The 72,089-nt window shown below is 43.3% G+C and overlaps 1 protein-coding gene across 1 annotated transcript; it reads left to right on the top strand.

Annotated features, from left to right (window-relative positions):
- The first annotated feature begins 17,284 nt into the window (after positions 1-17,284).
- LOC132571928 (vomeronasal type-2 receptor 26-like) lies at positions 17,285-27,406 on the top strand. The gene is made up of 4 exons (XM_060238719.1): positions 17,285-17,971; positions 22,957-23,184; positions 25,710-25,836; positions 26,496-27,406. Exons 1-4 carry the CDS (start codon positions 17,285-17,287, stop codon positions 27,404-27,406), a joined length of 1,953 nt encoding a protein of 650 aa, XP_060094702.1.
- The last annotated feature ends 44,683 nt before the right edge of the window (positions 27,407-72,089 follow it).

The raw sequence follows: 72,089 nt of genomic DNA, 5'->3' as shown, positions 1-72,089 counted from the left end.
ACTGACTGGCCTGTAATTTCCCGGATCTCCTATGAAACCTTTTTTTTTTTTTATAAGGCCCAGCACAGGATGGTACATTTGGAGTACTGTGTGCAATTCTGGTCACCACACCTCAAAAAGGATATTATAGCATTGGAAAAAGTCCAGAAAAGGGCAACTAGAATGATTAAAGGTTTGGAACACTTTCCCTATGAAGAAAGGTTAAAACGCTTGGTGCTCCTTAGCTTGGAGGAATGTCGACTGCGGGGTGACATGATAGAGGTTTACAAGATAGCATGGTATGGAGAAAGTAGAGAAAGAAGTACTTTCCTCCCTTTCTCACAATACAAGAACTCGTGGGCATTCAATGAAATTGCTGAGCCATCAGGTTAAAACGGATAAAAGGAAGTACTTCTTCACCCAAAGGGTGATTAACATGTGGAATTCACTGCCACAGAAAGTGGTGGCGGCTACAAGCATAGCCAGGGTCAAGAGGGGATTGGATAAAATATGGAGCAGAGGTCCATCAGTGGCTATTAGCCACAGAGTGTGTGTGTATTGGCCACTGTGTGATACAGAGTATTGGACTGGATGGGCTTTTGGCCTGATTCAATGTGGCTTCTCTTATGTTCTTATGGCGTTAGTTTACTCAGCTAATGCAGTGAAGGGCCAGCCTCTCTACTGAAAGCTTCAAAATTGGAAGCCATTTTTAATGTTGTTTTTCATTTTACTTCCTTCCAAGCCATAAGATATAACCTCACAATACCCTTTAAATATTGCAAGTGCCAGAAAAGCCATCCTGCCTTGCACCCCTGTCCCCAGCTAGATCATAAACTTCCTAAGATACATTGTTTTAAGGAGTTCATTCGATGATGGCTGTGCTCTCATCTGCTCAGTCTCTGGGTCTTTTCCTTAGTCAGCGCCAGCATAGAGGTTGACTTGAGCCCTCTTTGAGCCAAATGGCAATACTATCCCTTTCCTGCAAAAACTGCCTCTGCCACCATTATGTCAGCATCAGCTCTTGCATTTCAGACTGTGGAAATGATTTTGGCATGTCAGCATTAAACAGCAGGTGAAATGTAACCTACACATTATGTTGCAGTTTCCATGACATGATGTATTCAGACCTCCTGCCTTTCATGTTTGCCACTGAGAAAATCAATAAACATTCCAAACTCTTACCCAACATGACTCTGGGATACAACGTCTATGAGAACTATTTTAATGCAAGAATGACTTATGATGCAGAAGTAGATCTTTTGTCTGGGAGACAGAAGAATGTTCCCAACTACAGCTGTGGAGGACAGAATAAGCTCTTGGCTGTTCTTGAGGGGGCCAATTCTGAAACCTCCACCCAGATTTCAACCGTGTTAAGCATCTACAAAATACCTCAGGTACGGGACATATAGGGGAGGGTGAGTCAAACAATGCCATCCTAAGCTGAGTTACACCCTTCAATGATCATCTTAAATTACATTAGAAGAGTGAAAATTTCACACTAGAGCTTTAATCCTGGTTTAACTCTGTCCCCAAATTGACATTCTGCACTAGAATCATAGAATCAGAGCAACCAACTCTATGACTCTATGATTTTGGTGTAGAATGTCAGCTTGGGGACAGGGCTAAACCAGGATTAAAAGTCTAGTGCAAAATTGGTCCTAATAAGTGCCTGTTTAACCATGTAGACTACAGAATTTACTCAGCAGGCTCAGGTCTCAAGCAGGTCTCTGATGACATGTAATCTTTTCCCATCCCTTCAGAGGCCTTTCTCCAGATGAAAAATCCTCTCTTGTATTCCACATCCAACTGAGAAGTTTGGAAACTGACTCTTGAGAGATCAGTGTAGCTAAGTAGCCTCTCCTGTCTTTCCTTTGAACCATGGTTAATTATGAGCTACATTAGTGGGAGTGGAGAGATGAGAAGTTTCTATTCCATTGATGGAACCTTTACTTCCTGCAGAAATGATGCTGAGGGACCCAACCAGAGAATGGAAAGGACATTCGGTACAGGCACTGCAAAGGTCCCTTGGAAAGAACAAGAAAAGTATTTTAAAGAGAATTCTTAGGTGCTGAAGAACAAAATTAGTGTCCAATGGCATGTTTAAGACCAATAACCTGTTATTCAGGGTGTGTGCAATTGGACTCTAATTTTGTTCTCTTGCTTCAGACCAACATTGCTACCCACCTGGATCTATCTTAGGTGTGGAGGAAGCCATTCAGATATATCAAACAGCCAATTTCCAAGATTTTGCACTTAAATGTGACCAAGAAACTCCATTGAGAGCCACTTTGGTGTAGTGGTTGAGTGCATGGACTCTTATCTGGAAGAACTGGGTTTGATTCCCCACTTCTTCCACTTGCAGCTGCTGGAATGGCTTTGGGTTAGCCATAGCTCTCATAGAGCTGTCCTTGAAAGGGTTTACGCTGCGGTGTGGCATCACAGGTTTTCCCCGCGCAAAATGACAATGCAGAGCAACTGGTGTGAAATCGCCAGCTTGCTCCAGAGAGAAATGGAAGCCTGGTGCGGAACAAGGTCTAGTGTGGAATCATAACGAAGGGGTTATTGATAGCTATTAAGATATTAAGATTTATATGCTAATAAGTATGATAATTTCTTTGGTACAAAGTCTACTCTAACATTGATCTCTTCTTTCTTGACTTAAATCTTCCCTCCCTCCCTACCTCTGATGTTTGTATCTTGAGGCTCTCAATCATCTGACGTTTATTCTATGTGACTTTTACGTTAAGCCAGGGGTGTGAAACATGCAGCCTGGGGGCCAAATCAGGCCCCCAGAGGGCTCCTATCAGGTCCCTGAGCAACTGGCTCTAGTCTGCTTCCTTCTCCCTCTCTCTTGCTTCCTTCTGCATCTCAGCTTTTGCAAGGCTTGCACAGGAGCTACAGAGCAAAACCTCAGTTTTCTCCATTGTTTGAGGCTCCTCCCCCTCTTGTTCGCCTGGGGAGGGAGGGAAAGAACCATAGCTTCCTTTGCCCAGTTCTTTGGATCCCATGGGAGAAATATGAAGAAAGCACCTGTAAGACTAACAAGGGCTAATGTTTTAAGCATGCTTTATTTTAAGCGTTTTTTTTAAAAAAAACTTTAGTTGTGTTTGGCTGTGTCCTTTTAAAAAGTTTGTATCTCTGCTACCTAAACTTAAATAGGAACACACATGGCCCTGCCTGATATGGCCTGGCCCGGCAAGGTCTCATTTAGGTCAGATCCGGCCCTCATAACGAATTAGTTTGACACCTCTGCGTTAAGCAATTTTGGCCATTCCTGCTATGTACCTTGCAGATATAATAATAAAATTAATACTTCGTTTTTGAAATTTATATAGAATCCCTCACTACCTCGAATTTCTTTAAGGAGGATGCAGCTTCCATTTAATGAAGAAGGATTTGATTTCCCTGTTTTTTTAATTTATATAATCAGACAGACTAGTTAACTTGTACTAATTAGCGAGCTTGTTCTTTGCAGTTGGACTGTCCATCTTGAACTCTTCTAGAGGTCTCTTGCCAGAAGCCCCTCTACAAGCCCCCTGATGCAGAATGCATCAGGCTTTACTGATGCTTCATGTAGGTATAATGTTTGGGAGTAACTAATGTATTATCATGGTGCCAGGGTACAGTCCAAGGAGGAGAGCTGCCAGATGCCCAATAAGGACATGGACGCTCCTACAGCTGCGCTCCATTGCTTAGCCTCAAACCAGAGAGCAGTGGGAGGAAAATGGTGGGGTCAGTAAAACTCATGTTTGTCCTCATTTCCAGGTAAAGACTCAGAAATGGTCACACACTCACACATGTATAATGTGCGACATGTTAGGAACTGACCAAATCTCTGTATTTTGGGGATTCCTAGAGGATTTGGAGGCACCAGTGAGCAATGCTTTCTCATCCCAGGGTCCACTCTAAACAAATCCTAAGGCTCATAGGTGTAACATTTCTAGCAAGGAGTCAAGGATCCTGTTTTCTAAGCAGTCATATGAGAGGCTCAGGCCTGCAGTCAAGAAGTGTGATCCCAGGCAGCAGAGTCCAGTAGCTCAGCAGGAAATAGGCTGATTGGGAAGATGCAATCTCTCAGTCTGAGAAAGGCCGTTTTGTAGCTGAATAAAATATTCAGACTGACAATGCTGACTACAAGCCAGAGTGGAGACTGAAGACCAGACTCCAGATCTTCCTTTCCTTCTGTACTGCAGCTGGCCCTATAGCACCGGTTATATGGCTCTGGAAACTGCTTAGTAGAAGGCTCAGTTGCAGTTATGTCCGGTTGCCTTACATGTAAGCAGGGGTGGAATTCTAGCAAAAGCTCCTTTGCATATTAGGCCATACACCCCTGATATAGCCAATCCTCCAAGAGCTTACAAGGCTCTTTTTTTGTAAGCTGTTAGAGGATTGGCTACATCAGGGGTTTGTGGCCTAATATGCAAAGGAGCTCCTGCTAGAATTCCACCTTTGCATGCAAGTTGTATAAACATTCATATAAACCCTAACAGAACAGCTTTGATCCATATTCCATAAATGTCAGCCTGACACCATGCAACTGACCCATTAAAAAGTAGGCAGCCAAAGCATGAGACTCACAAACAAGTTTTTCCAGCCATGCACCCACACCTGGAGTCACATAGTGCTGAAGATGGAACTTTGCCTTATAATGAAGAAAATCATGGTAATTTCCTCTTCCTCTTACCAGTGCTCAAGGGATTTCTTCCAGCATCACAGAGAAACTTCTTGAGCAGAGCTTGAAAAGGCTGTTGCACAAATAACTCCTGAGGACCTGGGGAGATGGGAGACAAGGCTGATGCTCTATCATCGTGTTAGAGCAGAAGCCACTAGTGAGCTCCGGCTAGATGGATAATTGTTCCTGTATCCTTGTTGGTAGAAGAGGATTTGACCTCTTCTGGGTAGTGGCGTATGTGCTTGAAAGCCATTACAGGGGGCATGGCTTTAGCAGGCATACCCAGGCTGCCCCTGCTTCTGCTGCTGCTCTCTGGGCTGCTGCCCCATCTCTCTTGCAGGGTTCTGAAGGCAAAGTGCCCATTCCATGTGATAAGTGATCGAGGGCAGCCACTGAATTATTATAGGCCAGGGGACATGGCCATTGGTGGAATCACTTCCACAGCAGATGCCATATTTAACCCATACAATTTCTCTGAGCCTCCATTTATTAGATTTTCTGCGTAAGTAATGATGCTTTTGATGAATTTAATGCTATTTAACTTGATTCTGCTTTAGCACTCTTTATAACATGGACAGTCCCTGTGTTCTGGGGTCCACCCTGGGAAAATTGTATCCCTCTTTTGTCTGATTAAGAACCCTGTGGCGCAGAGTGGTAAAGCTGCAGTACTGCAGTCTGAGTCCTCTGCTCACAACCTGAGTTCGATCCCGGCTTCGCCCGGTTCAGATAGCCAGCCAGGGCCAGATATAGATGAAGAGAGGCCCTAGGCTACTTCACTTGCGAGGCCCCTCCCAACCCCCACCCTCGTGACTAGAAGAAAACGGAAGAGTGTTATGAACAAAACTGAGTGAAGCCAAGGATGATGACGGGTATTTAAAATTCTGCAATTCACAATTTCTCCTCTAAAGGACATAAGATGTTGTTACTAAATACCATAGTGATTGAAAAAAAAATGCATAAATGTTAAAATTAACACTGAAAAACTTTTGCAGTATCTGAACTTTGTAAATCTTTTGTGGAATAAGCATTAATTTTTTTAGGAAAATGAAGTTGTAATGCTATTATTTAAAAAAAAAACACCTTGAGTTTACAAATTATATTGCCTGAGAAGTGTAAATAATATGATCATGATTACCTGACAGTGTGTCACTTTTAGCATCTACTTTATGTTGTCATTAAATAGTCAGTTTTAAAACACATATTAAGAAGTAAACAACAACTATCAAATACAGTAAGACTAAAAAATTTTTTTCTAGCCTTCCTCATAGCAAAATCATTCACAACTTCATCAAAATTTGTTTCTCTAAGTTTGTCACTTTCAATGTACAGAATGCTTAGTGCAGACAACCTCTCTTGAGACATCATGGCCAGTAATTCATTTAGAATTCTTTTGAATCCTTTTGAATCTTGAAAAACTCCTCTCTTCTGAGCAGTTAGTGACCATAAAGCCACAAGACTACTTCCACATTAGGAATTTTTTTCCTTGTATATAATTTGATAAAGGTCTGTATGAGACAGAGTGCTCTTCTGTAAGCCTATGACTTACAGGTGCAGACCTGGCGGGTTCGTTAGGCAATATTCAGCAGCTGCCTCGGTGCCGGCTCTTTGGAGGCGCATTGTTTCTGCTTCCTGAGGGGTTGGAGAAATCTTCAGCAGAAACAAAGCTGGGCTTAACTTTCAGTCACCCAGGACTGAAAGTGCTGCCTTGTTTCTGCTTGATGAGGGGTTGGAGAAATCTTCCAGCCCCTTAGCATGCAGAAACAATGTGCTGGGCACCTGGGGCCAAAAGTGCCCCCTCGTTTCTGCTTGCTGAGGGGTTGGAGAAATGTTTCAGCCCCTTAGCAAGCAGAAACAATGAGCCAAGCACCTGGGACTGAAAGTGCCTCCTCGTTTCTGCTTGCTGAGAGGTTGGAGAAATCTTCCAGCCCCTTAGCAAGAAGAAACAAGGTGTGGGGTGCTCGAAAGTGTGGTGTTTTAAAGGTGGCCGGTCGCCTTCAGGTTGAAAGCGACTGAGCAGTGCCTTTCCATGGAGGCGCCGCTCGGCCACTTTCAACCCAAAAATGGCTGGTCGCCTTTTAAAAACCACATTCTTTGGAGCCTATCCATGCATGCATGAAAAAAAACCAAAAGGGAGCTGGAGGGGGGGGGGCCTGCATGGGGGTCTGCCTCTAGCAGCAGATCCCTTAGCGCTGGCCCTGTACAGGTGAAAGTTCAAAAGTTCATCAATAAGTTTCAGGACAATATCTTCTGGGTATGCGTCCATCAGCAGTTCAACACCTTGCTGAATTTCTTGCTCAGATGCTGTCAGATTAGTAAGAATGGAAAACAATTGTGCAACATCACTGAACACAGTATTTCTTTTAAATTGGCTTCAAGTGCATCTAATATAGGAATAAAGGATTTTATTCTAAACTTATCTCTTGCAGAAAGTGCATCTAAGGCATCAGGTGCACTTCTGTCGTTTCTTTGCCGTTCCCTTACTCTTTGTCTCCTTGTTTTGTAGTTAACATTTGACAAGGTAGCTTATGCTTGTTTCTCAAGCTCATCAAAATCTTCTCTAATTTTCCTTTAAAAATCCAGAAGTGAACTGTACAAACTTGCACAAGAACTCAATAACAGGTCTGATTTCTGAAGGGCTTTGCTGACTTTGTGAAAATGACTTAGCACACGGATCCAAAAATGCAGCATAAACACCAATTCCAGTTCTTCCATTTTCTGCAAAAGATCATTAGCTTGAAGCCTGGTCTCCCCCTTCCTATTAATGTCAGAGTACAAATGACTGGGGGCATCAGTGGTAGCACTGTAACTTTCCAAAACAGCTTCTGTGGCTTTTGCGTGTGCATCCCACCTAAGGTCTGACAAATATTTAGGCACTTTAGACTGAGGTGGCAAAAATAATTTTAGAACTGCCCATCTCTTTGTGGAGGATGAAAAGAAGGTATAAATTTCATTGATAATGCCAAAACTGCATCAAGTCAGCAATCCACAGCTGAACAGCCCATCAGATTTAAAGCGTGACCTGCACATGGAATAAATCTTGCAGATTGCTTTTTTTGATTATTTTTTTGCTGCATACCATTGTTCGTACCAGCCATGTTGGCAGTGTTGTCATAAGACTGCCTGCAGCATTTTCTAAAGTCAATGTCAAGCTCAGTAGTGAAATAGTTGAACACTAAATCAGCCATGCTTTCTCCTGAGTGATGTTTTAGCTCAAGGAAACTTAAAAATCTCTCCGCTGGCAAAACATCTTCAGGTGATATATAGCTGATAATTAAAGTCAACTGATCAGTATGTGGAATGTCAGGAGTGGAATCTACTGAAAAGCTGAAATATCCAGCCTTTCTCACATCAGCCAGAATTGCATCCTTAACTTTTTTTGCCATGAATTGAATCATTTCCTCAAATATAGTTTTTGACAAATGTGGGATTGCCTGATCCAGAATGTTCATACCAATTGATATGAGCAAGTAAAAATGGATCAAATTTTGCCACTAGTTCTAAAAGACCAAGATAATCGCCATTATTTGGAGATCCAAAGTATTCATTACCATCTCCTCTGAATGGTAAGCCTCATTCTACGAGAGTGCGTATTACAGCAATAATTTTCTCCATGACATGCTGCCAGTACTGCTGTTCTGCTTTTATCGGTTCCTTTAGCTTGGAAGTTGATATTTGTCCTCACTTCCTTGTTAGGTAGTCCAACATGGCATTCCTATGCTTCTCTGAGTTTCCACAAGTTTGGATAAGATGGGGTTTTTGCCAGTCATCAAACCCTTCAGTAGCTAAAACTGTGGAAGAAGATGCAAGGTTTGGAAAGAGTTTACAAACAAAGCAATAAATCCAGCCTTTTGAGGGAGAATATACAAGCCACTCTTGGCTATATGTTTCCCCATTTGCTTTTGTTGAATAGAAAAGAGCTTTTGTGCAAAACCTGGACTGCTTTTTGTACACTCACTTGGCATTTGAAAATGGTTCACAATGATGCAGAATTTGAGAGGGACTCCTCTCTACCCAATAGGATACTTCCTCATGTGATAATTCTGACCACAAACCAACATCTGTTATAGTAGATCTATGTTTGGCATTATCTTTATCTGCATCTGGAACACCTTGGACTTGGCCTATCTTACCAGGTGTGAACTGCAAAATCTGAATATTTATATTATTTTCTTGAGGCTCTTTAGCCTCTCCTTGTACAGTAAGTGACTCTTGAATTAGTTCTATATTTTCAGTTTGAGCCAGCATCATGGCTGCTTCCTCATAATCAGCTTACTGTTCCGTGGTCAGAGCACCAGACTGGGGTTTTAAACAAGGAACAAAGATTTTATTGACTATTTACAAGTAACAGGATTTTAAACACAAAAAGTCACTTTAAATCAAACACAGAAAGGAAAACACCACTGGGCACAAATAAAATAAGACAAAATACAGTTCCTCTGTCCCTGAACTGATCCCTATACTTATTTTCTCTCAGGATGAGGTTCAGTTACCAACCTGCAACATGGCCTCCTGCCTTCTACAGGTAGTTCTGGATCCCTCTGAGGATCCCTTCCCACTGCTGCCTTCCCTGAACCCCAAGGCCTCTCTCTGCCTGTGGGCAATCTGCAGCAAGAACCTCCTGGCCTCTCTGATGACTCCCTCCTCCCAGGCTGGCTGGAGCATTTATATCTTCTAACTCCGCCCCCTGGCTTTCTTGCACTTTTTGGCCATAGAGGCATCTTGGATTTGTAGGCCTACTCTGGAGTTTTGCCCTACTTCCCAGGGTGGGTGGCCATTTTAATTAAACTAAATAACCTAGACTAAAGCAAACACAAGATGGAGTCTATTCTGTCACATCCAACAAGTAGGCTTCCCAACCCTCCCGCCCTGGAGGGGGACCCCCCGAATTTGCAGCCTCTTCCCCCGCTCTCAAAAAATCTGGGGGCGGGGGTGGGGAGGCGGGTGGGGGGAGAGAGAACATACCTGTAGGCATCACGTTATTGTAGAGCTTCTGATCCGTTTTTAAAATGTGTCCCTTTAAGGCTGCATAGGAAACAGGAAGGGCTTCATGGGAAAGGGTCAGTAACAGTTTCCATGGAGAACGGCCCTTCCCTTTCTTTTCCTGTGCAGCCTTGCTTTCGTTTTCACAGCAAGCAAAGTTCTGCTGGAAGAAGACCAAGTAAGTATTTGTGTGTGTGAGAGAGGGAGGGGGCAGGGAGGGGGGGATTCCTTGGTTTGGAGGCCCTCCCCCCCTTTAGAAAGCGTGGGGGGGGGAGGGAAATGTCTACTAGGCACTCTATTATTCCCTATGGAGAACGATTTCCATAGGGAATAATAGGGAATTGATCCGTGGGTATTGGAGGCTCTGGGGGGGCTATTTTTTGAGGTAGAGGCACCAGATTTTTAGTATAGCATCTAGTGCCTCTCCCCAAAATACCCCCCAAGTTTCAAAACGATTGGACCAGAGGGTCCAATTCTATGAGCCCCAAAAGATGGTGCCCCTATCCTTAATTATTTCCTATGGAAGAAAGGCATTTAAAAAGGTGTGCTGTCCCTTTAAATGTGATGGCCAGAACTCCCTTGGAGTTCAATTATGCTTGTCACATCCTTGTTCCTGGCTCCACCCCCAATGTCTCCTGGCTCCGCCCCCAAAGTCCCCAGATTTTTCTTTAATTGGACTTGACAACCCTACCAACAAGCCAACCCCATAACACAATATCATTTTCCAATCTAAACATTTTCAAAAGTTTATAAACTCCCCAAATTGCCAAAAGGATTCAAAATAATTTTCTCCAAGACACATGCAATTAGGCTTGAAAATAATGCAAAAACATAGGTTAATAATTAACTATAATTTCTCATCTAGTAATTCCAGCAGCAGCAAACACCAGGCTCCCATCCAACAATTAATACTAGCCATTTAAAAGAGCCAACTGCCAAAAAAATGTTATATGAAATAAATATGTAAAACTTTGATTAGATTCTGCAATGGCTTTAGAACAATTAAGCTACTATTAATGTATGAAGCGGAATTATTTGAATTTATTGGCATGACAATTGACACCATCAATATTTCTTTCCATATCCAAGAAGTTTTGAGAAAGGGGTTGCAAGTGCATGCTGCAGGCACCGACAGGGCTCTGGGAAGTGTGATAGAGAGACTTCCCTGCCTGGGAGGGGTGAGGCCACTGCCAGTCACATGTGTTTGCTCTGTTCAAGCCAAGGAGGAGGGAAGGAATGGAAGGGACTTGGGAGAGCTTGCTTGCCTGGTCTATCTGCCCCAGCTGGCCACCCACACGCACTCTCCCACTGATTAAAGTGCAGCACATACCACTACTGACCTGACCCTTGAGCTAGGGAAGGTTGTGCAGCTGATTGTTGTTGACACTGGGCTGCTGGCTCTGGAGTCCTGGAGTCTGTACTCTGAATAGTGGCACCAGGGACCTAGAAGGGGCAAGGCTTGTCAGTCCAACCCCTGCACCGTCTTATCAGGGCTGGCCTTAAAGCAATTGGAGCAATTTGGCCAAATTGGGCCTTGTGGGCCACTACTAAGGGGGCCCTCTCACCAGGGCAATCTAGATGGATTTTATTTATACCTCTAAGGTTCTGCAGACTTTGGCTGTGAACTGGGACCTTACAAAATTTTTTCCAGTTGGGCCCCAGAGTTTCAAGTTGGGCCCCACTGTCTGGCCTGAGTCTCATAGCTGCTAGGTTGCCCTGCCCTTGCATGAAGTCTTGGGTTTGCAATTTTGGGAGAGGAAAGACTGACCACTGGGGGGGGGGGCAGGGCTGTGAAGGCCCTCTAGATTAGCCTATACATAAATCCAGCACTGTAGTCAGCTCTAGGTTGACTCAGCTTTCCATCCTTCCGAGGTTGGTAAAATGAGTATTCAAGTTTGCTGGAGGGAAAGTGTAATGACTGGGGAAGGCAATGGCAAACCACCCTGTAAAAGGTCTGCTGCGAAAATGTTGTGAAGGCAGCATCACTCCAGAGTCAAAAATGACTGATGCTTGCACAGGGGACCTTTCCTTTCCTTTGTCTGATTGGCCACTATGAGATATGCAGTACTAGAGCTGATGAACATTTGGTCCAATTCAGCAGAGTTCTTCTTATGTCCTTATGTTTCTGTTTTGACTTTTGGACAGAGCTGTGAATGTACAAACGGTAAGGTACCCCCATATGTCCAGTCTGTCATTTTACGTACTCTAACTGGAAAGCTCGTTCTCAACTGATAAGTATGATAATGTATTATATTGTCAAGAACTGTTGTCTGTGGGTAAAATAATTATTTTGGGGTCACCTAGGTAGGAAATGCCAGGGCAGCTTTCTCTCTTTTCTCCTGTAGAATTGCTTAGTTGAAGTCTAACTATTCCCTTTTGTAAAAATAAGTATTCACTTAATCATAAGAACATAAGAGAAACCATGTTGGATCAGGCCAATGGTCCATCCAGTCCAATACTCTGTGTCACACAGTGGCCAAAACCCCCAAGTGCCATCAGGAGGTCCACCAGTGGGGCTAGAAGCCCTCCCACTGTGCCTTCCCCCCAAGCACCAAGAATACAGAGCATCATTGCCCCAGACAGAGGGCGTTTTCGCACTGACCTTCAAGTGGTGCGACCACCCTCTTCACACCGGAGGATCTGCCCGGATTTCGCACAAGAAGCGCCGGCGCACCCAAAAGAGCCGGCTACTTCCATCGCGAAACCCGCTCAAACGTTTTCCTGCTTCTTGGCGGTTTCCGTTTGAGCGGGTTTCGTGACGGAAGTAGCCGGCTCTTTTGGGTGCGCCGGCGCTTCTTGTGCGAAATCCGGGCAGATCCTCCGGTGTGAAGAGGGTGGTCGCGCTACTTGAAGGTCAGTGCGAAAACGCCCAGAGAGTTCCAACAATACCCTGTGGCTAATAGCCACTGATGGACCTCTGCTCCATATGTTTATCCAATCCCCTCTTGAAGCTGTCTATGCTAGTAGTCGCCATCACCTCCTGTGGCAGTGAATTCCACGTGTTAATCACCCTTTGGGTGAATAAGTATTTCCTTTTATCCATTCTAACCCGACTGCTCAGCGATTTCATTGAATGTCCATGAGTTCTCGAATTGTGAGAAAGGGAGAAAAGTACTTCTTTCTCTTCTCTAATCATTGTTATGAGGAACATCTTATGGATGATTGATTTGTACATTTGGTTCAGAAGAGACTCAGGCTGAATCCCCTACTCTATTGCAATGATTCAGTCTGGTGTTCTCATTTTACTGGGTTGTTGTAAAGATAAAATGGAGAAATAGGAGAACATAAGAACTGTGCTGGGTCAGACCATCTAGGTACTCCGGAAGTCATACAGATGATGCATGGAGACCAAAACCTCTCTGGAGGTCCCCCAGTGATGGGCATCCATAGCAGGCAGCAGGTGGAGAGAAAACAGTGCAGGAATGGCTACTACAGAGAATTATACAGCATAGTGTGACCAGAGAAGAACCTACAGCCTGTTCAGGCAGTAATTGCTGGTGAGAATAAAGAAGTTGCATAGATTCTCACTTGTTATGTGTGGGAGGGAGTTTGATTCCATCTTCTGCTAAGAAGAGGTCTCCTGGAAACGATCAGCTGAGGTTGTGCACCTGCTGGCTGCACTCTGGCTAAGGCCCAATGTAGGATGTTTTTTCATTTACTCTGTTCCCACAGTGAAGGCCCAGCCTGTCCAGTGAAAGCTTCAAAAGTGGCAAACACTTTAAAAGAATTATCCATTTATTTCTTACAAGCCTACAAGCCTTATCCTCTGTAAGTACAGAAAGGGCTGGAAAGCTTAGCCTGACTTGCAATAATGCCCCTAGTTAGATTATGAACGTCTTTAATCTACATTATAAAGAGTTCATTCTTTGAAGTCTGTAGCTTCCTTCATGCCAGCACTGAGACTGAACTGAGCCCTCTTCTGTTTTGTGTTTAGAAATGATGATACCCCTTTCCAGCAAAAATCACTTCCACCACTACTATGTCGGTGTCAGTTCTTGTATTTCAGGCTCTGAATACGATCTACCATGAGGCTGGTACTAAGGAAAAGATTCAGAGATTTGTGTTTGCCTGCGAAGGCCCTAAATGGTAAAGTAGCAGGATTTTGGCACAGCAGCACAGAACACCAGGTGAAATGTAACCTACACATTATCTTGCAGTTTCCATGGGATGATGTACTCAAACCTCCTGCCTTTCATGTTTGCCACTGAGAAAATCAATAAACGTTCCAGCCTCTTACCCAACATGACTCTGGGGTACAACGTCTATGAAAACTATTTTAATGCAAGAATGACTTATGATGCAGCAGTGGATCTCCTGTCTGGTAGACAGAAGAATGTTCCCAACTACAGTTGTGGAGGACAGAATAACCTAATTGCTGTTCTTGAAAGAGCCAATTCTGAAACCTCCATCCAGATTTCAAACATGTTAAGCATCTACAAAATGCCTCAGGTATGGGATTTATGGGAAGGGGGCTGAGTCTAAGACTGCCATCCTAAGTTTATAAGTCTTTTGAAGCTGATATCGAAGGGTGTAACTAGAAGGGAGTGGGGTATATTGGACCCCAAAGGTGCCTGTTTTAACCTTGTGGCTAGCAGAATGTACTCAGTCTGCCCAAATCTGAAGCAGCTGCACCACCAGGGGTGGAATTCTAGCAGGAGCACTTTTGCATATTAAGCCAAACACTCCTGATGTAGCCAATTGTCCAAGAGTTTACAAAAAAGAGCCTTGTAAGCTCTTAGAGGATTGGCTACATCAGGGTGTGTGCCCTAATATGCAAAGGACCTCCTGCTAGAATTCCACCCCTGTGGACCACAATGATGAGGTCACTTCCTGAGCTCGGTGCCTGCATTCCTGTACACAATTGGGATGATTCTCCATTTCCATCATCCAGTCATTAGCTAGAAGTGCATTTGTCCTGTGCCTTCTAACCAGACCCTTCTGTTTCTGTCACTTAAGAGATTTTTCTTCATGTCAAAAATATTTTTTTCACATGGAAAGCAGAAAAACTGTCTCTTCAGACGTTATTGCACCTTAATATCATCTCCTGCCTTTTCCTTTAACCGTGGTGAATTGTGAGATAAGTTACCGAGATAAGTTTGTGAGATAAGTTACTGAGAGAAAGAAGGTGAAAATTTTCTGTTACATTGATGGAACTCTTACTTCCTGCAGAAGTGCACCAGGGGGATCAAACCACAGGATGGAATTTAATTTAATTGTTTTATTTATATCCTGCCCTAGCCCGCAAGCGGGCTCAGGGCGGCTTACAACAATAAAACAACATATTAAGATTAAAAACCATATATCAGGATTAAAACAATACCTATGGCAGGCTTGGAGCTGCAACTTGCCCTGCCTCTTTCTCAAGTTCTCTCTGCAGATTCAAAATCTGGTTTTCAGAGAATCCTACAGCTGCGAAGAGAACTTGGGGAAAAGGCGGTACAAACTGCAGCTCCGAGGCAGCGTGTGCAAAATCTGGCAGAAGCAGGCCCGTAGCTACGAGGGGGCCTGTGGGGGAACAGCCCCCTGACTTTGGGCCCCACCAGCCCCCGGGGCCTCTGGTCTCCTTCCTGCCACCCTCCCTTCCCCGTCACCCAAAACCTGTGTGGGGTGGGTGGCAGAAGTAGCCCTCACTCAGCCTCTGCTGCCGGTTAAAGGGCCCGCCTATCAGCTGATCATCGGGCCCTTTCAATGGGTGGAAGGCTGGGACTGCTTCTGCCGGCTGCCCCCTGCCGGTGGGGAAGTGCCAAGCGCCCAGCTGCGTGGGACTGCTGCATGCATGGCTTTACAAGTCAGAGCCCCCCACTTGCTGCGAGGCGCCTATCAGCCTGGCTGGGCTCAGCCTTGGGCCAGAGCGCTCCGAATTGCACAGGCCCCCTTGCGTCTGGGGTCTATGCTGCTGCTAGCCTCAATTGGGGCTGCCCCCACCTGTGGCAGCAGTTGCCTCTTGGGCACACAGTGGCCGCTGGGCCCACAGATTCCGCCAGGTGCTGCCTGGAGGATGGGGAGGGCACCGGGCGTGGCTTTTGACGGCCAGAGCCCGAAGGAGGTGGTTGGCTCCTCTGCTGCTTAGAAGCGGGTGTGTGGAGGGGTGGGAGAAAAGTGGCTCTGGATGAAGGGCGAGCGAAGAGGTGTTTAAGCCGCCCCAGACCAGGGAGCGGAGGGGGTCAACCCCCTTCCCCCTGTGCACCTCCAGGCCCCTCTTCATCCCTGCCGGTACAAGGCAGGCTCCTACTTTTGCATCCCCTGCCAAAATGCTAGCCGGACTTTTTTGCTCTCTTTCCCCTCCCGGGCGATCACGCAGCCAGTCACTGCCTCTCCTCCACTCCCTGGGCTGGGTGGAACACAGGGAGAGGGGGCTTTGCAAACCTGGGAGGGGTTGAGCCCACCACCTGCTCCCTGCCTGGGCAGCTCTCCAGTCCCCCGGGGACTCCTCCTAGGCTAGTCCTCTCGGCCGGGTGGCTGGCACTGCTGAGCTTCCTTTCCTGCCTCCTGGGAGCACCCCCCCCCCACCTCTGCCTCGCAGGCTGGCCCGGACCCAGCTTATCCAGCATGGCTTCTCTTATGTTCTTATGCCAGTTAAAGGGCCTGATGATCAGCTGATTGGCAGGCCCTTTAACTGGCCGACTGGAGGCTGGGGGCTGCTTCTGCCACCCACCCAGCACAGGGTTTGGGTGATGGGGAAGGGAGGGCAGCAGCAACGAGAGTGGTAGGGAGGAAAGAGAAGAGCTCTCATTCCCGCTGCCCTCCCTTCCCCGCCACTCAAATAGCAGGTGGAGCATTTTAACTCGCAGAGAGAGGCTGGGGGCTGCTTCTGCTGCCAGCCCCATGCTCTATTTGAGTGGCGCTCTCGTTTGCAGCTCCCCTCCTTTCCCCATTGCCCAAATTGTGTGTGGGGTGGGCTCCAGGCGGTGCTTTAATTTGAAGGATGTGGGAGGAAAGGCTATGGGGTGGGGCTGCTGAGTGCCCCTTGAAAAATTTAGAGGCCCATATCCTGGCTACAGTCCTGGGCAGAAGTAATGAGGGGAAAAGGAGCACAAGACCACAGCAAGGCTAGTGAGGAATCAGCCTAAGAGAAACATTATAAGAGAATTCTTAAGAGGGGAGAAAACTGTCCAGACCTAGAACAAGCTGTTTTCAGCATTCCACACTTTAATGTGATCAAGAAACACAAGAATAGGTGGAACTAAAAAACTGGCAAATTTGCCAGTCATTTTGCAAAAGCTGGACTCAGCAGGCAGATGGATCAGATCTAGCTCCTATGCAGTGGTCTTCCTGGATTTGCTTCATAACGTCTGAGGAACAATGCTCTGGTTCCAGTTCCAGCTTGCAGGGACTGTAATGTACACCTCTGTTCGTAGAACATACTGAGAAGGATGACCTCTGTGAGGAAAGGATCCACATTCAGACTGACTGTCATAAAGATGGGGTATTTGATAACTGAAGGTATTAATATTTATACCTTAACGAGTGCATTGAGTTTTGTCTTGGATACAAAAATAAACACCAAACTCTTCCTTTCTTGACTAGATCAGTTATAATTTGGATAACCCTGGGTTCAAAGAAGAGACTCGGTTGCCTTTCTTGTATCGGATGGTCCCAAAGCAGGATTCATATTTCATGGGGATTGTAAAGTTGCTCTTGCATTTCAGATGGATGTGGATTGGTCTCCTGGCTCCAGACAATGCCCAAGGAGAACGATTCCTGAGGACCCTGACCCCTCTGGTTGTCGGCAGTGAGATTTGCATTGCCTTCACAGAAAGCATCCCAGAATTCAACAAAGGTGTCAAGGGGTTCATTTTTCATGACTATTCAGTTCTCATGCAGAGAAAATGCAATGTATTTGTTTACTATGGAAACACCCACTCTATGCTTGCACTTGGGGCTTTGATCAAATTAGCTGAAAAAAGAGAAAAATCCATGGTGGGGAAAGTTTGGATCACAGGGATCTTGCATGATATCAGCTTGATGTCCTTTCTGAAGGCATTTGATATCCAGCACATCCATGGGTCCTTTTGCTTTTTGACCCAGGCAAATAAGAACATCAACTATGACAATTTTGAATCTTCTGTAACTACTCTCATTGAAATTGGATATGCAGCATTTCATTGTATCTCTTCAAATCATGCATTGTCTGTGAAACATTTGGTAAGATGCAGAGAGAAAGACGACCTGGAGACTCCATTCCATGAAGAGCTTGAAAGGATCCTGCCTCAAGACAGCCACAGCATTTACAACTCTATCCAGCTGGTGGCCCATGCCTTAAATGCTGCCTTCTTATCCAAATCTAATGGGAAGCTGAGAGGAGGCTGGCTGGGACTTCAGAAGCTACAGCCATGGCAGGTATTTATTTTCTCTAAGAACACAGGGATATCTGGGTAGCTGGAATTTCAGAGGAACGAAGATACTTTGGCCACCAAATGAGAAGGGAGAACTCACTGGAGAAGACCCTGATGCTGGGAAAGACAAAAGGCAACAGAAGGAGGGGAGGGCAAAAGATGAGATGGCTGGACAGCATTACTGATGTAACAAACATGAATTTGAGCAGACTTCGGAGGATGGTGGAAGACAGGAGGGCTTGGCGTGACTTTGTCCATGGGGTCACAAAGAGTCGGACTCGACTGTGCGTCTGAACAATAACAAAACAAGATTTAAATGTACAATCTATAAGATGTATGTTTTAATACTTATAACACTAATTAATTGCAATGTACCCCTTTCCCCTGTCCAAAGCTGGGGCTAGAGTTTCAGTGAATCTGACAGACACCTTGTTACAATGGCATTTGCTCCCACAGCCTCTCTCTGTTGCCTTTGGCCTGAGATATTTTGTATGAACAAACTTTAGTTAATTACAACCCACCCACCCCCACCCCCGTTTTCAATTTTCAGGGATGCTTGATTATATATGTTAAATCCAGAGCTCCTCAGTCTTGTTGGGCCTGTGCCAATTTTTAGAACTTTGAGAACAGAGAACAGCTGTCATCACAAAATTGCTGGGGCAGAGCTGAAAATGGCTTAGGGCATGGGGCCAATCACAAAAGTTTCAAGCTTACCCACCTGCTGCTATGAAATCAGTTGTGTGTGGGTCATAGAAAGAAGAAAAAGAGTTGGTTTTATACCCCACTCTTCACTACCCAGAGGAGTCTCAGGGTGGCTTACAATCATCTTCTCCTTGTCTCTCCACAAGAGGCACCTTGTGAGGCAGGTGAGGCTGAGAGTTCTGAGAAAACTGTAACTGGCCCAAGGTCACCCAGCTGGCATAATATGGAGGAGTGGGGAATCAAACCCAGTTCTCCAGATTAGAGTCTGGTGTCCTTAACCACTACACCAAGCCCTGCCTGATAAAAGTGGTCCCTGTTTACACAGTTCTTTTTGGAATACAAAGCCAGACTTCCATGTCTGATTTTAACCATAGAGTATACACAGCATTATTCCAGTGCGGTTGGAAGAGTACAGGGCTTTTTTTTTTTAAAAGCAAGAATGCACAGGAATGCAGATTCGGCTGGCTTGGCATTAGAGGGTGTGGCCTAATATACAAATGATTATAAACAAAAGAGTTTCTTTGAGCATAAACAATTTTTATTAGTAACATATGGTAGCAAATCTATATCAATATCTTACAACTTAAAAAGAAAAATTTATCTACCCCATATCTTACTTTTCCCTCCCCCCTCCCCCCATTATTTGACCCCCGCCAGTGTTATTTACTTAAAAAAAACACAACTATTAAAGGTACCCTTAACTATTAAAAAAACCAAAAGTTATATTCTTCTTTTAAAACTTAATCATTATCAAAAATTGTCCAGTGTCCTTTTATTTTCCACTCTTTTTCTACGTATCTTCTAAACTTCTTCCACTCCATCTTAAAAACTTCCAAATCATAATCTCTTAATATTCTTGTTAATTTGTCCATTTCACTCCATGTCATAACTTTTATAATCCAATCCCATTTCTCTGGTATTTTTTCTTGCTTCCACAACTGCACATACAATGTCCTAGTGGCTGAGAGCAAGTACCAGATTAAAGTTCTATCTTCTTTTGGAAATGTTTCCATTTGTAGTCCCAACAGAAAAGTCTCTGCAACTTTGTTAAACTCATATCCCAAGATCTTAGAAATCTCTTGCTGAATCATCTGCCAAAACATTTTAGCTCTTTCACAAGTTCACCACATATGGTAGAAAGAACCTTCATGCTTTTTACATTTCCAACATCTGTCTGGCATCTTATTATTCATCTTTGCCATTTTTTTAGGAGTTATATACCATCTATACATCATCTTAAAACAATTTTCTTTAATACTTTGACATGTTGCGAGTTTCATAGAGTTCTTCCACAGATATTCCCAAGATTCCATCTTTATTTCTTTATTTACATTAATTGCCCATTTAATCATTTGAGATTTCACTACTTCATCTTCTGTAGACCATTGTAAAAGTAATTTGTATACTTTTGAAATTAGTTTATCATTGTCTCCAAGCAGAACTTTTTCCATTTCTGTTTCCTCTTTCCTTATTCCTTCAGTTTTAATGTCATTCTCTACCAAGCTCTTTATTTGTTGCATTTGAAACCAATCTTATTTGTGACTCAATTCTTCAGCAGTTTTCAGTTCTATTTTTCCACTTTGTATTTTTAACAATTGATTAATGTTCTTGATTAATAGCCACTTTTCTTCACCAATCTCAGCCGTTATCTTTATTACTTCAGCTGGCACTATCCATAAAGGTCTTCTCTCATCTCCATATTCCTTGTATTTTGTCCATGTATTTAATAAATTGCTTCTTATATAATGGTGAGAGAAAAGACCATCCATCCTCTTTTTTCCATAATACAAATATGCGTGCCAGCCAAATTTATTTCCGTGACCTTCCAACACTAGAAGTTTTTTGTTTAACAGTGTTATCCATTCCATTCCAACACTGAAGTCCTCAAGCGGGCAGAGGTTACCAGCATCGAGGCACTGCTGTTGAAGACGCAGCTGCGCTGGGCAGGGCATATTTCTAGGATGGAAAACCACCGCCTTCCCAAGATTGCCCTGTATGGCGAACTCTCCACCGGCCATCGAAATAGAGGGGCACCAAAGAAGAGGTACAAGGACTCCTTGAAGAAATCCCTTAGCACCTGTCACATCAACCATCACCAGTGGTCTGACCTAGCCTCAGATCGCAAAGCATGGAGGCACACCATCCACCAGGCTGTCTCTTCCTTTGAGAACGCGCGCATAGCTGGTCTTGAGGACAAAAGGAGATTGAGGAAGAATCGCACTGCTACAGCACCAACCCCAAATCAGACTTTTCCCTGCAGCCACTGTGGCCGGACCTGCCTGTCCCGCATTGGTCTTGTCAGCCACCAGCGAGCCTGCTGCAAACGTGGACTATTGCACCCTTCTTAAATCTTCGTTCGCGAAGCCAAGCCGAGAGAGAGAGTTATCCATTCTTTCATCCACACTAAGCAAACTGCTTCATGATATAATTTTAAATCTGGTAATTGAAATCCGCCTCTCTCTTTTGCATCTGACAGAATTTTCATTTTAATCCTTAGCTTCTTCCCAGCCCACACAAATTCTGAAATTTTCCTACGCCATTTATCAAATTGTTTGGCATCCTTCACAATAGGAATAGTTTGGAACAAATACATTATCCTTGGTAGAATATTCATTATAATTGCAGCTATCTTGCCCAGCAATGACAGATTAAGCTTATTCCATTTTAGCATATCTTCATCCATTTTATGCCATAACTTCTCATAATTATTTTTAAACAGATCAATATTTTTCATTGTTATCTCCACCCCTAGATACTTTACCTTTGAGGTGACTTCACAACCCGTTAGTCTCTGTAATTCTTGTTGTCTATTCATCTGCAATTTTTTACACAGAATTTTAGATTTTTCTCTATTTATAGAGAGTCCCGCCAACTCCCCATATTCTTGTATTTTAGTTAACAGCAAAGGTGTAACTTGTATGGGGTTTTCATTTATAAACCTTATATCATCAGCAAACGCTCTGTATTTGTAAGTACATCCTTTTATTCGTAAAACTTGTATATCTTTTTCTTCTTGAATTTGCATCAATAAAATTTCAAGAGTCATTATAAACAACAGTGGTGAAAGCGGACAACCTTGTCTAGTACCTTTGCTAATTTTCATTTCTTCTGTAAGATCTGCATTAACACACAACCTTGCCCTTTGTTCGGAGTATATTGCTTTTATCATTCTTATAAAACTTTCTCCCAGCTCCATTTTTTCCATTACCGCGAACATAAAGTCCCAGCTTAAATTGTCAAATGCTTTCTCTGCATCTGCAAAGAATAATGCTACTTCTTTTTCTGGATGTTTTTCATAATATTCTACAATATTTACAACAGTCCTAATATTGTCTCTTATTTGTCTTTTGGGAAGAAACCCTGCTTGATCTTCCTTTATAAAATTTATCAAATGTTGTTTAAGCCGTTCTGCCAAGATTCTTGTAAATATTTTATATTTTATAGTCATTATTTAATAACGAAATTGGTCTGTAATTTTTTAAATTCGTGGCATCAACGAAATAACAGCTTCTTTCCATGTATTTGGTACTTTCCCTTTTATTCTTATTATATTCATCAACTTCTGCAATTTTGGTATTAATTCGTCCTTAAAAGTTTTAAAATATTTAGCTGTATATCCATCTGGCCCAGAAGCTTTTCCATTTTCCATTGCATTGATTGCTGCTTCAATTTCTATCTTTTCAGTTGGATCATTCAAAAGTTTTCTCATATTTTCAGTTAGGGGTTCTATTTTTAACTTTTGTAAATATTCATCCATCTTCTCTTTCTTTATTTTAACATCTTTAAACAGTTTGGCATAGTACTTGAAAAATTCTCTTTTTATTCCCTCTTGAATAACCACTTCTCTTCCATCTACCACAATTCTGTTAATAATTCTATTTTCTCTCTTTTTCTTCAATTGCCAAGCCAAATACTTTCCCAGTTTATTTGCTCCCTCAAAGGATTTCTGCTGAAGTCTTTTCAAACTCCATTCCACTTCTTTATTCAACAAAATGGCTTGGCATTAGAGGGTGTGGCCTAATATACAAATGAGTTCCTGATGGGTTTTTTCCTACAAAAAAAGGCTTGGAATAGTAACTATGCTTAGGATGCACTGTTAGTCTGTCTCAAATTGCTGAAGCTGAAAAAGGGACTCAGAAAGGGACCTCAGATCCACTGTCAGTGTCAAAAAGACATTGTGAATCTGGCAAAGGCAAAAGACTGGAACTCCAATAAACAATTAACAAGGCTGAAAACCTATAGGGCTTCCTATATTTCTAAATACTGCTGCTTTGTATGCCATTCTAGCTTCATCCTTTCTTGAGAAACTTCCGGTCTTACTATAATTCCATGGAAGGAGTTTATTTTGATGAGAACGGGGACATGGCAGTGGATTTTGATATTGTGAACTGGGTGGCAATGCCCAATCAGTCTATTGTGAGAGTGAAAGTTGGGAGTGTGGAGAGATGTGCTGCTCCAGAGATAAAGTTCATCATTGATCAGGATGTCATTGTGTGGCCCAGATGGTTTAATGAGGTGGGGAAAACGTATTTCATTTCATGTCCTATAAAAACTCTTAATACCATGTCAAGAGTTATTCCTATCAATTCATGTTATAGTCTCAGAGTACAAAGAATGAGAAAAAAATATGATGGGATAAAAGTTAGGTGATGGGCAGTCAACAAGAGTTACTGTTGATGGTGGTCCCAGGGTATAGTCAGGTATGGGCAAATGGGCAAATCCAGATCCTGAAGTAGTCCCTTTCTAATAGTCACAGCTCAGAGCTCTAAGCATAAGCCATACAGAAAATCTTTTGTAGCATCCTTTGTCTTTATGGTCATAATTCTGAGTGTCATTAGAAGAACCATATAGAGTTAGATTTGGATGATGATGATGACGACGACAACAACAACAAAAACAACGCTATTAGATTTATATCCTGCCCTCCATTCTGAATCTCAGAGCAGCTCACAATCTCCTTTATCTTCTCTCCCCACAACAGACACCCTGTGAGATGGGTGGGGTTGAAAGAGCTCTCACAGCAGCTGCCCTTTCAAGGACAACTCCTGTGAGGGCTATGGCTGACCCAAGGCCATTCCAGCAGCTGCTAGTGGAGGAGTGGAGAATCAAATCTGGTTCTCCCAAATAAGAGTCTGCACAATTAACCACTACACCAAACTGGCTCTTAGAGGGCATTGAGTTCAACTCTTGTGGAAGTTTCCAGTCCATGCACTGTCAGACCTTCTTAGCTTTATTACAGTTACTCTATAATGCACCGTCAGTGTTGGATGCCATATTGTTTGGTGGGGGAATTTGGAAGGCCTGGGTACTTTTGAAGCTGAGCTTTGAAAGGAATTTGACTGGAATCTTGAACTGCTATATCTGACAATGGAAACCATGTACCATCTGGGCCTTATAAGCTCTTGATATTCCTCCATCCTTTTCTCTATTGCCCCAAACCATTTCCTACAGATATTGAATGAAAAATGTATATGGCAGTAGGGTGTGAAAGGCTTTGAGGTTATTTATTCTCCACCAAGATGGTTTTCTATACGGGACATCATAAATAGATCTCTTTCGGAGGGCTCTTTTCCAACGCCCCTGAAGGAGGCAGTGGTCCGCCCTCTCCTGAAAAAGGCTACATCTGATCTGGCCGAATTGGCTCACTATCGGCCGGTCTCAAATTTGCCCTTTTTGGGCAAAATCATTGAGAGGGCTGTGGCGTCGCAGTTACAGGGCTTCTTGGATGACACTTCCACCTTAGATCCATGCCAGTCCGGCTTCCACCTGGGCCATGGGACGGAGACAGCGTTGGTCGCCCTCATGGATGACCTCCGGCGACATCTGGATCGAGGCGGCTCGGCAGTATTGCTGTTGTTAGACCTATTGGCTACATTCGATATGGTCGACCATCAGCTGCTGACCCGCCGCCTCGCTAACGCAGGAATCCGGGGGCTAGCCTTACAGTGGCTTTCCTCCTTCCTTGAGGATCGGGGACAAAGTGTGGCGATTGGAGGAGAGCTGTCCCAGAGGCGCTTACTTAATTGTGGGGTGCCTCAGGGGGCAGTTCTCTCTCCGAGGCGGCGGGTCAGCAGCTGATGGTGGAATTAACTACCAGGGGAGGTTCGAGCCCTGCGGGACTATAATCAGTTCCGCAGGGCCTGTAAAACTGTCCTTTTCCAAATGGCCTACAAGAGGGAATCCTGAAGTGACACCTAGCCATCTGATATATACTGTGTTGTACTATAGCACCTTTAACTGTTGTGGTTTTAATTAATTTATTTAAATGTATTTTATTGTATTTTATTGTATAATATATTTATCATAATCATGGCACATTCCATGTCTTGTGAGCCACCCTGAGCCTGCCTCGGCGGGGAGGGCGGGATATAAATAAAAGTTTATTATTATTATTATTATTATTTCTTCCTGTTAGTCTGTGAGTCCTGGTATTCGGGTTCAAAGACTCTGAGGTGTAATGGATAGTGGATAAGAGTTCCTTTTAGGCACACATGTTTCTCTCTCTAGTGGTCAATTCAATATTGCATTGCTGAATCTCCATCATAGTTTTCTGAACAGCAAACATGTATAGAAAGTAATAAGGATACACAGCCCATGAAAACAGGTGTGCAGAAGAGTCCATTGTTTTCCCCCCAGCTCTAACATATGGACTCCAATCCTTCTTTTGCCCTTTGCCCTGGCATAGTTTAATTTAATTTTTTTTATTTATATCATTGATCAAGCAGGCTCAGGGTGGCTTATCCTGCAAGCAGGCTCAGGGTGGCTTACAACAATAAAACAACAGAGTTAAAATAATATTATTTTAAAAACCCAGACATTACAAAATAGCTGAGCAGCAGAAGCATGTATGGCAAAGCTATAGCCATTTCATGCAGCTGTGAGTCTGAAATGTCCTGAAAGAGGATTTGGTTCACATGGCAATAAAATCCAATTTGGGATTAGTGTTCATGTTGAGTTATTTCTATAGATAGAGTCCATGGACACATAAAACAAAGCCCCCCTAACACATTTCACTTAGTACTCCTTGTCTTTATGCCTAGACCCTGCCTCATTCTAGGTGCACTGAAAGTTGCCCACCTGGATACACTAAGCTGATTAAGGAAGGAGAACCTCTTTGCTGCTACGATTGTTCTCCATGCGTGGAAGGGACAGTTTCTACTCAGGAAGGTAAGTCAAATATGAAAGTTCTAATTGGAGGGAGGAGGCAGAGGCAAAAATAATTCCATCGCAGCCTCAGCTAGTCCCCTTTGGCTCACATTACCAGTTACTACTGTTACCACCAACTATACAGTCTTCAATCTACCATGTGGATACCCTTGTGAGATTCAGCCCTCTCTGTTTACAGCTGTCTGATACTAGAACACCATGGAAATAGATGAAATAGTCTGATCACCATCATTGTTGGGTTTACAAATACTATGGTTTTTAAAGTTTGGTTTTATTGTTTTATAACTAGTGTTGTAACCCACCGGAGCCCATTCATGGGAAAAGCAAGATAGAAATTGAACCAAATAAATACGTAAATAAAATTCCACTACAATAGGCATCATGTACAAGGTGCCTTATACCATGTCAGAGTTTTGGATCATTTTGCCTGCACTTTCACTACTTTGGCTATCATTCATTGTCCACAGTTGGAGGATGTTCATTGCACTCTTATCAGAGATTGACTTGTCTTGTGATGCTAAGGATTAAACCCAGCAATTCCCACAACAAAGGAGTACAATCTGACTATGAAAGTTTCCCACCTCCATCCCTATTATGCATTGTTAGTTTGTGGATGTAAACTAGATTTGGTGTTACTGAAGCTAATACGTCCTTTTCAGATGCAAGTCACTGTCAGAAGTGTCCAGAAGATCAATATCCAAGCAAGATCCAAGATCAATGTATTCTCAAGCATATCAGCTTCTTGTCCTATGAGGAACCTCTGGGGATCATCCTAAATGTCCTTACTCTTTTCTTCATCCAAATCACAAGTTTTGTTTTGGGAATATTCATTAAATACTCCGAAACCCCAGTTGTTAAAGCCAACAATCGAGATCTGTCCTACGTTCTCCTTGTCTCCCTTCTGCTTTCGTTTCTCTCCTCTTTTCTCTTCATCGGTCAGCCCCAGAAGGTGACCTGCCTTCTCCGACAAACTGCTTTCAGCATCATCTTCTCTGTTGCCATCGCTTCAGTGTTGGCCAAAACTGTCACTGTGGTGGTGGCCTTCATGGCCTCACAGCCTGGGAGCAGGATGAGGAAATGGATGGGGAAGAGCTTGGCCAACTCCATTGTCTTTTCCTGTTCCTGTATTCAAGTGGGCATCTGCATTCTCTGGCTGAGCATCAATCCCCCCTTCCCAGACTCTGACATGCACTCCCAGTCTGGAGAAATTGTACTGCAATGTAATGAAGGGTCTGTGGCCATGTTTTATGCTGCCCTTGGCTACATGGGCTTTCTGGCTGCCGTCTGCTTCACTGTGGCTTTCCTAGCTAGAAAGCTGCCTGGGGCATTCAATGAAGCCAAGCTGATCACCTTCAGCATGTTGGTGTTCTGCATTGTTTGGGTGTCCTTTGTGCCCACCTACCTGAGCACCAAGGGGAAATACATGGTTGCTGTGCAAGTCTTCTCTATCTTGGCCTCCAGCTTGGGCTTACTGGGCTGCATCTTTCTTCCCAAATGCTACATTATTATACTGAGGCCTCATCTGAATACAAAGGAACAACTAATGATGAAACAAAAAGATGGACTCTGATTTTGAGTACGTTACATTCATTGCATTCTTTGTAATGTCATTGATCTGTCTCCACACAGTTATAAATCCTATGGAGTTTTCTTGGAATCTAATTCCCTAAATCACTATTACATTAAATGTGCCTATATTTAACAATGTATATTTAACATCTAGATAACAGCCTACATCTATGTTGAAGGAAATAAAGGAAAAGCAAAAACTCACTGTTACCTTTCCTTTGGGTTTTATTTTTTTCTATCCAAAGCAGCCATTTTTACTTTCGAGGCTGTGGAAAGCATTATCATTATTTTGTTGTTGTTGTTCTTGTTAGCATCATGGAGCTAGGATTATCTGGTTTTGCTAATAATCTTCTGACTATTGGAGGAAAAAGATATAGTATGTTCAGAAGAGCAGTCATCGAGGTCATTTCTTAGAAAAAGGGGTGCCAGAGCTCTTTAGCACAACTCATTTGCATAGCTCATTTGCATATGCCACACACCCTTAGCATCACCAGGTGGTGTACTATATTATATCAGCTCAGCATCTACCTTAAACAATTATTGAATTATAATTGCCACCTTACTCCCATCATACTTTTACAATTACTTTATCCTACATGGTCGCAGTGCAGGGACAGCCCAAGGGCTCTTGGCGCCCCAGGCAGAGTATGTACCTGCTACCCCCCTCCACAAGGACACCCCCAGGCTGCCCCCTCTCCTGTTCTTTGCAGCGCCGCAATGCAGTGCCACACTCCACCCCCCCACTGCGCTTAGAGGAGCACTGCCAGCCTCCTGCTTACCCGCTCGGCGGGAACTAGTAACATCATCATGCAGCATGAGAAAAAAAATTAAAGGGAGCTCGGGGGGGCACGGCGCAGGGGTGTGCCGGGAGGGGCAGAACACCTAGCGTCAGGCCTGGCTACAAAGCCACATAGGAAGGAAGGCCTTGGTATGCATACCCTGCCCCTTGGCCCTCGAGGAAACTGGCTGCCCACTGTGTTAAACAGGTTGTTGGACTTCTGGTTTGTTTGTTTGTTTGTTTGTTTATTTATTCCGTAACTTATATCCCGCCCTTCCCACAAGTGGCTCAGGGCGGCTTACAACAAACAATAAAACAATAAAATCGGAACAAATTAATACATTTAAAATCAAGCATTTAAAACCTAAAAACCTTAAAATTTTACATTATACATTAAAACTATACAGTATAATCACAAAAATCTGGAATCTAGAAAGCTACATTTGTCCAGTCAGGCGTAGGCTAACCGGAAGAGGGTCGTCTTACAGGCCCTGCGGAACTGAGTAAGATCCCGCAGGGCCCTCACCTCTTCCGGTAGCTGGTTCCACCACATAGGGGCCATTGTGGAAAAGGCCCTGTCTCTAGTTGTTTTGAGGCGCACTTCCTTGGGCCCGGGGATGGTGAGAAGATTTTAAGTCCCAGACCTCAGTACTCTCTGGGGAACGTGTGGGGAGAGACGGTCCCTCAGGTAGGCAGGTCCCAGGCCATATAAGGCTTTAAAGGTAATGACCAGCACCTTGTGCCGGACTCGGTATATTATTGGAAGCCAGTGCAGAGCCCGAAGACCCGGCCGAATGTGCCCCCATCTTGGGAGGCCCAATAACAGCCAGGCCGCGGCATTCTGCACCAGCTGCAATTTCCGGGTCCGGCACAGGGGCAGCCCCATGTAGAGGGCATTGCAGTAATCCAACCTCGAGGTGACCGTAGCATGGATCACTGTTGCTAGGTCATCGGGGTCCAGGAAGGGGGCCAACTGCCTTGCCCGTCTAAGATGAAAAAACGCAGACTTGGCAGTGGTCGCTATCTGAGCCTCTATATTTAGGGATGGCTCCAGTAGCACCCCCAAGCTTTTGACCCTGTCCGCCGGCCTCAGCGGAACACCGCCAAAAGCTGGCAGGGGGATTCCCCCCCCCCTGGCCCCCGATGGCCCAAACAGAGGACCTCTGTCTTCACAGGATTCAGTGTCAGTCCACTCAGTCTGAGCCACTCAGCCACGGCCTGTAATGCCCGATCTAAGTTATCTGGGGCGCAGACTGGTCGGCCGTCCATAAGTAGATAGAGCTGGGTGTCATCAGCATACTGGTGGCACCCCAGCCCATACCTTCGGGCAATCTGGGCAAGAGGTCGCATATAGATGTTAAATAACATTGGGGAGAGAACCGCTCCCTGGAGCATCCCACAGTCAAGTGAGCGCCTCCGGGATAGTTCCCCCCCAATCGCGACCCTTTGTCCCCGACCTTCAAGGAAAGAGGAAAGCCACTGCAAGGCCAGCCCCTGAATCCCCATGTCGGCGAGGCGGCAAGTCAGCAACTGATGGTCGACCGTATCGAACGCCGCCGATAGGTCCAACAGCATCAGTACTGCCGAGCCACCCCGATCCAGATGTCGTTGAAGGTCATCTACCAGGGCGACCAACACCATCTCCGTCCCGTGACCTGGGTGAAAGCCGGACTGAAGTGGGTCAAGGATGGAAGCGTCCTCCAGGAAAGTCTGTAGCTGCCTCGCTACTGCCCTCTCAATGAGTTTGCCCAAAAAGGGCAGGTTTGAGACCGGCCTATAGTGTGCCAATTGGGCCGGGTCTAGAGATGGTTTTTTTAGGAGGGGATGGACCACAGCCTCTTTGAGTGGCGCTGGAAAAAGCCCTTCCGTTAGGGATCTGTTTATGATATCCCGTATAGGATATCTGAGATCCCCCTGGCAAGATTTAATAAGCCAGGAAGGGCATGGGTCCAATTTACAAGTTGTTGGGCGGGCAGATGAGAGGATCCTGTCGACTTCCTCCAGGCTGAGGGGGCTGAAACCATCCAGGATATAATCCGAAGACATGCTCGGGGCCTCGGTTGCGTTAACTGCCTCAAAGTTGACGGGGAGGTCGAGGCGGAGTGATGCGATCTTGTCCGCAAAATAGTTCGCAAAAGCCTCACAGCCTATCTCCAATTCACTAGAATTTGGTCTGCCCTGGGGCAGAGTAGTCAGATCTCGAATTATCTCAAACAATTGTGCCAGGTGCGAAGTTGCGGACGCAATCTTAGCTGCAAAGTATGTCTTCTTTGCGGATTTGATTGCCATCTCATAGGTCTTCAAACTCTCTCTATAAGATGTTCGGGTCACTTCGTCTCGAGTACGCTGCCATAGCCTCTCTAGTCATCTGAGGTCCCGCTTCAATTGCCGTAATTCCTGATTGAACCAGGGAGACAGTTTGAGGCGGGGGCGCAGAGGACGCCTAGGCGCGATCTCCTCGATAGCCCTGGAGAGTCCATCGTTCCAGGACTCAACCAGAACCTCCAGGGAATCGCCAGTGGGCCAGGTATCCCGTAGGGCCATCAGGAACCGTTCCGGGTCCATCAGGCTCCGCGGGCGAGCCAAAATATGCTCTCCGCCTAAACGGGTTTGGGGTGGCATATCCATACGAGCCTTGAGGGCAAAGTGATCCGACCATGGCACTGCTTCCATTGCAATATCGTTCACTTGTACTCCCGCCGCGAAGACCAGGTCTAACATGTGTCCCGCCTGATGAGTGGGCGTTGTAACAACCTGGGAGAGTCCTAGTGTCGCCATGGATGACACTAGATACATCGCCTGGCCGGAGGCCGCGTCGTCGGCATGAACATTGAAGTCACCCAAGACCAGTAGCCTTGGGCACTCCAACGCCCAGCCCGCCGCGGCCTCCACCAGGGATGGTAAGGCGGCGGCTGGTGCGTTAGGTGGTCGGTACACCAGCCAAATCGCCAACCCCTCCCCAACGTCCCACATCAGGCCGGCACATTCAATGCCCGGGATCTCCGGGGCTGGGAGAGCCCTAAAGGAGTAAGCCTCTCGTATGAGTAATGCCACTCCTCCCCCCCGCCCGCTAGTCCGGGACTGGTGAAAGACCGAGTAACCGAGTTTGATCTACCAATGCTTATGGCCTTAAATCCAGTCACAGTTCTCCAATCTCTTTTCATTTTTACTTTCGTTTCTTGTTCCCTAGATCTTACAGTATTTATTTAAAACAGTTATTAGCTGTCTTTCTCTCTTAAAGGAATTCAAGATGGTTTATAGTATAAATAATAATAAAACACATAAAACACTAATGAAAATAATTAAAAGAATTCAAAACTGCTGGTAGGCAGAAGAGCTAATGAAATGATATAGCTAAAACTGACTTCCGCTGCCTCCAAAAGACAATGAGTGAGAGGGCCAGTCCAGACAAGATTATGGAACAACCTGAGGAGGTTGTCCCATAAACATGCCACTGAAAAGGCCCTTGCTTGTTTACCCATCAGATGAACTCCTTTGATTTATTGGGGAGTCAAGAGGGCCTCTTCCTGTGACCCTAGTCCCTGGACAAGAATGTATGGGAGAAGAGAACAAGTGAGGTGCCAGAAGACTGGAGGCGGGCAAATGTTGTCCCTATCTTCAAGGAGGAAATGGAGGATCTGGGTAACTACAGACTTGCCAAGTCCAATTAAAGAAAAATCTGGGGAATTTGGGGGCGGAGCCAAGAGACTTTGGGGGTGGAGCCAGGAACAAGGGTGTGACAAGCATAATTGAACTCCAAGGGAGTTCTGGCCATCACATTTAAAGGGGCAGCACACCTTTTTAAATACCTTTCTTCCATAGGAAATAATTAAGGATAGGGGCACCATTTTGGGGGCTCATAGAATTGGACCCTCTGGTCCAATCATTTGGAAACTTGGGGGGTATTTTGGGGAGAGGCACTAGATGCTATACTAAAAATTTGGTGCCTCTACCTCAAAAAATAGCCCCCCCAGAGCCCCCAATACCCACGGATCAATTCCCTATTATTCCCTATGGGAATCGTTCTCCGTAGGGAATAATAGAGTGCCCAGTAGACATCTCCCTCCCCCCCTTTCTAAAGGGGGGGAGGGCCTCCAAACCAGGGAATCCCCCCCTCCCTGCCCCCTCCCTCTCTCACACACACAAATACTTACTAGATCTTCTTCCAGCAGAACTTTGCTTGCTGTGAAAACGAAAGCAAAAGAAAGGGAGGCGCTGTTCTCCATGGAAACTGTTACTGACCCTTTCCAATGAAGCCCTTCCTGTTTCCTGTTTCCTGCCCAGCCTTAAAGGGGCACACATTTTACAAACGGATCAGGAGTTCTACAACAACATGAAGCCTACACGTATGTTCTCCCCCCCTCCACGCCCCCCCTTCCAGATTTTTGGAGAGCGGGGGATGAGGCTGCGAATCCAGGGGTCCCCCACCAGGGCAGGGGGGGCGGGGTTGGGAAGCCTAGACTTGCCTGCTTGATGTCTATACCTAGAAAAGTTTTAAAACAAACTGACTTCGTTGCACTTATTTGGTTTGGCATATGCAAGCTATGGATGTAGGAGAAAACTTCACATGCTCTAAGCCTCTTCCTCAGCTAATGGTTGGTGTTTTCACCCACTGCCCCTTGCAACTGATGTCTAAATGCCACTTAAAAAAAAATAAAAACACAGGTGGACAGGCATATGAAGTTTGAGGAGGGAGTGAAAACTGAGTGTGCAAAGAGATCTACTTAGCTTCAACTAGAGCCAGAGTCTTTTTAGCTCTGGCACTGGCCTGGTGGAGCACTTTTCCTAGAGAGATATGGGCCCTACAGGACTTAATGTAGTTCAGCAGGGCCTATAAAATGGAGATACTCCACCAGGCCTATGGTTGAGGCAACAGTAGTCCATCTGAATTGGCCTCCTCTGCTCTGTTCCTTGATTTCCTTGCCCACCCACTTGCCTTAGTATTTACTATTTATGGTCACATATATATAGAACTTTCTGAGATGAGGGCCAGTTACAGGCAGCCATCTAATGGTTAGTTCTAATTGATGCTTTGTATAGGTTTTAATGATGGTATTATGCTTAATTATGTTCTGATTTAATTGTGATCTGATTAATTATGTTACTGATTTTATGTGCATTGTTTTTAATCCACCCTGAGCTTGCTGTATGGTGAAGGGCAGGCTAGAAATAAAGATGTATTTCTGCAATCTCAGTTCCATGAGCTGGGCCTCAGAAGGGAGGGGGAGGAGGAGGAGGAGAAAAAGAAGAAGATCATAGATTTATACCCCATCCTTCTCTCTGAATCAGATTCTCAGAGTGACTTACAATCTCCTTTAGCTTCTTCCTCCGCAACAGACACCCTATGAGATGGGTGGGGCTGAGAGAGCTCTCCCAGAAGCTGCCCTTTCAAGGACAACTCTGCGAGAGCTATGACTGATCCAAGGCCATTCCTGAGCTTGTGCCTTTTGGAAGCTCAATATGTCTTAGTTTGACGTCATTGTTGTGAGTTTACAGGATGGCTCTTGGATGAAGCTTGTTTGTGAAAAGTGGTGTATCAAGTTGACAAACACATAAAGGATGGAACTTTGTACCTTTGGAGCCTTTATTTTGGGAGACTGAATCAACCACATCTATGAAATTGACTGTGATTGAATTTCCAGGGGAAGCCTTTTGAATGGACCTTTTGCATTCTCCACGGAATCTTCTTGAAAATAATTGTGGAATCCAACCCCTCATGTAGGGTTGCCAAGTCCAATTCAAGAAATATATGGGGACTTTGGGGGTGGAGCCATAAGCAAAGTTGTGACAAGCACAATTGAACTCCAAAGGGAGTTCTGGCCATCACATTTAAGGGGACCACATACTTTTTAAATGCCTTCCCTACATTAGAAATAAGGAAGGATAGGAGCACCTTCTTTTGGGGCTCATAGAATTGGACATTCTGGTCCAATCTTTTTGAAACTTGGAGAGCATTTTGAGAAGACCCATCGGATGCTACGCTAAAAAATTGGTACCTCTACCTCAAAAAAACCCACCCTCAAGAGCCCCAGATACTCCGGGATTAATTCTCCATTATACCCTATGGCCCAGCAGACATTTTCATCCCTCCCCCCCTCCCCCGGTTCTGATGACCCTGAAGCTCCGGAGGGTCTCCAAATCGGGGATCCCCTGCCCCCACCTGGGGATTGGCACCTCTACTCACGAGTTGCTGAACTTCCAAGTTTTTCACAGTAACACAGGGCAACCAAAGGTTCAAATATACTTTCACACTATGCAAATGACCTCTGCAAAGATCGTGCAACGAACAAAGGGTCTGGGCTCCATTCACAGCCATGTTGTTCTGCCTTCTCTCCCCCCTCCCTGCTCCCCTTCAGCCTTAAAGATGAAGACACACCATCCAAAGAGGAAGGCTTTTCAATAGAGACTGAAGCCTCCAGAGGTGGAAAGTCACATGATGGCTGTGGGGCAGGGCTTCCCCCCACCAGCCAGCTGATTGGGGGTGGGAAGGAGCCTGAGAAAACGGGAGAACCCACGCTGGGACCTGGGACTTGACAAGCCTACCCTCATGAAATATACTTCCTGTGTATTTGGGGTATCTTTATAAATTATTTGGACACTTTATTCTATTATTGTTGATTTATTTTGTGTTTGCACAGAGGTTTTGCTTTGATCTATTTACTGTGTAGCCACTTTGTTTCCAATCTAAGGAAACAGAGCTGGGAAAGACCTCCCTTTGGGACCCCAGGCCAGTTAGTGTAGGTAAAGTGAGGTTAGATGGACCATCCGGACGCTCTGTACAGTCATGCTTGGGAATAACTAATGCAGATTTTGTAAACATTCATGTACCTAAAAATGGAACAACTTTTTCTTAAATCCCCTAGAGGTCTGTTGGTCCTCACTGATTTGTCTCCTTACTGAACCATGAAACAGCATAGAAAAAATTGGCGAGTATCAAAAATGCATCTTTCCCAGCCACACACCTGTGCAGGGAGACCCACACAGTGTCACAGATGCTGTAGATGCAAAACTATTCCTTTGTAATAATGAAAATCATGGTGATTTGCACTTCTACATACCAGAGCCCTTTCCTAACATCACCTTTGAAGATAATTGTATATATAAAAAATCAAGATTAAAGCATGGTAATTCATCAAATAGAGTTGGAAACAGCTGACACATAAATATTTCCTGAGGACCAGGGCAACTCAGGGTAGGGACGAGTAGTTGAGCTCAGGGGTCATTTTGTAGAAAAATAGGTGGTGAAGCTCATTAGTATAACTCATTAGCATATGCTACCCCACCCCACCAGTCAAAAGCAACCCAATGCAAGAAAGGAGAGCCCCGGGTGAACGAGGCCTGCTTGGGCAGCCTAGCGATCCAGCCAGCCCAAGCAGGCCTTGCTCTCCTGGGGCTCTCCTGGGCTGCCTCCCCCTACAGTCAAAAGGCCAGCAAGCCACTCGTGCTTCTGTAATAGAGAATCTGCATGACATATTGAATGCAGCAGGTTCAATCCCTGAAATCTCCAGTTAGATGGATTGGGCTATAGGTGATGTGAAAGACTTGTGTGTCAAACCCTGGAGATGTGTTTCTAGTTTGAGTTGACAATACCGACCTTGATGGACCAAGCGTTGATTCAGTATAAGGCAGCCTCATGTGCATGTGTACTAAATGTCCATTCTTCTGGTACTGGAAGTCAGCTTATGGCAACTTGATACAAACAGAAGCAGGAGGAATAATATTTCCCCATGATGTAACAAAGTAGTAAAAAGATCCCCCCCTTCCACCTTTTATATGAGGAGAAGGAGGAGAAGGAGAAGATGGAGGAGGAGGAGGAACTTGGATTTATACCCCACCCTTCACTACCCGAAGGAGTCTCAGAGCAACTTAATCTCCTTTGCCTTCCTCACCCCACAAAAGACACCCTGTGAGGTAGGTGGAGTGAGAGAGCTCTAACAGAAACTGGACTTGAGAGCAACAGCTCAGCAAGAACCTGAGACTGACTCAAGGCCACAATAGCAGGTGCTTGTGGAAGAGTAGGGAACCAAATCTGGTTCTCCCAGATAAGAACCCCCCCCCCCACTTAACCACTACATCAGACTGGAACATTGATCTGTTTATTGTTGTGGTGGTGATCATGATGGTGGTGTGTGTGAACTGCCCGATCCCTGTTACCACAGGGCTCTGGGCAATGTAGAACATCCATAAAAACAACAATGAACAGGAAAGAGGGTGAGGTAAAAGTAGATAGCAGAGGAGTGTGCCAGCTGAGATGGAAGCCATCACACGTAGAATGGAAGTTAGAAGTGTTGGTTTAGGCAATGAGTGGTTATTGTTATTGTGATTGCAGAAGCTCTAATAGCTCTTTGTGAAGGCTACTCTACCATATGACATGATGTACTTTTTAATATCATTAAAATTAGATTCATAACAAATGCCATTCCCAATCTTCCTCCCAACATGGGGACCCAAGGCTGTATTGTTCCCCCATCCTTCATTTTATCCTCCCAACAACCATATGAGGTAGGCCTGGCTGAGTCACCCAGCAAGCTTCCATGGTAGGCAGGGGATTCTGAGCATTCTACTGTGGTGACTCACTGACTGACTTTCATGACTGAGACAAGTCAAGGGGTGGCAGTTAGCATCTGGCTTGCCGAAGGCAGTTGAGATGGAGAGGTGGCACCAAGCCCAAATAGGGTGAGATGGGAGGGCAGCGCCTGGCCAATCACATAGGAAGATGGGGAGAGGCAGCCTAGCCTGGTATGCTTGAGGCAATATGGAGAAATGGCACTTAGTTCTTTGCAATGGAGCCCTGTGTGAAACCAAGCGAGCAGCACCCAGCCCTCCTGAGGCATGGAAATTGGTGCCCAGCCCATACAAGCTTCATGCAAACTCCTAGAAAATCTCTGCAGTAGAAATTGAAGGGGATGGCATTTTTGCAGCCCAGCAGTACCAGTGCAAAGAGTGCCCAGCAGAAACCAGCGCCATAGTGGCAATGCCAGCTCAACAGAATGGATGTCTGGTACTGAATCATGTTCCAAATAATGGGAGGGGGTTGCAAACCCAGCATAACCAGTGCAATGTACTAGTGCCCAGCAGAACCCAGTGCTATTGTTGCAATGACAGCTCATCAAGACTGATGTGAAGTACATAATCACAATCCAAGTTGTGTGTGTGTGGGGGCGGCGTGGTTGCAATCCCAGCACAATCATTTCAGTGTACAGAATGCCTAGCAGAATGCAATGCCACTGTAGCAATGCAAATAAAAATGACTAATGTAAACACTGAAGGGGGGGACATTTTTTCAAGCCAAGCACAACCAGTTCAGTACACAGAATGCCCAGCAGAACCTAGTGTCACTGTGACAATCCAAGTTTAAAAGGACTGATCTCAAAGCAGAGTCACAAAAAATTCAAGTAATCTTTTGGGGGAGGGGATTTTCATAAGCCCAGCACAACCAGTGACAATGTGCAGAATGCCCAGCAAAACCCAGTGCCACTGGCATTGTAAGTTTAAAAGGACTGATCTAAAAGCAGCATCACAAGAAATCCAAGCTTGGAGGGGGGGATTGCAAGCCCAGCACAACCAGTTACAATATGCAGAATGCCCAGCAGAACCCAATGCCACTGGCATCGCAAGCTTAAAAGGATTGACCTCCAAGCACAGAGTCACAAATCCAAGCAAGGGGGTGGAAATCTGCAAGCTCTGTGCAAGAAAATGGGAACAAAAAGGAATGCTGGTGAAGGGGGGGGGGAGAATCCTCTTGAAACTGAAGTGACTCGTTTGATACTGACAAGAGTTTTTCCAAGGCTGAAGAATCCCCCTCCTCCTATTGCTTTGAAGTTTGGCAAACATTTTGTTTGAGCAGAGACAATCTGTCTGCAAATGGATCCATTCACAAACTGGCATGATCCTCCACAAACTGCTTGAAAGTTCATGACTGTTTGAAAGTTCATGGAAAGTTGTGCCAGTTGACCTGTCACAAAGCGGCCAATGAACTTGGCTCATGAACTTGAGTCCATGAGTAAGTTCATGCCATCCCTACCTACAAACCCCAAAGCAGGCTGGTCCTGACTCAAAGGCAGTGGTACTCATGCCTCAGTTGAGAAAGAGCCACATTGACCAAAAGAGCCACATGACTTCTCTATGTTCCTGTACACCAGCCCATAAAACATATGCATATACAATAACTTAAGGTATAACTATTCAAGATGTAATTGTGACTTGTTTAATTACCAGCAGGCATCTCTGAGCAAGCTTTCAAGTACTCCAGAACTCTTTATGAAACCAGATGTTAACAAATAAATGTGCCCCTGTGTTAAAAACTCCCTATAGATTGAACTCCAGCTTTGTATAACATAGTGTGTCATTGGACAAGATGGCCCCTTTAATTTCTATCCCTGACATGAGATCAGCTGAGGGAGGCTTGCAAGTTGCCCATCCTCCAGTCCCTTAAGCAGGAGCCATTTCAAAGTGGGAATCACTCACCAACCAAAGCCCCACTGGCTTCAATAATGTCCCCAGAACTTGCAGTAGATGCAACACTGGGAAACAGTGCTCAGAAAAGACACAAGTGCCATGTCAAAGAGCTACATGTGCCTCCCAGGCCACTGAATGTGTCTCAATGCTTTAAAGTAAGACATTTTGCACATTTGTGCCTCAACTCCTAGTGTAGATTATTTCCCCACAACCAATAGAGGTCTTTTAAACAATGTGAAATGGACTACTGTGAGAGCTTTCTAACACTACAACAGTCTATCGGGTCCTCAGAATTGCCAGCTTCTGTTTTAAAAAGTCTAGCCTCTTCTGTCGTGGAGTCAGGCCTTTCCCTTTATATCCCCTTGACAATGGGAGTGAGAGTTTTTAGTTGAAACTGGGAATTCAGAGTAGACAGATTGCTATACAAATATTCAATTGCTGTAGTCAATACATGTGATCACAGGCAGGCAAAGCCCAGTACCTAAGATGGCAACAGGGGAGATGCAAGCTTCAAAACAGTCTGAGAAAGACTTTTCACAGATTCCCAAATTTGAGACTGAAGATGTAGCCAACAAAGTGGGAATTTTTAAAGCTGAGTGGAAATTTTGAAGTCAGATTCCAGATCCTCCTTGCCTTCTGTACTGCCACTGGCCCAACAGCATAAGTTCTACAGCTCTGGGACATGGTTGGTAAAGGACCCTGTTGCAGCTCTGGTTGGTTGTCTTACATGCATATTGCATAAGCTTTTGTGCAAATTTTAATGGAACAACTTTAATCTATATTCCAAAGAGATTAGTCTGAACCCACACAACCCATTTAAGAATTGTGAATCAAAAGTATGAGATTCACAAACATGTTTTTCCCCCAACCATGCACCTGCGCATGGAGTCACAGAGTGTGGAGGACGGCACTTGCCCTTCTAATGATGAAAGATAGCAGTTTATTCTTCCTCTTACCAGTACTCAAGGGATTTCTCCCAGCATTGCCTTTGAAGACAACAACAGAAAAACCAGACCTGAAGAACAACGTACAGTGACTTCTTGAGCTGAGCTTGAAAAGCTGCTGCACAAATAACTCCTGAGGACCTGGGCAGGTGTGGGATGAGGCTGATGCAAGATTCAGAGTCATCCTGCTGGATCAGATGCCATGGTTCATCTGGACTGGTTATTGTGCCTGCATCCTTGGCGTAAGAAGAGGGTTTGGCTTCTCGTGGTTAGTGGGGTATGTAATTGAGAGCCATCACAAGGGACATGGCTTTAGCAGGCATACCCAGGCTGACCCTACTGCTGTTGCTGCTCCCCCAGCTGCTGCCCCATCTCTCCTGCAGGGTTCTGAAGGCAAAGTGCCCGTTCAATATGATAACTGATCGAAGCCTCCCATTAAATTATTACACACCAGGGGACTTTGCCATTGGTGGAATCACTTCCACAGCAAATGCAGTCTTTGAGCCACATGTTTTCTCTGAGCCTCCCTATATAAGACTTGAAGCGTAAGTAATGATGTGTTGTATTTAATGCTATCCAACAGGTTACTGCTTTTGTACTCTTTTTCACCACAGACAGTTCCTGTTTGCAGGGATTCACCCTGGGAAATTTGTATCCCTCTTTTGTCTGATTGGCCAGTGTGAAAACCACAATACTGAAAATGATGAAGTTTTGCTCGAGTGAAGAACACTTCTCATATCCTCGTGTTTCTGTATTGTCTTTTGGAGAGATATGAGAATGTACTAACAATAAGGCAACCCATCTGCTCAGTCTGTGATTTCTCCCACTCAGGGGTAGCCCGACACCCCATGGCGCCTTAGGTCGACTCACTGCCTGGTTCCCCCCCCACTCCGCAGACCCCCTCCCCCCGTGCCTCCTCCTTCTCCCTCCTTTCCCACAGCATGTTAATTTCAAAGCCGGAATTGGCTCTAGTGCCGCATTCCAGATATCTAAAGCCTCCTCCCTTATCCCACTGCATGTTAATTTCAAAGCCCCCCTCCCAGCGATCAGAAAAACCGTGCAGCGGGGCCGTGCTCCCAGTCTGTCAGGAGCAGCGTCCTGAAAGGGCGGGCTCGCGGCTGCTGAGCTAACTCCTCTCGATCCAGAAAGTGGGGAGAGGAGGAATCAGCAGTCGTGGGACTGCCCTTTCAGGATGCTGCTCCTGACAAACTGGGAGCGCGGCCCCGCAGTGCGGTTTTTCTGATTGCTGGGAGGGGGGCTTTGAAATTAACATGCAGTGGGGAAGGGAGGGAGGAGAAGCAGGTGGGAGGGGGCTTTAGATAACTGGAACGTGGCACTTGAGCCCGTTCTGACTTTGAAATTAACATGCAGTGGGGAAGGTAGGGAGGAGAAGGAGGTGGGAGGGGGCTTTAGATATCTGGAACGTGGCACTTGAGCCCGTTCTGGCTTTGAAATTAACATGCTGTGGGGAAGGGAGGGAGGGAGGAGGAGGCATGGGGGAGGCCGATTCTGCCCTAGGCAACCGCCTAGTTTGCCTAGCAGGGGAGTTGGCCCTGCTCCCGCTGCAGCTGGAGAGCTCATTCTCAGCTGTTAAGTAGAATAACATATTATATTGTCAAAAGCTTTCACCTGTGAGTAAGATTGTACTTCTGGGGTCATCTAGATAGGAAATGGCAGTGCAACTTTCCCTCTTTCCCCCTGTAGAAATGCCTAGTCAATCACACGTGTAAGCATATCTATTGTAAAATTAAGCAATCACTCAAACATTGTTCATTTTTAATCAAAGGCTATTTTTATGCCTGGTTAATTAACACATCTGCTTCTAGAGACCCATGGTGAAATCCCTGCTCAGTCACAAAGGTTGAGCTTGGTTTTCAGCCTTCACTGTTGTAAAGACAAAATGGAGAAATAGAACAACATAAGAATTGAAATGGATCAGGTGCTCTGGAAGACCGGAGACATGACATGGAGACCAAAACTTTTCCCTATTGTGGTCCTTCAGTAATTGGCAGTAAGAGGCAGATTCAAGTAAACAGATGGGCAGGCTACTACAGAAAAATGATCCAATGTAGAGCAGGCAGAGAAAAGCCTGCAGTGAGAATAGGTGTTATCAGGGTTTTGGGGTTTGTTTGGGGATTTTTTTGTAGAAAAAGCCCAGCGGGAACTCATCTGAATATTAGGCCACACCCCCTGATGCCAAGCCAGCTGGAACTGTGGTCCTGTGTGTTCCTGCTCAAAAAACCCCTGAATGTTCCACAGATTGTCAGCTGTGGACTTGGAGGGTGTTTTATTTCAGCTTCTGCTGGGCAAAGGTCTCTTGGAAAGTATCAGCAGAGGTTGCACACTTGCTGGCTGCCCTTTGGCTCAAGCTCAGTTTTGGCTGCTGTGCATTTACTGGCTAATGCAATGAAGGACCAACCTCTCCATTGAAAGTGGAAACTTTTTTTTAAAAAACCTTTTACTTCCTTCCAAGTCAGATGGTATCACCCCACACCACCCTTTAAATATAGCAAGTGCCAGAAAAGTTAGCCTGGTTTACAACAACCCCCCCTCCCCCCCCCACACACGCAGAGTTACATCATGAACTTCCTAAAAGTATGTTGTTATAATGATTTCCAGTGCTTTTTTTGTAGCAGGAACTCTTTTGCATATTAGCCCACCCACCCCTGATTTAGCCAATCCTCCTGGAGCTTACAGTAGGCCCTGTACTAAGAGCCCTCTAAGCTCTTGCTACAAAAAAGTCCTAATGATTTCATTCTATGAAGCCTGTGCTTTCCTTTTCTCTAGCATTGGGGCTGATCTGAGCCCTCTTTGATTTTGAAGTCAAATGGCAATACCCCTTTCCAGCAAAAAACTGCCTCTGCCATTATTATAGGCCTTGCAACCTCCTGCTGGGGGTGGGGCTTCCCCCAGTTATGGGGCCCCAATCCACTGCCATGGAGCTGGCTTGCTGGGGGACCCCCAACACCGAAGATCACTGGCATGCTACAACATGCCTGCCGTGATGATATCACCTGGAAGTGATGTTATTGAACTGGGCACATTGCCAGGGGGACGCTCTATCACTTAGGAAAAAACTCTTTGATTATCATAGAATCCTCCACCTGGAGCCAGTAGGCTATTATGTCAGAATCAGCTCTTATATTTCTTTTTTATATATAAATAGTCTTTATTTGTTATTCTATTTAGTCCATTACAACAAATATTTTTATTTCCAACCCGCCCTTCCTCCCTCTCCCCCCACCCTTTACTCCTAGTCTCTTCCCCCCAGCCATGGGCACAAAGTCTTCATCTTCCACTGAATGTCCATCCTTCCTTCTATCGCTGTCCATTCTAGGTAGGTCTTCCACCTGATCGTAATTTCCTTGGTTTTCACATCCCATGTTGTCTCCTTGTTAAGTACCGCCACGATGTCTGACTGTATAAATTCAAACAAATAATTGTGCCAGATTTCTACTGTCCATTTACTTTTGTCCTTCCAACCCAAAGCGATGACCGCCTTACCCGCCTTGACTAAATTTTGCATACTCCTGTCTATTATAGGGCCACCTATTGTGCTTACCAACATAAGATTAAACTCTATGGTTAATGTTATATTGCATACTTCTCTGATTATTTCGATAATTTTGTTCCAAAAGGTCTTTACTACTGGGCATTCCCACCACATATGAGCATACCAACCTTTAGAAAGTTTACAATGCCAGCATAGCGGACTCAATCCTGGAATCATATTAGATAATTGTGCTGGGGTACAATTATACCATTTTGTAAGATATTTATATTCAAGTTCTTTAAATTTAGTTACTTTGATTTCTTCTATTCCTTTCTTATTTTTTTCCACCGTCCTCTCTGATATCCAGTCCTCCTGGCTCCTTGTTTTCTATCATCATTCTATATATCTTCCCTACCAAACCCTTTTTCTGCTTTGCCATTTCTTTGTATTGTACTTCCATTGGCGTGTCTATCCAAAAAATCTTCATTTTCGCTAATCTTTTTTACTGTCTTGTATAGCCCAGCTACTTTTAACCAGTATTGTTTTCCTATTTCTTCTGTTATTTCCTGTAAGGATTTAAGATTTCCACTTCGAAACATGTCTTCCACTCTGCAATAACCTTTGAGATTTAACCTTTCCCACCAATTAGTTTCTTGCACTTCCTCATTGACCTATTCAGGGCCTATTGTTAATTGTAAGTCTTTATTTGTAACTTTAGAAAAAATGCCTCATCTACCTATATTATTATTTATTTCATTCTCAAAGTTGACCCACTTCTGAGACTTTTCCTCACCTATTTCTAATAATGGTTTTAGTTGGAAGGCTTCGTAATAAATATTTAGGTCCGGAATTCCCCATCCAAATTCTGATTTATGATTATATATTATTCGCTTATGGAATCTGCAATTTTTACTATTGAATATCCATTCTCTTAATGCTCTATTCCATGGTTCAATTTTATTTTTCCTTGTTCCCAGAGGCAACGTTTGAAATAGGTATGTTAACTTTGGTATCCAAAACATTTTAGCGCTTCTTATTCTAGAATATAACCCTAACATTTTATTTTCCATCTTTTCATGTCTCTGTTTTTTTCCATATTTTATCATAGTTTTCCTTTATCATTTTATCAATATTTTTATGCAGAACTATACCTAAATATTTAAATTTCTTAACCCCCAATCCTATTTTCGTAGACCTATTTATCTCATGCCTTTCTTTTCTGTTAACATTAAAATAAATAATTTCTGATTTTGCCAAATTGACTCCTAGCCCTGAACACTTTTCAAAGTCTTCTAGGATAATCTTAATCTCTTTAACACCCTCTTTAAGGTTAGTCATAATTACAATAATATCATCTGCAAAAAGGTTAAGCTTCATCTCTTCATTACCAATCTTATAGCCCTCAATTCTACCCGAATTTCTAATCCATTCCGCTCGTTGTTCCATTGCTATTATAAATAAGAGAGGAGATAGAGGACAACCCTGTCTTACTCCTCCTTGTATAGGAAATGCTTGTGTATGGTTATTATTTACTCTTACTTTCGCATTTCCTCCTTTATAGATCTCCTGAAATGCCTGTAAGAACCTTTTCCCTATCCCGATTTTCCTCAATATTTGCCATAAAAATTCGTGAGTTAGAGTATCAAAAGCTTTATAAATGTCCAGTTTTAGTAGCCCTATTTTTTCCTTCTGACCATGATATAGGACATTGAGTATATTTCTAATGGGGTGTGTGATGTTTCTACCCTTAATAAACCCATATTGGTCCCCTTTAATGATTGTCGAAATGACCTTCTGAAGTCTATTAGCCAATATTTTTGCAAAAATCTTATAGTCTTGGTTTAATAGGCTTATTGGTCTATATGAACCTACCTCTTCCGGGTCCTTTTGAGGTTTTAGAATTAATATTATTTCTGATTCCCTCCATGTATCTGGGGCATTCTTTCCTCCCAACACTTCATTGAAAACTGCTTGCATTTCAGGTGCAATAAATTTCAATCATTTCTTTATAGAATTCACCTGTAAAGCCATCTAGCCCTGGTGATTTGTCTTTTTAAAAACCTTTTATTACATCCTTTATTTCCTGGACTGAAATATCGCCTTCTAATCCTTCGATCCTCTCTTTCTCCAAAGAAAGACTAATTGACTCCTGGAACACCTTTATGGGCTTTTCCTTATACAAATTTTTATTAAAATTCTCAAAGGCCTTAATAATTTCCTTAGGGCTTTGTGTTGAGTTTTTGTTAATTTTTATACTTCTAACCTTCTGTTTTGCTTTTTCAATCTTCAAATAATTCGCCAGTCTTTTCGCCGTATTAATACTATTCCTCTGAAAATCATTCCTTACCATAGTTTCCTTTTTCCATATTGTGGCTATGTCTAGTGCCGCCAGCTGTTTTTGGATCTCTTTTATTTTGTTCTGTTTTGCAGGGCAATATTTTATTGTTTGTTCCTTTTGTAACTTCTCCAATTCCTGAAATTTGACTTGTCTTTTTTCGTACCATTCTCTTTTCATCCTCTTTTCGCTCTTTATACAATGCCCCCTTATTACTGCTTTGGCAGCATCCCATAATATATTAGTGGGAACCGTTCCTCTATTTTCCTTAAAATATAGATTGATCTGTGTTTTCATAAAGTTTCTATCCTCTTCTTTTGCCATTATTAAATTATTATATCTCCAGGGTTTATTTGTTATTGGTAAATTTAACTCCAGCTCAATACTTAAAGGATCATGGTCAGATATCCAGATTTGGAAGGTTATAATTTTTTTTATAGACATATTATTCTTTTCCATGATTATATAATCTATGCATGACGCCATTTTATGCCTACTAGACATGTGTGTGGGTCTAGGTCTAGAATTTGTAAACTCATGTGCTTCTTTCAATCCCCATTCTCCCAACTTAATATTTTTATTCTTTGTTATGTCCATGTTAAAGCCGCCTGCAACTATTAATTCACACTCTGAGAATTGTTGAATCTTCTTGAAGATCTTAATTAGAAAATTCTTTTGTTTTTTTTGTTTGGTGCATAAATATTCACTAGGGTAACCCTTTTACCTTCCATTTTAAACTTGACTAATAGGTATCTACCTTCCTTATCCGTTAATGTTTCAGTATCCTCTACTGTTAAGTTCTTATGGATCAAGGTTGCTACCCCCCTGGCCTTGGAAGGCCCTCTAGCTTCTGCTAAGACCTGCCAATATGGATCTTTATTAACGTTGTTCTTTTTTTTTAATGTGTCTCTTGTAGACACATCAAATCTATCTTTTGTTCTCTAGCTAATTTAGTTAACCTGTATCTTTTAAGATTTGATGTTAACCCATTTACATTCAGTGAAAGTATTCTTAATGACCTATCCATTTTCTTTATTTTTTTTTACTCATTGGCATCCCCGGCTGTGGGTGTTTATTTATATATATTAGGAAATGCCTTCCCTCCCCACCCCCACCCTGTGGTTGAGACAGAAATGTGGATGAAAACATCATCCTGTCTCCCACCTTCCAGAGTGTATGCATCCCTAATTCTCCCCCTACATATCATTCCAGATAGTTAGCTCATTAAACTCTTGTATACTTCCCTTTATGAGATATCCTCAAGAGAAGCCGTCCTTCGCCTTTTATCGAGCCTGCTTGATGCTCCTTCTCCTGGATCGTCAGGTGTCTCCATGGTTTCTTCTCTGTGTACACCCAAGACATCTGTGGCAAGTCCCAATCTTCTCAAAAGTTCTTCTGCCTCATTGGGGTTTCTAGCTATCATCCTCTTCCCATCTTTAAATATTATTATTGTAGATGGGTACCCCCATGAAAATTTTACTTTGTTGTCATATAGCGTTTTCCCGTAAGGTCTCATTAGGTTTTTCTGCTTAATAGTCTCTTGGCAGAAGTCTTCTCTCACCCAGACCTTATTGCCTCTGAAGGACAAATCCTTCTTCTTTTTCAAAGTTTTATAAACTGCTTGCTGTAGCTTCTCTCTTGTAAATTTAATAATAACATATAATAATAATAATAATAATAATAATAATAATAACAACAACAACAACTTTTTATTTCTATCCCGCCCTCCCCGCCGGGGCAGGCTCAGGGCGGCTTACAACATAAAATACATTATACATCAGTTTACTTATAAAATCACAGTTAAAACAATTTACAATTATTACAATTAAAATTAAAATTAACAATAGCAATATCAACATGGTACTAAGCATTAGGTCTTCAGCAGAATTCAGTAATTAAAAGCATTTTCATCCATTGGAGCCCCTCCCTCTCTTCTCCTCTGCAGTCTATGGGCTCTTTCTATTTCTTGAGGCTGAACCTTAACTCCTTTCTCTTCAATCCATTCTCTCAGTATTTCCTCTAGAAGCGTATTATTTATCTCTTCAGTAATTCCTGAAAAAATGAGGTTGGCTCTCCTGTTCCTGTCTGAAATCATTGCCAGCTGGCTAGATAACTGATCTATTTTTTGTTTATTTTTACTTGCAAGTTCCTTAGTTACTTGGCTAAATTGGCCGTCTGAGCTGTGAGTTCTTCAGCAATACTTGAAACAGCTTCATTTACTGTTTTGATTTCTTCTGATAGCTGCCCAGTGAGGCTGTTACTATATTTTGAAAAGCAGACAGTTGCTCAGATAACTCCCTAATTGTCTTCTCCATTCCTCACACTTTACTAGGCCTAAAGAGAGCTTGTATTTGCTCAGGTTGTTGCCGCCTTAGAAGAGTAAAAAATAGTTGTTTTCTTACCCTTGGAACACTCAGATAAGACTTCTTTCAGTCACCAAAAACTCCTACAGCAATTTCCTCTTACTATTAGCCTTGAGGACGGACTTATCTCAATTTGGGTTTGTAGAATCTTTGGGATCAAGTGCCGTGTTCTACTGGAGAAAGTTTTTCTTCCAGATGTTTTGTTCTCAGCTGCCGAGAACATCCTCAGTGGCGTTGCAGCCGGATCAGGCGCTCAGACCTTCTTGGCTGCTGTGCATTCCACTCAATGCACAGCAGCCAAGAAGGTCTGAGCGCCTGCTCCTGCTGCAACGCCACTGAGGATGTTCTCCGCAGCTGAGAACGAAACGTCTGGAAGAAAAACTTTCTCCAGTAGAACACGGCACTTGATCCCGAAAGATTCTACAAACCCTAATGATGTTACCAGCCGTGAAAACCTGAAATCTTTGATTATCTCAATTTATTTGAGCTTTTAGCAAATTACGCTGAGGATAGAATGGGCCAGCTGTCGGCTTTCTTCAGCGCATGCGTACAACCCTCAGAATCAGTTCTTATATTTCATGCTTTGGAAATGAGCTAGTCTGAGGTTAGTACTAAGGAAAAGACCTAAAAAAATTTTTGTTAGCTGCAAAGGCCCTGAAAGGAAAAGAAGCAAGGTTTTGGCATGTCAGTATTAAACAGCAGGTGAAATATAACCAACACATTATGTTGCAGTGTCCATGTGATGAAGTATTCAGACCTCCTGCCTTTCATATTTGCCACTGAAAAAATCAACAAACATTCCAGCTTGTTACCCAATATGACTCTGGGGTACAACATCTATGAGAACTTAAACAGGGCAAGATTTACTTATGATGCAGCAGTAGATCTCCTGTCTGGTGGACATAAGAATGTTCCAAACTACAGCTGTGGAGGACAGAATAAGCTCTTGGCTGTTCTTGAGGGGACCAACACTGAAACCTCCACACAGATTTCAACCATGTTGAGCATCTACAAAATTCCTCAGGTACGGGACATATAGGGTGAGGGTGTGGATATGTTGAAGGATGCTATCCTAAATCTAGTTATACCCTTCAATGGTTAGCTTCAATTGTGTGTGGCAAAACAGACCCAATAGGTGCCTGTTTTAACCATTCAGAATCCAGGATTTCCTCGGCTGGCTTAGATTTCAAGCAGGCCTCTGGCGATGTCTAAGCAGATGCTCATTTTCCATCCCTTCACAGGCCTTTCTCCATTTGAAAAATCCCCTCTCAAACTCCACATCCAACTGTGAATGAAGGAAACTGACTCTTGAGAGATTATTGTAGCTAAACAGCTTCTCCTGTCTTTTACTTGAACCTTGGTTAAACTTGAGTTAAATTACTAGAAGAGAGAGATGAGAAATTTACATTCCATTGATGGGACATTCTGCAGAAATCCCATCCTCATTGCCAGTGTAATAATTCCACAAGCACACAGAGCCAAAAGGATTGAAAGTTTTATTGGAAGAACAACAGGGCCTTTTCTGGCCTCTGCTGGAACACCAGCAACCTAGAACCAGAAGAGGAAGTGAAGAAACCAAAGTATAGCACAGGCCTTTGGACCCCAAGGGTTCAAGGAAAATACCTAAACAGTTCAATAAGGGAACATCACCAAATTCACAAGCAACCACAATATGACAGAACCAACCAGAGGACGGAAAGCAAATTTACTATAGGCACTGCAGAGGTCCCTTGGAAAGATTAAGAGAGTGTTTTAATGAGAATTCTTAGTTGTGGAGGAAGCCATACAGATATATAGAACAGCCAGTTTCCAACATTCCACACTTTAATGTGACCAAGAAACTTCACTGTTGGTAGAACTAGGAAGTTTGTTGATTTGCAGTCGTTCCACAAAACCTGGACTCAGCAGGGAGATGGATCAGATCCAGCTCCTCTGCAGTAGTATTCCTGGGCTTCTGAGTTTTGAGAAGCAATGACCTAGTTCTAATGGCCACTGGCAGGGACCGTGTTGTATCTTTGTAAGCAGAACAAATTGAGAAGGATGTCCTCTGTGAGGAGAGTATCTGCATACAGACTGACTGTCATAATGATGGGCTTATTGAGAGCTAAAGATATTAATATTTATACTATAGCAAATGTGAGAGTTTTGGATTGGATACAGAACCAAACACTGATCTCTTCCTTTCTTGACTAGATCAGTTATAGTTTGGCTAATCATGTGCTCCAAGATGAGACTGAGTTGCCTTTTTTCTATCGGATGGCTCCAAAGCAAGAATCCTATTTCATGGGGATTGTGAAGATGCTCCTGCATTTCAGATGGACGTGGATTGGTCTCCTGGCTTCAGACAATGCCCAAGGAGAAAGATTCCTGAGGGCCTTGGCCCCTTTAGTTGTCAGGAGTGGGATTTGCATTGCCATCACAGAAAGCATCCCAGAATTTAACATAGATCCCAAGGAGTTAATTTCCCACACATATTCAATTTTAATGCAGAGAAAATGTAATGTATTTGTTTACCATGGAGATTCCCATTCAACAATTGCACTTGGGATTTTTATCAGAGAAGCCGAAAAAAGAGAGAAATTCATTGTGGGAAAAGTCTGGATCACAGCAGTTTTACACGATTTCAGCTTCAGGTGGTTTTTTCATATCTTTGATATCCAGAACATCCATGGTTCTATTTCCCTTTTGATCCATACAAACAAGAAGACCAAATATGACAATTTTATGTCCTTCCTCAGTACTCTCACTAAAATTGGAAAGGAAGCATTTCATTGTATTCATTCAAATGATGGGTTGTCTGTGAAAGGTTGGACAAGGTGCAGACAGAAAGAGGAACTGGAAATGCCACCCCAGGAGGAGCTTGAGAGGATCCTGTCTCAAGATAGCCACAGCATTTACAACTCTATCCAACTGGTAGCACATGCCTTAAATGACCTTTCCTTATACAGATCTAACTGGAAGTTGGGAAGACACTGGCTGGGATTTCAGAAACTGCAGCCATGGCAGGTATTTTTTTCTCTGTAAGAATATAGGAACATTTGAGGGGCACCAGAACAATAGTCTACCAAATCTAGCACCCTGTTTTCAACAGTGGCCCCAAGAAAACCACAGCCTGCAGCTGCTGACTGCTTCTCAGCATCTGATAGCCAGAAGAAATCAACCTCTGAAGCTGGAAGCCCCCTTCAGCTATCGTGCTTAAAAGGCAAGAACTGCTGGCCTCCATCAATCTGTCCAACCCCTTTTATATCAATTTAAACTAGTGGCCACCATCACATCTTGTGACTGTGTATGTCAGGAGTCAGCTCTGTCTTGTTTGAAAAATCATGCTTTCTTTTTTCTTCCTTAAACTTATAACTACTTAAATTTACTTACTTAGTTTATTCCTAGACCAGCTGTAAACTAAGAAGCTCCCCAGTCTACAGGCCTTTTGCAAAGCTTACAGATGATAGATATCTGGAACTCCAAATACACAAAGCTGAAATCCCATACAGATTCCTGTATTTCTAAACTGCTGCTTTATATATCGTTCTAGCTTCATTCTTTCTTGAGAAACTTCCACTCTTACAACAATTCAATGGAAGGACTTTATTTTGATGAGAACGGGGACATGGCAGTTGACTTTGATATTGTAAACTGGGTGGTGCTACCCAATCGAACTATTCTTAGAGTGAAAGTTGGAAGTGTGGAGCGATGCCCAGCCTCTGAAATGACATTTGTCATTGATCAAGATGCCATTGTGTGGCCCAGATGGTTTAATGAGGTGGGGAAAACATTTGTTTCTTTTTTTTCCCTTGTATCAACTCTAGTAATTTTTCAGGCACTTCTACTAAATTTGGACAGTCATGATCTTGGAAGTCACAAAGTCCAATTCATATTCTTCGCAGATCACCAAACCAGGCTCCGACCTGATCCTGACCTGCTTATCTTCACCAGTGTTGCTATACCAGATGCCTTCAAAGTTAGGTGTCAAACTGGTTGATGACTCAGGGAGTACTCCTTTTGACCAGTCATAGCCTGGGAACCGAAAACTTGGTTTCCACAGGAGTGGGTCTGGACTTGGTCTTCAACTGTCATATCTCCCCATGTAAACCATGCAGGATTTGGGCCCCACCAGTTCCTTAAATCCCTCTATTCTGTTCTCGGTTGCCCCTAAACCATTGCCTACAATTATTTAATGAAAAATGTGTAAAACAATGGGGTACGAAAAGCTAAAAAGTACTTTATTCTCCTCCCGAATGGTTTTCTTCCCATTGATCTGTGAGTCCTGGAACAATGGTCATCAGAGTATCTTGTGAGGGGTGGTGGATAGGGGTATGCCAGCCTATCAGATCATCCTTTGATCCAGCTTTGTGGTCAGCACACAGGAGCCTCTGGTAGCTTTGACAACAAGTCTCTGTCACTTCCAGCTGGGAGAGAAAGAACACAAATGGCCACAATGGGAAGAGTGCAAACAACACAGAGTACAAGACCTAAGTGAGAGCTCCCCCCATACAGGAACAGGGGAAACAAACTAGTTTTTGAGGGATCACTTACTGGTATACACATATATATCTACCATTCCACAACTCATATGATTTCTCACAATACAAGAACTTGTATGCACTCAATGAAATTGCTGAGCAGTTGGGTTAGAACAGATAAAAGGAAGTACTTCTTCACCCAAAGGGTGATTAACATGTGGAATCCACTGCCACAGGCAGTGGTGGAGGCTGTAAGCATAGACAGCTTCAAGAGGGGATTGGATAAGCACATGGAGCAGAGGTCCATCAGTGGCTATTAGCCACAGTGTATTGTTGGAACTCTCTGTCTGGGGCAAGTAATGTTCTGTATTCTTGGTGCTTGGGAGAGGCAACAGTGTGAGGACTTCTAGTGCCCTGGCGCCACTGATGGACCTCCTGATGGCACCTGGGTTTTTTGGCCACTATGTGACACAGAGTGTTGGACTAGATGGGACATTGGCCTGATCCAACATGGCTTTTCTTATCTTCTTGTACACAAAAAGAGCATATGTCTCCTTTTTTCAGTCCTAGCCCTGGCATCAGGATGCCCAGGGCTGGCCCTAGACTGTCTAGCACCCTAGGCAAGGCTAACTTCTGGCGCCCTCCCTGCACTGTAAATGTCACTGAGGCGCCCTCCCTGCACTGAGTCACTGAGTCACATTCAACTCACCCAGAAGGCCAGCACCCTAGACAATTGCCTAGTTTGTCTAGTGACATGGTCAACCCTGAGGACTCCAATCTTTCTTTTGCCCTTGTCTGGCCATTGCAGAGCAGCAAAAGTGTGTACCCCAAAGCAGAGTCCCTTCCACATAGCTGTGGATAAAAAATGTTGTCCTAAAAGGAGATCTGGTTCACAAGAGGATAAATTCTGAGTTGGGACTAGGCATCCTGTTAAACGATCTCTCTCACACAAACAAAACAAAGCCCCTAACACATTTTTTAAACTTCTCCTTGTCTTTGTACATAGACTCTGCCTTGTTCTAGGTGCACTGAGGTTTGTCCTCCTGGATACACTAAGGTCATCAAGGAAGGAGAACCTATTTGCTGCTATGACTGTTCTCCCTGTGGGGAAGGGACAATCTCCAATCAGGAAGGTAGGTCAGACTACAGGGAGAAGATGGGGCAAAAATAATGCTTACATCCCAGGTTCATTTGGTCCCCTTTGGTTCACCAACAGAACTATTCCACCAGGCCTATGGCTGAGGGTTCTGATTGAGAGCTTTATAGACATTGCAGGACAGAATTCTTCTCCCCCCCCCTTATTTTTCCACCTCCCCTATACTGAATTTACCCCCAGAGAGGTGAAAGGTTGAGTTGAGCACCATCTGACTTGTGATGCACTGTTTGTGTTTTAAATTATTTGTAATAGTTTTTATGATAGTTATGTGCAGAATTGATTTTGAGCAGGAATGCACCGGAACTCATATCTGGCAGGCTTGGCATCAGGGGGTGTGGCCTAATATGCAAATGAGATCCTGGTGGGCTTTTGCTAACAAAACACCCTTGGTTATCTGTATTCTGTTGTGACCCACCCTTAGTCTTGCAGCAACAGGGGAGAGAGGGCTAAAAGTCAAAGATAATAAATATATAATCCCAGTTATTCTACTACAATCAGGACTACATGTATAAAGCACCTTAAACCAAGTCAGATTTTTGGAACATTTTGCCTGCACTTTCCCTACTTTGATTGGTATTTGTTGTCCAGAGCCTGAGGGTTATATAAGCACTATTATCTGAGATTCTTTTGGCTTGTGAGGCCAATGATTAAACCCAAGACATCCCACAATGAAGGCAGGCAGACTGAAATTGGAAAATTCTCAACATCCCTTTTAGGCATTGTTAGTTCCTGACTTCTCCCACCTCCCTACCTTGACTTGCTTTTCTGGCATGTAAATATGTGCCTCCGAATATATATTTCCAATGAATGTAAATACACAAGATTGTCCCATGTAAAGTAACTGTGCTAATACTGAATATGTCCTTTCAGATGCAAGTCATTGCGAAAAATGTCCAGAAGATCAGCATCCAAGCATTACCCGAGATCAGTGTGTTCCCAAGCATATCTCCTTCCTGTCCTATGAGGAACCTTTAGGGATTATCCTAAATGTACTTACTCTTTTCTTCATCCTAATCACAATTTTTGTTTTGGGAATTTTTACTAAGTATATAGAAACACCAGTGGTCAAAGCCAACAATCTCAGCCTCTCCTATGTTCTCCTCGTCTCCCTCCTACTTTCATTTCTCTCCACTTTTCTCTTCATTGGTGAACCCCAGAAGGTGACCTGCCTTCTCCAACAAACTGCCTTCAGCATCATCTTCTCCATTGCTGTCTCTTCTGTGTTGGCCAAAACTGTCACGGTGGTGGTGGCCTTCATGGCCTCAAGGCCTGGGAGCAGGATGAGGAAATGTCTGGGAAAGAGCTTGGCCAACTTCATTGTCTTTTTCTGTTCCAGCATTCAAGTGGGGATCTGCACTCTCTGGCTGGGCATCTCTCCCCCCTTCCCAGACTCTGACAGGCACTCCCAGTTGGGACAGATCATACTGCAATGTAATGAAGGGTCTGTGGCCATGTTTTATTCTGCCCTTGGCTACACGGGCTTTCTGGCCACCGTCTGCTTCACTGTGGCTTTCCTAGCCAGGAAGCTGCCTGGGGCATTTAATGAAGCCAAGCTGATCACCTTCAGCATGTTGGTGTTTTGCAGTGTTTGGGTGTCCTTTGTGCCCACCTACTTGAGCACTAAGGGGAAATACATGGTTGCTGTGCAGGTCTTCTCTATCTTGGCTTCCAGCTTGGGCTTACTGGGCTGCATCTTTCTTCCCAAATGCTACATTATTATACTGAGGCCTCATCTGAATACAAAGGAACATCTAATGATGAAACATAAAGATGAAATATGATTGAGTGCATTCTTTTAAATATTTGTCATCTGTGTCCACACCATTATGAATCCAATATACCTGGTCTTGAGAGTTTGCTTTCCTAAGTGTTTATTTGATCAAATCTTACTATTATACGCATTAAAAAAGAAACTAGTGATGTAGAATGATGGAAAATGCACAATGACATTAGGCATCTGTAGGCCATTTTGTTTTAATGTTTAATTTGTATCCTTTAATTTATGGGTGTCAAACTGATTTGTTATGAAGGCTGGATGTGACATAAATGAGACCTTCTTGGGCCAAGCCATTAGTGTCATACAATGTAATACCAGGTAGCAGAGATAATTTATAAAGGACACAGACAAACACAATTAAAGATTAAAAAAAAACCCTAACAATCTCTGATATCTGACTCCTCTTGCTCTGAATTATTACATCGAAGTTTGGAGACAATGTGTTGTAGCAATCTTGAGTATGCTGTTCAGGTGTTGTTCAGAAGTGTATCTGTAAGCTGCAAATCTAATTTTGATTTACTGACATTCATTACAGAAATCTCATGGCCAATGCTTTGAGCCTAAGACCCAGAGGAAAACATGAAATGGCTGGGCATTAGGAACTTTTGTACATAAGTTGTTTCATGTGCTTGTCAGCCAATGGAGAAAACAAAGGCTTTGCTCTGTAGCTTGATTGAGCAAGCCTGGCAAAGCAAGCTGTGATGTGGAAGGAAGCAGGCAACAGGAGGAGTTGCTAGCAGGCCTGATAGCAGCCCTCTGGCGGCCTGATCTAGCCCATGGGCTGCATGTTTGACTCTTCTGCGTTAATCACTACCTGATTACAATAGAGTTGTTTGAATGTGACCTAATAAGTTCATTGTATTGTTTTGTGGGCCTTTGGAGAATGTCTTTATTAAATAGTTTCATGATGCTTGGAGATTTCTATTCACTTCTTTGGGATCATCTCAACAAGCTCTTCTATGTATTGGTAACATGATGGCCCAAAGTGCAAATCCCATCCACAGCCTTCCTTCTTTGCTAGACACTTAGAAGTTTACAGTAGCCATCCTGCTACCTTTTAAACAGGGAAGTTTACAATTACTATCTTGGGGACCCTGATTGTGTTGAAAACAGGGGGTTTTTTTGAACAGAAACATTGTTCTGGCTGGCTTGGTGTCAGGGGATGTGGCCTAATATGCAAATGAGGTCCCACTGAGCTTTTTCTACAAAAAAAGCCCTGTGTGAAATAAAAAAGCCCTGGTTGGAAGGCAGCAAATATGGTTTCAATTTATTAGTTAAAGGAAATGTTTGTAACTTTCCAAACTTAACAAATGTGTAATGTTTTGCCACTGGAACAATATCACAAGACTTCTTTTCTTCTGAACTGGCATGAAATTTCACAAGAGTTTTGTGTTTTTGCTAGGGTTGCCAAGTCCAATTCAAGAAATATCTGGGGACTTTGGGGGTGGAGCCAGGAGACATTGGGGCGGAGCCATGAGCAAAGTTGGAAGGAAGAAGTACAATTGAACTCCAAAAGGAGTTCTCATCATCACATTGAAAGGGACTGCACACCTTTTCAATGCCTTCCCTCCATTAGAAATAATGAAGGATAGGGGCACCTTCTTTGGGGGCTCATAGAACTGCCCCCCCAGTCCAATCCTGTTGAAACTTGGAGGGTATTTGAGGAAAGGCATCAGATGCTAAGCTGCAAATTTGGTGCCTCTGCCTCAAAGAACACCCTCCCCAGAGCCCCAGATACCTGTGGATCAATTCCCCATTATTCCCTATGAGAATCGTTCTCCATAGGGAATAATAGAGTTCCCAGTAGACATTTCCTCCCCCCCCCCCTGCTTTCTAAAGTTGGGGGAGGGCCTCCAAACTGGGGAATCCCTTGTCCCCACCTGAGAATTAGTAACCCTCCCTCCCTCTCTCACACACACGAACACACAAACACACACACTTACTGGGTCTGGTTCCTCCACAATGGCATCTGAAAAGAACAGGGACTAGGCTCCTCTCTTTTCACACACTCTAACTTGCTCTGAAAAGAAAAACAAAACAAATGGAGGGGCTGTTCTCTGATGAAGTGCTTCCCCATGAAGTGCTTCTTGTTTCCTGCTTCCTCTCAACTTTAAAGGCACACATTTTAAAAACGGACCTGTTTGCAGGTTTCTAAACCTGCCAGAGCTCTAGAAGTACATGGTGGCTGTGGGAGCAGGGCTTCCCCCGCTGGCCAGCTGGGGGCGGGGGGAAGCCTGTAAAACCATGGGATTCCCCATTGGGTCCTGGGGATTGGGAAGCCTAGTTTTTGCAGCTATTTACCTAGTCAAAACAGGCATCCATCCTCTTCAAGAGGACAGGATGAGTATGGGAATGTAGACGTGAAGACACAGGTTGTAGTCAGGAGGTGCTGTTGGATCACTGCTGGGTAACCAGGTGGCTCCAACAACAACAAAAAAAGTCAGGGTGAAACCTTCAACTCACTACTCTAACAAAACATTTATTACAAAAAGATTATTATATGGTAATGTAAAATACTCTACATGTTTGCAGGTCTTATAAATTTTACAATTCATTTATTAACGCCCTTGACAAGGACCCATAAAACAAATGCACTCTCAGGTGCAATAAACATTCCAGAGAGACTGGTGAGACCAATTCTGCATTTAGCACTTGCTGAGGACTCTTCAAGTTACATCAAGTTACATCATTAATGCAGAAAGCATATTCTGAAAACATCCTTTCCTCAATTATACATCCCTGTTTTGACCTACAGTAATCAAATAAAAACCAGACTTCGGGCTCTTTTCAAAAAATAATAAATTGCAGCTCTTCCATTTGTAGCTCTTCATCACAACAACCCCCCCCCTCCTTTTAAAAAGGTATGAATTCAGAGGGGTACAGTCACCTGCTGCTGCCAAGCCGATCAATATGAATTGAGGATTTCAAGAGTTCAAGAATTCAAAGACCATACTGCCAAACGGCCAGTGTCAGGAATTACAGGCAAATTACTTAAATGAAGATTTTTCAAGCCTATTGTTTATATTTTGTATCAAAATAGTGTAAATGCAAAAATTTTCAAAACATTTCAAACACAGAGAGTAAAACACTTTCAAACAGAGACGCAGTCTAAAAAAAAAGTCTATATAACCCCCAGGAGATTAAAAGTTCATTCAAACATTCTCTTTATACAGACTCCTGTGGATCAAATAACATGACTGTCCCTCGCAAACCCGCCACACCACACTCACAACGGGGCTGCTAGCTGGCTGTCATTTCACAAATTCATTGCTTCCCCCAGGCTCTGGAACAGGAACTCAATCGTATCAAAACTGTGCAAAACAATTAAGTATTTCTAAATTGTCTAATACATGTAAATATTTATAATATCTCCCACATTGGGACTTACCACTGCTTTCAGCAAGATCACACTCCATCGAGTCACTGGCCTCTTCTGAAAACTCAGGAAGAGCAACAGAATATCTCCCATTCTAAATACAAACCCATTGATTACAGCTGTAACAAGCACCATTTCATTTAAAGGGATATACATCAACAATTCTTACAAAAGAGCTTAAAAGACAATACTACAATTAGGCAAAATTCTTTCAAAAGGGTTATAACCAGCAATGTCTTACAAGAAAGCTAAGAAAGCAACACTGCATTTAACCAAAAATCTTACAAGGAGGTTATAGCAAGCAACATTTTATTTAAAGAGATATGCATTGTTACAGAAAAATTGAGTAATCTAGGTTTATATTGAGACCCTTAGAGGCTATAGAATCCAATTTAAGGGTCCAATATGCTTCTTCCCTTAGCAAAGTATGACAGATATCCCCCTCCTGGCCCTGTTCTCCCTCATATTTACATAAAACAAGAAACTTGAAATCCTCATCCCCGTGTCCCATTTCCATAAAATGGTTCACTAAGGGGGCATTTGGGACTGAGTGGCAGACCCTGGATTTATGTTTACAAATCCTGGTTCTTAAAGAGTGGGTAGTGCTTCCAATATACACCTGTGGGCATCTACATACCAGACAGTACACCACTCTGCATGAGGAACAATTGCTGAATGTCCTTAAAGGGATCACAATCCCATTAGGACTTCTAAATAACTTAGTTTGTAAAGCCTGTGGGCAGATGGAACAGCAGGATTTGGGCCTACCAGTTCCTTATATCCCTCCATTCTGTTCTCCAATTATTTAATGAAAAATGTGTAAAACAATGGGATGGGGAAAGCTGAAAAGTTCTTTATTTTCTTCCCAGATGGTTCTCTTCCCATTGATCTGTGAGTCCTGGTATTTGAGTTCCAATGGACATTAGAGTATCCTCTGAGGGGTGGTGGATAGGGGTATGCCAACCTATCAGATCATCCTTCAGTCTTGCTCTGTGGTCAGCAGACAGGAGATTCTAGTAGCTATAACAAGTCTCTTGATTACTTCCATCTGGCAGAAAAAGAACATAAATACCTGCAGTGGGGACACTCCAAGCAATACAGAGAACAAAACCTAAGTGAGAACCCACATACAGGACTCAATGGGAGAAACAGAAACTACCCCTTGAGGGCTCACTTAGAAGTACAGACATATATATCTACCACTCATATGATGCATATGTAATCAACCTATGACTCTGTCAAGCAATGTTTTATCTTTCTATGACTGTCTATGTTTATCTGAATATAACTGCCATGCCTTAAAGATATTACTAACCCTGAACTAAGGCACATCAAAGTAGAGAGTTAGCTGGCGCCTCTTTTGCATCTCTTTTGCTTTTACTAACAAATGCAGGAATTTGTTCTTTGAAGATAAAGCCTCCAGGGACAGTTTCCCAGGCCAGGCCTGGACCCAGGAAGAATAACCACAGGGGAGATAAAGAAGTTACTGTGTGAATTTTCACACATGAATACAGGATTGTTTAGCAATTGTAGCAATGTTTAGAGAACTTTTGATGTGCCATCTTTAAGTATGCATTCTACTGCTACTCAGTATCAGTTCCAATACCTGGCTCAATAGAAGCACATGGATTATCAATAAACCATACTTTGTTTCAACTCAAGGACTGGTTACTTTGAAATCTGCTTGCTTGACAGACTCTTTAGACATTGTTTCCTATCCTAGATCTGGCATCAGGACTCCAATTCTTCTTTGAGAGCCAGCTTGCTATAGTGGTTAAGAGCTGCAGATTCTAATGTGGAGAATGAGCTTTGATTCCCCACTTCTCCACATAAAGCCAGCCGGGTGACCTTGGAGTCAGTCACAGTTCTCTCTCAGCCCTCACCTACCTCACAGGGTATCTGTTGTGAGGAGAGGAAGGGAAGGCAATTGTTAGCCACTCTGATACTCCTTCAGGCAGTGAAAAGAAGGGTATAGAAATCAACTCTTCCTTTGCCACTTGATCTGCCATTGCAGAGCAGCAAAAGTGTATACACAAAAGAAGTGTCCCTTTCTTCACAACTGTGAATAATAAATGCTGTCCTATAATGAGGTCTTGTTCACATGAGGATGAAATCTGAATTGGGACTAGAGATCCTGTTGAGTTGTTTCTAAGGACAGACCTCTCACACAGAGAGAACAAAACTCCTGAAACACTTCTTGTAACTGCTTGTCTTTGTGCTTAGACCATACCTCCTTCTCGGTGCACACAGATCTGCCTTTCTGGGTACAGTAAAGTAATCAAGGAAGAAGAACCGATTTGCTGCTATGACTGTTCTCCGTGTGGGGAAGGGACAATCTCCACTCAGGAAGGTAGGTCAGGCAACATGGCCCCAGTCTAGGAAGGGGAGGGGACAAACAAACAAACCAGGATTCAGTTTGTCCCCTTGGCTAACCATACAGTCACTCTACAGCAATCAGGACTATATGTACAAAGCACCTTATGCCAAGTTAGTTTTTTGGATCATCCTGCCTGCGTTTACTTTGATTGGTATTGATTGTCCAGAACCTGAGGGTTATATCAGCACTATTATCTGAGATTCTTTTGTCTTGTGATGCTAATGATTAAACCCAGGATATCCCACAATGAAGGCGTGCAATCTGACTCTGGAAGTTTTCCATCTTCAACCATAACAATGCATTGTTAGTTCCTGAATTCTCCCTTTTCCCCTTGTTGTCCTGCTTTTCTGGCATTTAAGAACATGCCTCCAAATACATATTCTCAATGCATGTAAAATAACAAACATTACTGTGGAAGAAAAGTAACTGTGCAGTGATATTGAACTTAATATGTCCTTTTCAGATGCAAGTCATTGTGATAAATGTCCAGAAGATCAGCATCCAAACATGATCCGAGACCAATGTATTCCCAAACATATTACTTTCCTATCCAATGAAGAACCTTTGGGGATCATTCTAAATGTTTTTACTCTTTCCTTCATCCTAATCACAAGTTTTGTTTTGGGCATCTTCATTAAATACTTAGAAACTCCAGTGGTCAAAGCCAACAATCGGGATCTATCCTACGTTCTCCTTGTCTCCCTCCTGCTTTCTTTCCTCTCCTGTTTTCTCTTCATCGTTCATCCCCAGAAGGTGACCTGCCTTCTCCGACAAACTGCCTTCAGCATCATCTTCTCTGTTGCCGTCTCTTCTGTGTTGGCTAAAACTGTCACTGTGATGGTGGCCTTCATGGCCTCAAGGCCAGGAAGCAAGATGAGGAAATGGTTAGGGAAGAGCTTGGCCAACTTCGTTGTCTATTCTTGTTCCAGTATTCAAATAGGCATCTGCACTCTCTGGCTGAGCATCTCTCCTCCCTTCCCGGACTCTGACATGCACTCCCAGTCTGATCAGCTCATACTGCAGTGTAATGAAGGGTCTGTCTCCATGTTTTATGCAGCCCTTGGTTACATGGGCTTTCTGGCCGCCATCTGCTTCACTGTGGCTTTCCTAGCCAGGAAGCTGCCTGGGGCGTTCAATGAAGCCAAGCTGATTACCTTCAGCATGTTGGTGTTCTGCAGTGTTTGGGTGTCCTTTGTGCCCACCTACCTGAGCACTAAGGGAAAGTACATGGTTGCTGTGCAGGTCTTCTCTATCTTGGCCTCCAGCTTGGGCTTACTGGGATTTATCTTTCTTCCCAAATGCTACATTATTCTACTGAGGCCTCATCTGAATACAAAAAAGCACCTAATGCTGAAACAAAAAGATGGGTTCTGATTTTGAGTGCATTCTTTTAAATATTTTTGTGATCTGTTTTTAGAACATTATGAATCCAATATACTTGGTCTTGAGAGTTTGCTAACCTAAATTTCATTTGATCAAATCTTTCTTACTTTCACACAGATTAGTGAAGAGCTTAGTGATGCATAACAATGGAGAATGTATTAGACATTAGACATTTATAGACCATTTTCTTTTTTTTGTTTGTTTAACATGTATCCATTAATCAGTACCTAATTCCAGTACAGTTGTTTGAATACAAGGGTGTCGAACTAATTTGTTTTGAGGTCCAGATCTGACCTAAATGAGACCTTGTTGAGCCAGGCCATGTTGGGTGGGGCCAAGTGTGTACCTATTTAAGATTAGATCTAAGTAGGCAGCTGTGTTGGTCTGAAGTAGTGTGAATCTCTGTCAGCAAGATTGGAGCAAATGCGACTGTAGCATAGAGCCTCGCTGTATACAATGGATCATTTGGGATGTTTGGGATGGTAGCTGGAGGCATCACCTGAGGGATCTACAACAAACCTTTTTGGAACTAAAGTACCCACCTGATGAAGTCAAGAAACAGATTAACGAATCCAGAATGATACCCAGAGAAAACCTATTAAAAGACAAACCCAAAAAAGACAATAACAGAACACCACTAATGGCCACACACAACTCTCAACTGAAAAGGGTTCATCATCAACAACTTATAACCTCTATTGAATAGTGACAACTCTGTTTCTAAAATACTGGGGGGTAACCCTTTTCTTGCACACAGACAGCCCCCTAATCTCAAATAACTCCTCACCCAAAACAATACAACATCTCATCTGAGCACTGGTACCAGAGCTTGCAATAAACCCAAGAGCCAACTTTGCTGCCACATACACACAGACAACACAATCACTGGACCTAACAGCATTAATTACAGTCACGTTCATCTTCCAATGTTATATATGCCATTAAATGCCAAGAATGCCCTTCAGTTCTCTACATAGGGCAAACAGGACAAACCCTTCGCCAAAGGCTAAATGGACATAAATCCATCATGAATTACAGAACTGAGAAACCTGTGGGGGAACACTTTAACCTTCCAAAGTATTCAATGGGTGGACTCAAAGTAGCTGTTTTACTGCAAAGGAACTTCAAGAACAGAATGGAGAGAGAAATTACTGAATTACAAATTATTATGAAACTTGGAACAAACACCTCCCCAGGACTGAACAGGGATATGGTTTTTTATCTCATTACAGATGTTAAACCCATTCTCACTGAGTATAGTTATACATCCACAGTATTCTAATGTGTTTCTCTTTTAGAATTGTGTATCAGAATTATTTTTTTGTATTGACATACTCAAAATAGGGATATTGACTGTTTTTCTCACTACATATATTTTACTCATTTTCACTATATTTTATTGTATTCTTTTTTTCTATGGCAAACTAGAATGATGTTTACATGTTAAAAAGTATATTAGGTGGACTAGAACATCGCTATCCAATGTATTTCTCTTTTAGCTATATTGACACACTCAAACTGGGATATTGGTTGCTTATCCCATTACATATATTGAACCCATCTCCCACTAAATTTTAATGTATTTTTCTCCTAATGACAAACTATATGTATGTTGCATGTTTAAAGGTGGGTTAGTTGGATGGGAAAACATAACCATGCCTTCTTTTTGGCCCAGGTTCATAGCAATAGAGTCATTGACAGACACTCTCACATTTTAACATACTGTTTTGTTGCTTTCGCATGCTCATCCCACTCAGATCAAAGGTTTGCTCAATTTGTTAATTTTACTATTCTGTCATTGAATCTTATATTGAATCTAAGCCACCGCCTATCAGATAATTTTACTTCACTGTCAGTGGTTTTTAAATCTGTACCATTTTGCATTCTGCATTCTATCAGCTATGTATGGCTCTGCTCACTGTGCCAGATTCCTCATCTGATGAAATGTGCTTAAAGGGCACACGAAAGCTTACGTTCTGAATAAAACTAAGTTGGTCTTAAAGGTGCAATCAACTCCTATTTTGTTCTATTTAAGATTAGGTAACAGAGATATAAACTTTTTAAAGGACACAGACAAACACGACTAGATTTTTTTTTAAAAAAAACCCTTTAAATAAATCATGCTTAAAACATTAGCACTCGATGGCTTGAGTATACAGCCCCAAGAACGAGCTGAATGAGCTGAATTGCTTGCTGGCCAACTGGCACACAGTCACCCAATCACTCCAGTGTGGTTGTCAACATGGCCACCAAGGGCCATTTTGAGCCATTGGATACTTCATCTGAAGACTCATCACCGTTCGCCTGGATGCCCTGTGCCAGCTGTGGGGGCTTCCATCTCCAGAAGACCTGCTGTTTCCAAAATATCCAGTGTTGGGACTGTGGTAAAACTGGACACATCACATGCACCTGTCGGAGTGTGAAGTCAGAAACTGCACACAACTGGCTTCTCCTTGCCTATGACCAGCCCACAAAGGATGCATCAAATCAAAGGAGTGCCACACCATCTCACAGTGCTCCTGCCTGTCCGACTGCGCCTGGGGAACCAACCACCATCCAGAAGGTCCAGCTGTGACCACGAAAGAAAATCAAAGTGACGGTTTGCATTGAGAGTGTGCCCTGCAAGATGGAGGTAGACTCTGGCCCCATAGATGAGGTGGCACCCCAGGCAGCTGCCTACCTCACCTATTCTCACGCGCCAACAATGCAAGCCCAGGGCTGTAGCCAATAAGTGTGATCACAGGGAGGCATAATCCAATTACTAAGGCGATAACAGGCTGACTGGGAAGATGTAAGCTTAAAATCAGTTGGAGATACACAATAGGCTATACAGAGGAATGAAGTTGCAACCAAATAAATCAAAACCACTCTGTGAAAAATATATTTACAAAATGTAAGTTAAGGTAAGGTAAATTTATTTTTGTATCCCGCCCTTCCCCGCCGAAGGCAGGCTCAGGGCGGCTCACAGACATGGGACAACCATGATTTCAATAAAATACAATCGAGACAAAAGACAGATTAAAATACAATTAAATTACCATTATAGATTAGGTTAAAATAGATAAAACAGCTGTTATAAGTTAATAGTTAAGGTGCTACAGTTCACAGTGATGTATAAGATGGCTAGGTGGCTACAAGTCAATTTAGCCAGGTTCTATCTTAAAAGCAAGCTGAAAGAGGATGGTTTTGCAAGCCCTGCGGAACTGATTCAAGTCCCGCAGGGCTCGCACCACCTCTGGAAGTTGATTCCACCATCGGGGGGCCATTGCTGAAAAGGCTTGCTCCCTCGTTGTTTTCAATCTAGCCTCTCTTGGCCCAGGGATTTTTAAAAGGTTTTGAGAACTAGATCTCAGTGCTCTCTGGGGAACATATGGGGAGAGGCGGTCCCTAAGGTAGGCAGGTCCTCGGCCATATAGGGCTTTAAAGGTAATAACCAGCACCTTATAGCGAACACGATAAACAACTGGCAGCCAATGATTCTTACAAGAATGTGATTCTTACAAGAAAAAACGTGCCATTCAGCAACCTCATTTTACATACCACATGTGCATATTTATGCCCATATATCTTATGCACGTATGAGATCGTTCACAAATATATGCACAAAATTGGAACGCTGCTGCCTCCATCTGGTCAGCAAGTTAATTGCGTTCCAATTAACTTGCTGACCAGATGAAAGCAGCAGCATTCCAATTTTGTGCATAAATTTGTGAAAGATCTGAACATTGTGAAATTCTCTACACATATACCGCAAGTTCTGCAAGACGCTCCCTGGAGGAAGGACCTGGCAGTCCGAAATGGGCTTTACACTGCTAGCTGTCCGCTGGAGCTCTTTTTGGATTCATGTCTTGGATTTATTTATGATTTGGACTGATATATATATGTGCATAAATATGCACATGCAGTATGCAAAATGATGAGATTGCTGAATGGCACTTTTTTTCTTGTATGAATCACATTTTGTAAATATAAAATCAGTTGGAGATAGGTCAGTTTACAACTTGACAAAATGTTTAAAATTAGCATGTACACCACAAGCCAAGGTTTTATAAAGCCAGAGTGGAGACTGAAGACCAGTCTCCAGATCCTCCTTGCCTTCTGTACTGCAGCTGACCCTATAGCACAATATGGCTCTGATACCTGCTTGGTAGAAGACCCAGTTGCAATTTTGCCTGGGTGCCTTACATACAAGTTGCATAAACTTTCATATAAATCAAAATGGAACAGCTTTGATCCATATTCCATACAGATCAGTCTGACTCTGACCCCATCGATCTGACCCATTAATTACTAGAGAACCAAAGCTATGAGACTCAAAAACATGTGTGTGTGGGGGGGGGGTGTTTCTGTTATGCACCTGTGCATGGAGTCACAGAGTGTTAAGGATGGAAGTTTGCCTTATAGTGAAGAAAATCATGGTAATTTCCTCTTCCTCCTACCCATGCTCAAGGGATTTCTCTCATAATCACCATTGAAGACAATAACAGAAACTCCAGACTGAAGAACAACACACAGCAACTTCTTGAACTGAGCTTGAAAAGGCTTCTGCACAAATAACTCCCGAGGACCTAGACAGGAGGGAGACAATGCTGATGCAAGATTCAGAGTCATCCTGTTGGATCAGAAGCTACTGGAGGGCTTCATCTGGATTGGTAATTGTCCCTGTATCTTTGATGGTAGAAGAAGATTTGTCATCTCCTGGTTCGTTGGGTATGTGGTTGAGAGCCATCACAGGGTACATGACTTTAGCAGGCACACCAAGGGTGTCCCTGCTGTTGTTGCTGCTCTTTTGCCTGCTGCTATGTCTCTCTTGCAGGGTTCTGAAGGCAAAGTGCCCATTCAGTGTGATAGCTGATCAAAGATGGCCACTGAATTATTACAGGCCGGGTGACTTGGCCATTGGTGGAATCACTTCTACATCAAACTCCATTATTACGTCATACATTTTCTCCAAGCCTCCCTGTATTGGATTTTATGCGTAAGTAATGATGTTTTGATGGATGTCGTACGCAGCTTGGTCTTGATTCTGTTTAACACTCTATTTACCTTGGACAGTCCCTGTTTTCTGGAATCCACCTTGGGAAAATTGTATCCCCTTTTCATCGGATTGTTTCAAGCACTGTTTCTCGGTGTGAGAAATACAATGCTAGAACTGATGAACTGTTGGTCTGATACAGAACGGCTCTTATGTCTGTATATTTCTGTGTTGTCTTAAGGGGATATTTGTGAAAGTATGAACCCATATCTTTAGGCAATCCTTAGCTCCTCATTTCCCACGCTGCAGCTGAAGAGCTCATTCTCAACTGTTAAATACTATAATGTACTACAGTGTGAAAAGCTTTTGTCTATGGGTGATCGTTCTTTTGGAGCTCGTTTAGATATAAATTGCCAGTTGAACTACACAGTTATCATAAGTACAAACATATATACTGTAAAATTAAGCATTAGGTTTAACTTTGTTAATTTGTAAAGGAAGGCAATTCTTATGCCCAATTCATTAACACATTTGCTTCAGAAGAGACCCAGGCTAAACCCCTCCCTGCCATTGGAAAGGCTGAGCTTGGCTTTCAGCCTCCATTGAGTTGTTGTAAAGATAAAAAAAAGAATTAGAAGGAAAAGGAAAACTGTACTCAATGAAACCAATTAGATGCTCTGGAAGACATAGAAGCAAACAATGGAAGACAAAGCCTCTCTCTATTGTAGTCCCCCAGGAACTGGAATTCAGAGGCAGACTGCAGTAAATAGATGGGCAGATAGATGGATCTTATCAACAGATTGTTGATACTACAGAAGAACAATACAGCAATGAGTGGGCAGAGAAGAACCTACAGCATTCTCAGGCAGAAATTGTTTGCGAGAATTAAAATGTTCCATAGATTGCCAGCTGTGGTCTATTGGAGGGTATTTGATTTTAGCTTCTGTTGGGAAGAGGTCTCCTGGAAAGGATCAGCTGAGGTTGTGCACCCTCTGGCTGCGTTCCGGCTAAGGTAGGCTTGCCAGTCCCCAGGTCTGGAAGTGGGATTCACCAGTTGTACAGGCCCTTCCCCACCACCAGCCAGCTGGCAGGCACAGGAAAGCCCCACCCCAACAATCACAATGTGCCTTTAGATCTCAGGCAGGTTCAGAAGTTTGCAGCTGCTTCTGTTTTGGAAGGCGAGTGTGTGCCTTTAAATCTCAGCAAGACTGAAGCTATGGGGGGGGGGGGAAGGGTGAGCAGGAAGAGCCACATGTGTGTGTGTGTGAGTGAGTCAGAGAGAGAGAGAGAGACCAATCCCTCTGTTCATTTTGCATTCCTTTCAGAAGCTGTTTATATAGTAAAAGAGATAGTAAAGAGATAGTAAATAGTTCTAGAGCCTGAGTATGGGACAGAGAAAAACTCCACCCTCTAGACCTCTCTTTCCATAAATTGGTTGAAATACAGAAAATTGTTAGATTTAGCAACTCCAATTAATAAAGCTAACTATACATTGCCTCAGGGAGATCACAAAAGCGTGAGCAAGCAAACTTTATTTTGACTGCTTTGTGAGTTTGTGTGTGAATTCACTTTCATATTAGTGGAAGTGCAGCTGCTGTGGAACTGTTTGAATGCAAAAAAGAAAAGGAGGAAATGAAGACTGTATTCAGGGGAACTGCACTGCTGTATTATTATTTTTTTTTTAGGGAATGGGAAAGTCTCCCAGCTCCACCCCCAAAGTCCCCAGATATTTCCTGAGTTAGACCTAGCAACTCTATGCTAAGGCTGCTGTTCATTTACTCAGCTAACACAGTGAAGGGCCAGCCTTTCCACTGAAAGCTTCCAAAGGGGTACCCATTTTCAAAACATCCTTTTTATTTTTCTTATGTACAAGGCAATAGAGCAAATGCCTGAAAAATTAGAGCGGGTTGCAACAATGTCCCCAGTTAGGTCATGAATTTCCTAAAGCAGGGATCCCCAACCTGTTAGCAACCAGGCTGTGAGCTGTGTAATAATTTCATTACATATTACAATGTAGTAATAATAATAATAATAAGACGACGGCACTGGATTTATATCCTGCCCTCCACTCTGAATCTCAGAGCCTCAGAGCTGCTTACAATCTCCTTTATCTTCCTCACCCACAACAGACACTCTGTGAGGTAGGTGGGGCTGAGAGAGCTCTCACATCAGCTGCCCTTTCAAGGACATCTCTTGTGAGAGCTATGGCTGACCCAAGACCATTCCAACAGCTGCAAGTGGAAGAGTGGGAAGCAAATCTGTTTCTCCCAGGTAAGAGTCCGCACACTTAACCACTACACCAAACTAATGGAAATAAAGTGCACGGTTGTATCATCCAGAAACCATCCCCACCCTGGCCCATGGAAAAAATGTCTTCCACAAAACCAGTCCCTGGTGCCAAAATGGTTTGTGGCCACTGTCCTAAAGGAATGTTGTTATAAAGAATTCATGCTTCAAAGGCTGTGCTCTCCTCCTCTCCAGCATTGGGACTGACCTAAGCCATCTTTTCTTTTGTTTTTAAAAGCCAAATGACAATACCCCTTTCAACACTACTGTCAGGATCAGCTATTGTACTTCATGCTCTGAATATGAACAGCATGGTGTTAGTTCTGAGGGAAAGACCTAGAGATTTGTATTGCCTGAGTGGAAAAGAAGCCAGATTTTAGCATGTAACTAAACACATTATGTTGCAGTCTAGGTCAGATGAAGTATTTGGAACTTCTGCCCTTCATGTTTGCCACTGAGAGAATCAAGGAGCATTCCAATCTCTTACCCAACATGACTCTGGGTTACAACGTCTATGAGAACTATTTTAATGCAAGAATTACTTCAGATGCAGTGATAGACCTACTGTCTGGTGGACAGAAGAATGTTCCAAACTACAGCTGCGGAGGACAGAATAAGTTCTTGGCTGTTCTTGAGGGGGCTGACTCTGAAACCTCCAATCAGATTTCCACCATGTTAAGCATCTATAAAATACCTCAGGTACATAACATATGTTCAGAGGGGGTTGAGTCTAACTATCCCATCCTAAACTGGGCTGTATTCTTTTAAGCTCAATGGACTTAGAAGAGTGTATGGTCAATCACATACACACAGCTCAAACAGGTGCCTGTTTAAACCATAAAAAATACATTATTTACTGACTTGGCCCTGGTGTCCACCAGTTGGACCACAATGAGCAGATATCCTCCTGAGCTCAGTGCCATCACTCCCCTGCCCAATAGGGATAATTCTCCACTTCAATGAATGAATTATTTTAAGACACTTTTCTCCATTTTAAAAATGATTTATCTTGCTCCACAGCCAACTGCAAAGTAAGGAAGTCGAGAGATTATTAACTAAGCAGCCTTCCCTGCCTTTTCCTTGAACCTTGGTTAACTGTAAGCTAAATTAGTGGGAGAGGGGAAATGAGAAATTCACATCCCGCTGATGGGAAACTTACTTACTGCAGGAGCACTCCAGGGGAACCAAACCGCTGGAGGGAAAGGATATTTGCAATAGGAACTGTAGTAGTCCTGTGGGGAAAAAAACCAAAAGGAGATATTTTAAATATTTTAAAGAAATAGAACAGCCAATTTACAGCATTCCACACTTTAATGTGAACAAGCAACTCCATTGTTGGTGGAATTAAAACAGTCAGTAAATTTACCTTTCATTCCCCCAAAACACTGACTAAGCAGGGAGATGGAGCAGATCTAGCTCCTCTGCAATAGTCTTCCTGGATATGCCCCATAACTTTTGAGAAACAATGGCCTGGTTCTAATCCTGACTTGGAGGTACTGCATTGTAGCTCTGTAAGCAGAACATACTGAGATGGATGCCCTCTGAGAGGAGAGTATCCACATACAGATGATGGGTATGTTGATAGCTAAAGGTATTAATATTTATACACTAACTAGTGTAAGAATTTTATTTGGATACAAAGACACACCTTGATCTCTTCCTTTCTTGACTAGATCAGTTATAGTTTGGATAACCGTTTGTTCAAAGACAAGATCCAGTTGCCTTTTTTGTATGGGATGGCCCCAAATCAAGATTCATACTTCATGGGGATTGTGAAGATGCTCCTGATTTTTCAATGGACGTGGATTGGTCTCTTTGCTCCAGATAATACCCAAGGAGAAAGATACCTGAGGACCATGACCCCAGTGGTTGTCAGGAGTGGGGTTTGCATTGCCTTCACAATAGGCATCCCAGAAATTAACGAAGATGCCAAGGGGTTCATTTCCCACATATATTCTCTTTTCATACGGAAAAAATGTAATGTATTTGTTTACCATGGAGACTCCAACACTATGATAGCACTTGGGGTTTTGATCAAATTAGCTGAAAAAACAGAAAAATCCATGGTGGGGAAAGTTTGGATCACAGCAGTCTTGCATGATCTCAGCTTGAGGTACTTTTTGAAGGTGTTTGATATCCATCACATCCATGGTTCTTTTTCCTTTTTGACCCAGGCAAAAAGGAACACCAACTACAACAATGTGAATTCTTTTCTTTCCACTCTCAGTAAAATTGGAGAGGGAGCATTTCATTGTATCTTTTCAAATCATTGGATGTCTCTGAAAAGCTGCACAAGATGCAGAGAGAAAGAGGAATTGTTAACCCCATCCCATGAGGAGCTTGAAAGGATCCTGTCTCAGGATACCTTCAGCATTTACAACTCTATCCAGGTGGTGGCACATGCCTTGAATGCGGCCTCCTTATCCAGATCTGATTGGAAGGTGGGAGGAGACTGGCTGGGACTTCAGAAGCTGCAGCCATGGCAGGTAATTGTTTTCTCTCAGAACAAGGGTAGCTACACGG

This window comes from Heteronotia binoei, chromosome 5 (assembly GCF_032191835.1).
Source record: "Heteronotia binoei isolate CCM8104 ecotype False Entrance Well chromosome 5, APGP_CSIRO_Hbin_v1, whole genome shotgun sequence".
Lineage (NCBI taxonomy): Eukaryota > Metazoa > Chordata > Lepidosauria > Squamata > Gekkonidae > Heteronotia > Heteronotia binoei.
This window is presented reverse-complemented; position numbering and strand designations above follow the sequence as displayed.

Bases quoted from the DNA above. Each gene is read 5' to 3' on its own strand.
- LOC132571928 (XM_060238719.1), top strand. From the start codon at position 17,285: ATGTGGATTGGTCTCCTGGCTCCAGACAATGCCCAAGGAGAACGATTC. The intron at 17,972-22,956 runs GTATTTATTTTC...ATGCCATTCTAG, and splicing joins AGAAGCTACAGCCATGGCAG to CTTCATCCTTTCTTGAGAAA. The intron at 23,185-25,709 runs GTGGGGAAAACG...CTTTATGCCTAG, and splicing joins GGCCCAGATGGTTTAATGAG to ACCCTGCCTCATTCTAGGTG.